The sequence below is a fragment of the Cercospora beticola genome, chromosome 2, assembly GCF_033473495.1.
Source record: "Cercospora beticola chromosome 2, complete sequence".
NCBI classification, from domain to species: domain Eukaryota; kingdom Fungi; phylum Ascomycota; class Dothideomycetes; order Mycosphaerellales; family Mycosphaerellaceae; genus Cercospora; species Cercospora beticola.
In genome coordinates, this window is record NC_088936.1 from 2,484,451 (window position 1) to 2,556,539 (window position 72,089).

At 35.5% G+C, this 72,089-nt stretch overlaps 3 protein-coding genes across 3 annotated transcripts; 1 reads left to right on the forward strand and 2 right to left on the reverse strand.

The window, feature by feature from the left end:
* Positions 1-23,977: 23,977 nt before the first annotated feature.
* Positions 23,978-24,421, forward strand: RHO25_002941 (uncharacterized protein; the record flags this gene model as incomplete). The annotated part of the gene is made up of 4 exons (XM_023598480.2): positions 23,978-24,079; positions 24,137-24,214; positions 24,263-24,327; positions 24,373-24,421. The coding sequence occupies 4 exons, from the start codon at positions 23,978-23,980 to the stop codon at positions 24,419-24,421; spliced, it is 294 nt and encodes a 97-aa protein (XP_023455941.1).
* Positions 24,422-25,362: 941 nt separating this feature from the next.
* On the reverse strand, positions 25,363-25,791 carry RHO25_002942 (uncharacterized protein; the record flags this gene model as incomplete). The annotated part of the gene is made up of 4 exons (XM_023598481.2): positions 25,363-25,379; positions 25,435-25,504; positions 25,567-25,606; positions 25,655-25,791. The coding sequence occupies 4 exons, from the start codon at positions 25,789-25,791 to the stop codon at positions 25,363-25,365; spliced, it is 264 nt and encodes an 87-aa protein (XP_023455940.1).
* A 3,837-nt stretch (positions 25,792-29,628) lies between these two features.
* RHO25_002943 (uncharacterized protein) lies at positions 29,629-30,533 on the reverse strand (the record flags this gene model as incomplete). Its single annotated transcript, XM_023598483.2, has 2 exons — positions 29,629-30,100; positions 30,148-30,533. 2 exons carry the CDS (start codon positions 30,531-30,533, stop codon positions 29,629-29,631), a joined length of 858 nt encoding a protein of 285 aa, XP_023455235.2.
* Positions 30,534-72,089: the final 41,556 nt, after the last annotated feature.

Sequence of the window (72,089 nt, forward strand, 5' to 3'; positions counted from 1 at the left end):
TAGCTACTAGAATCCTATAAAGCTAGACTAAACTAGTCCTAAGAAATAGTAATATTTACTAAGAGTAGAGGTATATAATATATAAAGCTAAAATACTACCTTTATAGAGAAGAGCATTTTAGAGGTATTACTAAGTATCTATACCTTAATAAAGCTAAGAGAACTATTAACTTAAGATAGGCTAATAGAGTAGAGAAGAGAAGATTACTACCTAGAGAGAGTATCTTTAGGAGGAGATCTTTACTAGATAGAGAAGTATTAAAAGAAATAGTAAAGAAACTTAACCTAAAAGTCTAATTCCTTAAGAAGAGATAAAGCTTAAAGAAGTTTTCTAAGAAAGTATATACTATCTAAGAAGATATAGAACCTTCTATAGTATCTAAAGTATTCTAATCTCTATTAGAGAATAATAATATTAATAAAGTTATATACTTAACTATAGAAGCAAAAGGCAAGTATATACTATTAAAATAGCTACTTAACTCCTATACTTTATTATATATAACTAACTAAGAATTACTTTTTAGAGAACTAAAACCTCTTTAAAGGAAAAAGTAGATTAAGGTTAGGAGAGGCTATCTAATAGCTATATATATAGGAAACGTAGTAATAGATAGAAAAAGAGGAAAATAGATTATTCTTAAGAATATTCTCTTCGTATCTAGCCTAGAAGTAAATCTTGTTTCTTAGAGCTAATTTAGCTAGTAGTATAGTATTTAACTACTAAAATTTATACTTATTTTATTATCTAGGAAACTAGTTATCTAGATAAAACTATTAGAAGGAGTACTATTTATTAAGGAGGAAATATAAATAGCAAAGACGAAGCAACTACTAGCGATAGCTAGTAAACTAAAGAGATAGATAGGAGAGCTTCTAGCGATAGTAGTAAGGGAATAGGCGGTTAACTAAGGCCTCCGCCGGCGACGCTAAAGGTTACTCCGAAGAGCGTAACGCGCTCTATAAACCTAGTAACTACTATACTAATATACTAGATATAAATAGACCTAATAGATAAACTTAATAGAGCTAGATAGGTCCTCGAGACTAAAACCTCCTTACTTAAGGACTCTATTCTCTCTATCTTCTACGACGCGTACGAAGTCGCGTCTCTACTCCTCCTCTACTTTACTTAGAGCGACCGAATCGACTAGCTTACTAAAGAGGTAAGCAAACTCGCCGCTATAATACGTACGGCGACCCTAAAGACTACCTCTTCTATAACTATCGAAAGAGAATAGGATACGTACTATATACCTATAGTTAGCTATATAACTATAATCTAAGTACTAGAAGGAAAGGAATACGAAGCTCTAAAGGAGAGGTCCTATACGGATATTCTTAAGAGTATTAAAACTACGAGTAGTAACGTAGTCGGAGTCTAGAAAACTCGCGAAGAGGTAAGAGTATTCGCTACTAGCGAAGCTAGCCTAAAGGAACTAGAAAAAGATAAAAAGTAGATAATAGTTTGCTTTAGGAAGTCGGTAAGAATAGAGAAGAGTAGCTTCTAGCTACTAGTATACGACGTACCGATAACTAGTATATAAATAAACGCAAACGATACGATCGTATAGTTTATCTAAAGTAATAGGACACTATACTCTAGCTTAGTTATCGAATAGGTATTCTTCCTAAAAGGTCTAGCCTATAGAGTAGGTAGGAAGACGACGAGTATAGTTATCGAAGTAAATAATATCGAAACGGCTAGGGAAATCCGCCTACGAGGCATTACCTATAAGAGGTACTTCCGGACGGTCGAACTATACTCCTCGAAGTATAAACCTACGTAATATAGGAAATATATATAATAGAGCTATATCGAGAAGTACTATAAGGCAGAAGTAGAGTATAGGAAGTATATAGAGAAATACGAGATAAGTATATATATAGCTAGTAGTAATAAGTATACTAACTATAGAGAGAAATATGCGGTATAGTAGTTAGAATACTAGGTAAGATAGATATAGAAGAAGAAGGCATAGAGAGCCTATATTGCGCTATATAATATCCTCGACTAAATAATAATAGAGATAAGCCTAATAATAGAGAGGATAGGCCTACTACTACCTCTACCGCTACTACTAGTACCTATATATAATACGGAGGACAAGCGCCTAAGAGCAGAGTCCCCGATAGATATAATACCGGCTAGGCGAGAGCTAGAGAGGCCGAGGAACGCAGACATTATATAGATAGTAAGAGACCGTAGCTAGAGTAAGATTACGAGCTTTATAGGAGGCGACGACTATACTTTCGACGTACGTATCCTCCTCTCTAGCGCGCCTAAAGCCTTATAATATATAATACCGGCCGAGAACCTAATAGACGATAATATAGCAGACGATAATAAATAATATACCTACTCTTACTATCCTATAGTATAATATAAACTATAGTAGAAACAAGGTAATAATTCTCTTCCTATAGGTACTCGACCCGAAGAGATACTATATAGTCGCTATCTAAGAACCTTAGATTAATCCTTCTACGAAACTAATATCCTAAACACCGGAGTACTATTATATTATCTCCGGATTAGGAACTATAAGAACGTATATATATATCTCTAAAGAAATCGACCTCTAGACGTAGAAAGCTATAATAGTAGAAGACGATATCGTTATAGTTATAGTCGAAATATACTATAGAAGCATAGTAGTCCTTAACTACTATAATCTACTATAACTAATAGAGGGCCGCGAAGAGAGGACGCTCCTAACTATTAGGAGACTCCTCGAGGATAAATAGTAGTTTATAATAGTTAGAGACTTTAACCTATACTACCCGGACTAGTTAGAAGGCAACTCTCGACTATACCGGATAGCGTTAAAGCTAAGAGCTATTATAGAAACTAACGACGTATAACTAGCTATACCTAAGGGACTTATTACTTAGGAATCCTTAAGAAGCCGATAGATACTAGATCTCTCGTAGGTTAGTAGAGATATATTCCTTAGCCTTACCTAGTATAAGATAGAAAAGGAACTAGATTATAGCTCCGACTACCGGCCTATAGCTACCGAACTCCTTCTATCCTATAAGTATATCTAACGTAAGCTACGCCTATAATAGAAGAAAGCCGACTAGGAAGAGATTAGAGAAGATATAAGAGCGACTATAGACGAAATTACTACCCGACGCCTAGACTCTACGACAGATATTAGCCGGATAGCTATCGACCTAACTACTATAATTACGCTTATAATCCGAGCAAAAGTACCGGTCGCAAAACTCTTACTATACGCTACTATATAGTAGACTATAGAATATAGCCGCCTTACGAAATAGGCCTACCGGATAAAGCGAGTATAGCGAAGGAGCGGGTACGTTCTTAACTACGTCCTATACTAAAAGGCCGAGAACGAAAAAAAAAGACAAATTCGACGCGATATAATATAAGTATAGCGAGAGACTATCCGAGAAGTTATAGCTAATAATAGCAAAGTATAGAAACTAGCGAAATAGGCGAGATAACCGAAATAAGCTACCCTCCTCTAATTCTCTTCTATTCGATTCTAAAGTAGCTACCTATAAGATAGCAATAAGAGCAAAGTAAGGGCTCTAGCGGTATACTTCTTCCCGCTACTAGTTAACGCAGACCTAAGTAATATCTAGCTAGTTTAAACTCTAATAATCTCTATCGACTAAGAGATTATAATAGAAGACGTACTTAAGGCGATAAAACGACTCTCGAAAAACAAAGCACTTAGCCCGGATATAATCCCGAACGAACTCCTTAAGGCATATACTAGTACGCTCGCCCTAGCTCTATCTAATGTCTTCTCTATATATACGAGACTAGGCTTCTACCTCGAAACGTAGAAAGACTTAACTATAGTAGTTCTACGAAAGCTCTAAAAACCGGACTATATAGAGGCTAAGTTATACCGACCGATCGCCCTACTTAATACGATAGTAAAGCTCCTTAAAGCTATTATAGCTCGATATATATTAGCTATTACGGAAGAAAGAGACCTACTCCTAGTAATATAGATAGGAGCCCGACTAAACCGCTCTACTCTATCTATACTAGAGTTAATAACCGAATAGATCTATATAGCGTAGAGCTGCCCGAAGCCGAAGGTAGTATTAATACTCTGCCTAAATATCTCTAGCGCCTTCGATAAAGTCTTATACGACTGCCTTATTTATATCCTATACTAGAAAGAATTCCTACTATAGCTAATATACTTCGTTACGTTATTCCTTACGGACTATACGACGAGCCTCCGACTCGGCAACGCTATAAGTAGCAAATAAGTAATAATAATAGGAATCCTATAGGGGTCTACTCTATTACTAATCCTATTCCTATTTTTTGCGTCCGAACTCCTCCTATAGCTAGAAAGTAGAGAGACGATAGAGATAGGGTTCGTTAACGATATAGGAATACTAGTAGTCGGTACTACGACCGAGAGAAACTATAAAAGGCTAGAACGGGCCTATAAGAAGTATTATACCTAGGCCGAGCGATACGGAGCTAAGTTTGCTCCCGATAAATACTAGCTAATCTACTTTATAAGGAAGAGAAAATAGAACAAAATAGCAAAGGTTACGATCGTAGAGTTTAATAGCGAACTAGTAGAATTACTACGCTTTCTAGAGGTCTAGGTAGACTCGAAGCTTAACTAGAAGGCGAATATAGAGGCTACTATATAAAAGGTAAGGGCGACTACTAAGGTACTATAAGGACTCTCGTAGTCTATATAGGGAGCCGACCTACTCTATATAAAACAAATATATAATATAATTATACGAACTACGCTTATATATAGCGGACCGGTATAGGCGATATAATAGCGAACGAACGTATAACTCTTCGAAGTCGCCTAGAATATTAACCTACGCCGAATCGCCGGAGCCTACTATACTATACTAGTAGACGCGCTATGCCGCAAAATAGGCACTCTACTAATTAAAGACTACCTATACGAGAAGACGTTCCGATATATCTAGAAGATAGAAAACCTAATAGTAACGGGACATATATAGCGTTAGTACTATAAGATTAGAAACTCGTACTACCGATAATATATAGAAGATCTCCTCTAAATAAGTAATACTTAACTCGGCTATAATATATAGGAAGAAGTACGGCCTAACGAAGTATAGAATAGATACGATACCCGATACCTCTAGTAGAAGGAAAGCTAGAGAACTATAGTAGCCTAACGACGAAAGACAGACCTATAGGCGCCCCCTATATAGTATATATAGACGAGAGGAGACGATAACCGATACCGGAAATATAAAGAGCTCTCCCGCTCTAAGAGTACGGCTATAATACTACTCCGAATAGAGTATATCGGGCTTAATATATACCTATATATAAGGAATGTCCTAGAGTTCGATAGCCTAGTATATAAGTACGAAGTAAGACGATAAATAGGGAAATATATTCTGCTCTAGTATTCGAATATAGTATAGAGCAGGAACGAGTTTATCCGATTAATAGAGAGTATAAATATATAGACTATACTATTAACTACGAGAGGGATAAAACTAGTAGTATAACGCCTAATAGTACTTAAGTACCTCTAATAGTTCGTATAGGCAGAGGTAGAGCCGACGATAGAGTAGAGATAAGGGAGAGAAGTAGAGAAAGAAAAGAAAGAGGAGAGCCTAGACCTAAGAGGGAATAGGTACTCGAGGATCGCTAATCTATAATCGTATATAACGATAACTCGATACCTAAAGGCGCCGTAACGGGTACGATATACGAAGTAAACGGAAGATAGGTTTTTATATCGCGAGACTTTTCGCTCTCTAGATAAAGATATATAGATAGCTCTACGTAGACCTAGATAGGAGCCGGTTTAGGAATATAAGACTTTATCTATCTATCTATATAGATCCTAAGTCCTAGCTAGCTAGAATAAAATTAAACAAACTAATAAATAGAGGCAAAGATACTATATTTATTAGGTATATTCCTAATACTACTAAAATATAGCTCTTCTAAGAGTCTAATATAAAGGCTATTAAAGCCTATAGTACTACTACTTAGTTTAAGTATAAGAAAGGAGGAAATATAGAGCTAAATATTCCTAAGCTTAATTAAGTAAGTAGTATACCTATTAGAAACCTAGTTAGCAGACCTCTAAAGAAGCTAATAGTAGTTATACCTTCTATAGCTACTATACCTATAGCTATAGTAACTAAACCTATAGGTCCTAACTAAATACTCTTTATATAGTTACTACTTCTACTAAAGGATAAGAAGGAGTACTAGAGGATAGAGAATCTAGAAGAAGAAAACTCTAGAGAACTATAACTCTAGTAGGAGAAAAGTAGAACTACTAAACTACCTAAGTTAAGCTAGGAAATTAATAGATAAGCTAGTCCTAGTACTAGTAGGAGACTATATTTAAAAGCAAAAGGATTAACTATTATATAGTAGGACTTATAAGGATATAAGGATTAGGAGAGGAACTAAGACTAAACTTATAGCTAAAAGAGAAGGAGATCTATTTTAGATAAAGGACTAGGCCTAGAGCTAAAAGCTTATAGTATAGTAATAAGACAAGTGCTTTAAAAGAGATAGAGAGAATATAGATAGAAGAAGGAGCTAAGTACTAAGTACTATAGAGCATTCCTTAGCTAAGTCTAAGGCTAAGAATAGAAGTAGATTTAGGAAGCCCTATTAGAGGTTTAAGAATCTATATTTATAGCAATTGCCTTTTAAGTCTCTATATAGAGACAAGAGGTGCCTATTCTAAAGTCCTATAAAGAAGCAATTTAGGATCCTAAATAGAAATATATATAGGAGGATATAGTCTAAAAGGAACTAACTATATTAAGAAGTAATAATACTTAGATAGAGGTTATTCTACCTAAAGGAGCAAACCTTATTATATCTAAGTAGGTATTTAATATAAAGAGATTAATTAGTAGAGCTATTAAGAAGTTTAAAGTAAGACTAGTTATAAGAGGTTTCTCTTAGAAGTTTAGAGTTAATTTCTAAGAGACCTTTATACTAATAGTTAGGTATAATATCTTAAGAGTATTTATAGCTATAGTTTATAAGAAGGATCTAGAACTTTACTAAGTAGATATAAATAATATATTTACTAAGAGTAAGCTTTAGGAAGAAATCTTTATAATTCTACCTTTAGGAGTTAAGATTCTACCTAATATAGTCCTATAAATCCTAAGAAGCCTATATAGACTAAAGCAAGTAGTAAGAGACTAGAACAAACTCTATATCTTAAAGTTAAAACAAATTAGGTTTATATAATTAGAAGTAGACCTATATCTTCTTATCTACTAGGAAAGGAATATTCTAATCCTAACCTATATAGATAATATTCTAATTATAGTACTAAAGCTAGAAGATATACTTTAGTTTAAGGAATAGCTAGGCAAAGTATTTAAGATTAAGGATCTTAGAGAACTAGAGAAAATCCTTAGGATAAGGTTAATAAGAGATAGATAAGCTAGGATTCTAAAGCTTAGTTAGGAACACTTTATCTAGGAGAACTTTATAAAGCTAGGAATAACTAAGTAGATAGCTAACCTAACTCTCTTACTAATAAACAGTTATAATAGCCTAAAACTAATAGGCTTATATAATAAGAGAGAGAACAAGATAGAGTACTAAAGCTAAACTAGTACCTAGATATAGCCTATAGTTATAATAAGACTAGATATTGCTTTCTCTCTTAGAAGGTTAAGCTTATATATCTTAGACCCGACTAAGAGGTATATATAAGCTCTAAAGAAACTAGCAAGATACCTAAGGTTATTCTAAGACTTAGGATTAATATTTAGAAGAAATAGAGGAAGCCTAATAGGATATTTAGACTCTAACTATATAATAGACAAAGTAGATAGAGTCTTAATCCTTAGGAGTATCTTCTTCCTTTATAGAGCTCTAGTTTCTTAGATAAGTAGGAAGCAAAAGTCTATTATAATATTAATAATAGAAGCTAAGTATATAGCTATAAATATATATATAAAGCAATCTTAGTTCCTAGTAGTACTCTTAGTAGAGATAGACTATATAGAGTTAGTAGGAGAATACCTATTCTAACTAACTATAAAAGTATATTCTAATATAGTAAAAGAGCTAAGGCTAGTACAAATTATAGGAGATAACTAAGTAGCTTTAACTCTTATTAAGGATATATATACCTATAAGAGATCTAAATATATTAATATTATATATAACTATATTAGATATCTCTAGTAGCAGAGGAAGGTTATAGTAGAATATATTCTAATAAAAGAGATAGTTACTAATAGCCTAACTAAACTAAAGAATAGGCTATAGTTTTAGGAGTTTATAAGATAACTCTAACTTATATAAGGAAAGGCAAAAGATTCTAGGCCTAATAAGATTAGTTCTAAGCAGAGGAATAAGATATATAAATAGAAGAAAGTAACTAGAAAACCTACCGCTAGAGTTTTTAGTTAGAAACTCTATCGATAGGGTTTTTAGTCGTTTTAATCTAATTCGTATAGCTATATATAGAGATAGACTTAAATATAAGAAGGCAGGCAGAAGACTACCTAGCCTAAGTAGGAGTATTAGAAAGTATAGTCTAGTTAGATATTCTAAGAGACACTTTAGGGATTAGAATTAGGTAATATAGGTTATATAATACTAGGTTATATAACTTAGCTAATACTTATCTTAGGAGTAAGATATAACCTATAACTAACTAATATAATTAATTCGGTTAGTTCCTACTTATTATCTCTACTTCTACTATATTATACCTATCCGACGAGTGCCTACGAGAATATAATTTAAGATCTAATAGTATTTCTATTAAAGAAGATAAGTCTAATAGAGTATAATTATAATATTTATAATAAAGAGCTAATAGCTATTATTAAAGTATTCGAGGAATAGAAATCTAAGCTAATAGTATATAAGTTCGATATCTTAGTAGAGTTTAAGAACTTAGCTAATAGCTAAGAATAGCCTATTCTAGTTTACTCTAATTATAAGAATCTCGAATACTTTATAAGTATAAAGTAGCTTAATTATTATTAAGTATACTAGGCCGAATTCCTCTCGTAGTTCTTCTTTAAAGTTATATACTATCTAGAAGTTTAAAGTACTAAGCTAAATAGCTTAATATATCGCTTATAAGATATACTATTATCTAACGATCCTTATATATAATACTAATAGTAGATAATTATAAGTAAAGATAAGATCCTAAATCTATTATTTATAGATATAATCGAGCTAAATAAGATACTATAGAATCTAATAGATAAAGTAAGAAAGTAGTACGACTATACTAATATTTAGGAAGCTATTATATAGCTCGATATATAAGAACCTATTAAATTACTCTATCGCTATTATATTAATAATATTAATACTATAGTAATAGGAAGCCTAATCTATATTAAGAACTAGTATACTATATATAGTATATATATTTCTATTAGACTAGAAGATAAGAATAATATACTACTAGTATAAATTATATAAGTATAGTATACTATACTAGTAGCTAGTTACTCTAGTAAGACTAAGATATACGAGCTAGTTAGCTATAACTTCGTTTAGCTATAAATAAGTTAATACGTCTAATAGTTTTACTAAAACTATATAGTATATAAGCTAAATAACTCGACGTATATTAAGTACTCTAGGCTACTAAAACCTCTACTAGTACTCTTTATAGCTTAGAAGGATATCGTAATAGATTTTATAGTCGAGCTACTATCTTTAAGAGATACTACTAATAGATAAGTTTACTAAAATATTCTTATAGTTACTAATTACTTTACTAAAGAGAGATATCTAATTACTATTAAATAGATAGACGCTAAGTATATTACTTATATCTTCCTTAAATATATATTTAGTAAATATAGTTAGCCTAATACTATTATCTCTAATTATAGTCTATAGTAGACTAGTATCTTCTAGAAGCGATTATACTAGCTTCTTAACTATAACTATAAAATATTTATAGCTTTCTACTTAGAGATAGATAGCTAGTTAGAAAATACTAATAAGATAATAGAGTAGTACTTAAAGAAGTTTATAGCCTATATATAGAACGACTAGATAGATTAGCTATCTATAGCTAAGTTTATAGTAAATAATACTATCTTAGAATCTACTAGAGTATTACTATTCTTTACTAATACTAGAAGAAACCTAGAGTTCGTAGTTAGTATTAAGCTCTTAGAACTACTTCTAGTAAATAAATACGTTAATACTACGAAAATATAGAGGTTTACTATATAAATAACTAACTTCTACTAGTACTTTTAGAAAGTATTATAGCTAGCTTAAGTAATATAAGCTATATATACTAATATAAATCGAATACCTCTACTATAATACTAGATTAGAGACTAAGTCTTTATTAATATATAAGACTAGTAAACTAATTACTCTATAAAGAAGTTTAATATTCGTTAGTATAGACTAGTCGAGATTATAGAGGCTATACCGAATAACGCCTATCGCTTAGACCTACTAGCTAATCTAATATTAAAATATAATATATTCTATATATATATTCTATAGTCTACTATAACTAACCTACTACCTAGATAGTACGCTAATCTACTACTACTAATCCGAGTCGAAAACTAGAATAGTAAAAGTATATATAAAGTAGAAAAGGTACTAGATTTATAAGCTCTATAGAACGTACTAGATAGTCTTTTATATAAAGTAAAATAGATTAGTTATTATAAGGCTACTTAGGAGCCTACTACGATTATAATTAAAGGCGCTACTACTTCTATTACCGACTTCTATTATAACTACTCTAATAAGTCTAAGCCTACGAGGTAGATAACCTCTAATAGCTAGATTCTAAATAAGATAGCTACTAGTATATATATACTATATTAGTATCGCGCTTCTACCTCTATACTACTTTAATAATTATATTATAATATTTAGTAGAAGCTATAGTAGTCCGATTTAGATAGATAACTATAGCTATATACTTCGAGAACCTTATTATTTCTAGTCGCTAGTATATAGTAGTAGCTACCTTTAGGTAGTATTAGGCCTATACTATAGCCTAGTTATATATTAGTACTAAGCGTATTAGATAGAAGCTTCCTATAGAAGTATTATTTAGAAAAAGGTAACTATAATAGTATAGTTAGAAGCGATAAGCGTTAGAATAACTATTACTATAGTAATACTATCGCTAGTTTAGTAGTTAGAAGTTATTATAGCTCTTTATATAGTTAAAGTACTAGCTAAGTTACTTACCTACTAGAATAGTAGAATAGTAAGAAAGCGTAATTAGTATATAGTTTAATAATTAATAGTATAAATATAGATACTAATTAGTCGGATAATACTAATATAAATAATATTACTTTCGCTTAAGTACTCTAGTATATATAAGATCGAATAGCTTAATAGAGTAAAGCTAGTTTAAAGGAGAGAGTACTATTATAGCTAGAAGCTAGTAAATCGTAGTATATACTATACTAGAGTAAATAGTAGTAATACTACTACTACTACTACGTCGCGTATACTTAAATATACCTTTTCTTAGAATTCTCTTAGTTTTCTATCTATAATTAAATATATTTCTAAACGACCTCTACTTATTATATAGAAGTAGAGTTACTACTCTTCGATTTAAAATTAATACTAGCTACTAAATACTTAGTAATATAGGCTCTAGGCTAGGACTCGCTAACTTTAGATATAATAAGTAAAAGCTATATAAGTCGCGCTTATCTAGCTATAGTATATATAACTTATTCTTTATAGGTTTAATTATTAGTATTTTAAGTTTACTTCTATTACTTATAGGTATATTAGAGTACTATATTACGCGCTAGTTTAGAGTTATCTTTTCTATATCGAGTATAATAGTTAGTAAAAGAGTACTAAAGTAGAAGTAGAACTAAGTAAAATAAGCTTTTATTAATATATACTATTATCGCTTTAATAATACTTTATATCGAATTATATCGGGAAAGCAATCGCTAGATAGGTATAAAACGTAGTAGAAGTAGAGGTAATAAGTAGAAACTAACCGAGTTAATTATATTAGTTAGTTATAAGTTATATCTTACTTCTAAGATAAGTATTAGCTAAGTTATATAACCTAGTATTATATAACCTAAGTTATCTAATCCTAATCTCTAAAGTATCTCTTAGAATATCTAACTAGACTATACTTTCTAATACTTCTACTTAGGCTAGATAGTCTTCTATTTATATTTCTATATTTAAATCTATCTCTAAATTATAATAAGTTATTAGGTACTATAGTTATATAGTTAGAGCTATATATCTAATCTATCTTAGTTTAACTCTAAGGTCTAGTATTACGAGTCTATATAAGCCTTTAGTTTAATATAGATCGTCCTTTTACTTTTCTAGAGTCTAGCTCTTAAGCTATATATTAGTTCTTAGATCTTAATTACTTATTAAGTATAGTAAGCTACTTCTTATATAGTATAACTCCTAGACTTAGTATCTATATAATTAAAGACGTTAGTAATATAGTTTAATTATATATAACTTTTACTTCTCTAAGATCTAGAGTTTAATCTATAGTTAGAGTATAAATCTTTTATCTTTCCTTATATAAGCTAGAGTTATCTTATAAACTTCTAAAACTATAGCCTATTCTTTAGTTTAGTTAGGCTATTAGTAACTATCCCTTTTATTAGAATATATTCTACTATAATCTTTCTCTACTACTAGAGATATCTAATATAGTTATATATAATATTAACATATTTAGATCTCTTATAGGTATATATATTCTTAATAAGAGCTAAAGCTACCTAATTGTCTCCTATAATTTATACTAGCCTTAGCTCTCTTACTATATTAGAGTAGGCTTTAATAGTTAGCTAGAATAGATACTCTTCTACTAGCTCTATATAGTCTATTTCTTTTAAGAGTAGTACTAAAAATTAAGACTACTTTATATATATATTTATAGCTATATACTTAGCTTCTATTATTAATATTATAATAGACTTCTACTTTCTACTTATCTAAGAAATTAGAGCTCTATAGAGAAAGAAGATACTTCTAAGAATTAAGACTTTATCTACTTTATCTATTATATAGTTAGAGTCTAAATATTCTATTAGCTTTCCTCTATTTCTTCTAAATATTAGATAGATAGATAGATAATTCTTATACGCCGGTCTACCTCTTTTAACTAGAGTAAGTAGTACGCTCTATAGGTATCGGTCGAGAGAAAAGCCTTCGAAAAACCCTTATATATCTCTTTATTTATAGCCTACGTAGCCGCTTCCTTTACTTCTATTTTCCTTTAGATAATACTAGGTATCTAGTAAGTCCTTCTCTTACTAGGCTCTATTCTTCCTCTTCTCTTTTCTTTTATTCTTCTATATCTCTATAAGAGCGGAGTTACGTAGGTAGTTACGTAATGCCTAGGTTACGTAGTAATATACTAAAGATTTATAACCTAGAGCTGTCCGTACTTACTAAGCTCGGATATTATACCTTTTAGCCGAGAGGTAACGAAACAAAGCTCTAGGATTTCGCTATTATAAGAATGTCCGAGCTTTATAGTTCTAATAGTTCGGCCGAAGTCGGTAGCTTAGTATATCCGAGGTCTTCGGTTCGATCCTCGCTTAGAGCTAAAAAGCGGAGTTAAAATTGCGTCGGTATACGTACTAAGGCTAAATACCTTAGTACTAGGCGACGTTTATAGATTTGCCTTATTACGTGCTCGTATTACGTAACTAGGTTCCGTACGCGTTCGACCTATATACTTCCGTAGTCCCTTACCTATTGCTTTAGAGTTAATATAACTTAGTAAGCACTCTTAGTTACGTAATATACTGCGGCCTCTAAGTATATAATCCGGGCTTAGCGCTAGGGCGTCGCCTTCCGAGGGAAGGGGATAGTTATAAGAGCGGGGTTATATAGGTAGTTACATAATGCCTAGGTTACGTAGTAATATACTAAAGATTTATAACCTAGAGCTATCCGTACTTACTAAGCTCGGATATTATACCTTTTAGCCGAGAGGTAACGAAATAAAGCTCTAGGATTTCGCTATTATAATCTCTTCTCTTATAAGTAAGAATTAGTCTAGGACTCCTTCTTAGATAAGCTACTTTACTACTATATATAGCTCTCTCTTTATATTAGCTAGATCCTTCTAGTTTATAGATCTCTCTACTTAGAATAGTAGGTATCTTCTTTTATTCTATTTTAGATAGAATATATATATATATTCGTAGGGACGGCGACGCCGCGTCTAGAAGTAGGCGTCCCTAATCGAGCTACTAGATAGCTTAATATAGCAATCCGCGGCCCGCGCCCGCGCGTCGCCTAAGTATAAAATATCGCGTCTCTTACTATATCTATCTATTTTGCTCGTAATTCTCTTTCTATATATCTATACTTACGCCTATCGTACCTCTACGCCGACCGCCGGTCCTACTACGCTCTCGTTATATAGCTATCGCTCTCTTAGATACTTTAGTACCCGCTTATAGGCTATCTCGGCCGCCTAATTCCCTGCTCTAAATTGCTACTATAGAATCGTAGTAGATCGACTATTCTTCGTACTCGCCCGGTGCCGCGCTGCCTACCGCGCGACGTACTAGCTCCTCCTCGAGGCGATTTATAAGATAGAGGAGAACGCTTATAGCTATAACTCTCTCTAGCCTAAGCTAGTATACGTATAGAGCTCGGTAGCGAGCGCGCGCGACGCTAGCCGTATATTACGACTTCGGGGACTCCGACTCTATAGCGTAAATAATACGTTATATTATAGATAGTTAAGCCTAAGAGAAGGTATTAGGAAGAGATAAAACGAGGCGTAGCGTATATTTCTAGAACGTAGCTAATAATATTCGTAAGAGAAAGAATATAGATATATCCTTACTATAGCGTATAGGCTATATATTATCGCTATAGGCGCCGAGTTAATCTCCGCTCGTATTAGTATACTACGGATAGTATAGGAGGAAATAGCGGTACGATATATCTATTTAGAGCCTAGCTCTCTCGTCGAAGCGATATAGAATAGAAATAAAGGCGCCTAATAATAGGAGAGGCATATAACGCTCGCCTCGAAAAAGTAACTCTATAGTATATATATCTAGGCTCGCGTTATCTTCGGCCCCTTTTTTAGGCTCTAATAGGTAGTATAATCGTCTTCCGAAGCGTTACGTAGGCGTATTACTAGTATTAATTAGAAGAGAAGCTACGGCGAACTTTTGTTCTAATAGTAGGCCTTATAATAGTATAAATAATAGAGTATATATAGTCCGCCGGAACCGGATATCCGATAGAATATAAATACTCGTAGGCCTAGTCTTCTATAGGATAAGCGCTTACTCCTTAGCTTTTCTTCTCGTATCGCGTTAAAATTACCCTAATAGACGCTATACTAATATCCTTCTAATTAAGTACTACTACTTAATATAGCAACTTTATCCTCTATTCTAGACCGCCTACTACGAAGAATAGTAATAGAACTTCTATAAGAGGAACCTAATATATATAGAAGGAGAGCCTACTCGTCTAGTTAAGTTCTTATAAAGACGTAGGTAGATATTATAGCCGTATTAGCGCTAAAGGTAGATCTCTAGCGCGTTATATAATCGGCGGGCGATAACTACGAGCTAACTTCTCTACTAATAGTATACGATACGCCTATTATCGTACGCGGTAGATTTAAAAGCTCTACGAACGTCGCCTTAGCGTCCGCTAATAGATACTATAAAGTCGAAGACTATACGATAGCTAGAATCGATAGTAGAGACTTATCTGCTCGATTTCTAGGCTCTCTATACGACTTTAGAGAATAGAGTAGTCTTAATATCGATCTATAGTTCTAGGTAGGTTAGACGAGTATTAAGAGCACGTCTATAAACGCTATAGTTTCTATCGATATACTAGACTCGATAGAAGCTTAAGTCGTTACTTTAAGTAAAGTCCGAGGAGATATACTAGTCGGAGACTACGACTAAGAGTTTATAGTAGCTATAGATCTGCTTATAATAGATATATACCTAGACCGAGGCGCTTATACTAGATTTAGTATAACGTATACGATAGCTAAGTCGCTACTCTATCTCTCTTTAGATATAGTTACTCTATCGTAGTAGAATCGAGGTAAGTAGCAGTTATTTTATAGTATAGATAACGACGCAATATAGATTATAGAGCGTAAAGAGCAACCTAGGTAAGCTTAGTAATATTCCTCGACGCTAGTAATAAGCTACTAAGTTAGAGTTAGGCCCGAGAGCCTATAAGATACGCCGGAAGTAGATAACGTATTCCGCTATATTATTTAATTCGATAGCTCTATATAGTAAGAGTAAGAAAATCTTTAGCCTAACTCGCCTATTCGACTTAGAGACGAGCTAAGTAGTTATAGGTATAGTCCGATACCCTCTTATAGTACTCCTAGGAACTATATAGAAGTCGGTAGTAGTAATAACGAGATAAGACTATAGAAACTATAAAGGCGTCGTCGATCGATTAGCTATATTCCTCGAGGTATCTCCGAGACTAGCTATCCTTAGTAATAGAGCCGATTAAGCTACGCTTCGAATATTACTTTACTCTACTAGAGAGTAGTCGTACCTAACGACTTCTAGTCTAATCTCTAGCTAGGATATCCGGCCGATATAAAAGAGTATACGTGCCCGGTAGAATTATAAGAAAGCGTCGGCCTATCTATACTACCTAGAGTAGATAAAATTCTCGGGCTTAGTAGCTTACTCGACGAATAGTTATAGACTAGCCTCGAACGGCTAGTCTATAGAGACGTTACCCGGGACGATTACGTAAGATTAGATCTTCTATTTTTATTCCTAAGCGCTACTAACGAGACTAGTCTTCTTATAAAAAGAGTTAGTATCCTCGATTTAAATAGGAACCTTAGTATAGCTATAACTGCTTAAATGTCTTACTATATATACGCCGTACTAATAGCGTAGCTCCCCTATATCGCCTTACGAGCTCTATCTCTCGGACACTATATATATATACTAGAAAGCAAACTCGCTAAGGTATAAGCCTAGAGGCTACTTCTAGCGCAAAAGACTAACTCTACTCTAGTCCTATCTATAATATTAATAGGCCTATATAGGCTATTAAGAAAATTATAAGTAGTAGACGCAAGTACGGCAAAACGCTCTATAAAGTAAAGTAGAAGCTAACGTAGGAGCCGGCGGAAAGTTTATAAGAGACTATAGATAGAGCTATTACTAAGTTTTACTATAGAAAATCCTACTAAGGCTATAATTATTAAGGCTCCGCTTAAGGAAATAAAGAGATCTAAGGTAGAAGGAGCGTCTATATAAAAGAGCGCCTATATAATTAATATATAGACCTAACGGTCCGCGAATATCTATATAGATTCTTCGCTATAAAGATAAGTATACTATTAGGTTCGCTATAGTACTTACTATCCCGTATTAAATAACCTTTTACTCTACCTAACTCTCTAGGCACCGAACCTAATAAAGTTATTAGTAGGTACTTATACTAGAGTAACTATAGTAAGGCTATCTATAATATCTACTAGGATACGTCGGACGTTATAATAAAGAGCTTAGAACTAAAAAGGCCGCACTTTACGTCGTACGAACGTACTAGTAATAATATATAATTTAGGCGACGTCGATTTAGAAATGTTTTATAGTTTTAGGTTCTCGTTATCCTCTTCTAACTTAGTTTCGCGATTCGTATAATCCCTCCCCTTCTATCTTAGTCTCGCGATCTATATAATTCTATTCTCTAGTTCGTAATTATATCGGCTATAGCACGTATACGTACTTAGGCTACTACCGAATAAATATAGCGTTTAATCGTTATATTAAAAATCTTTAGTAAGCTACCTATAGCCTTATAAGGTACTATTACTTATATCTAATTTACGAGCGTAGTAGAATAAGGAGAAGAGTATTCCGAAGCTTACTCGATAGACTCTTTTAATTCTACTACTATAGTTACTCTAATATTTTTAGGAAGTCGATATAAGATACCTACTAAATAAATACTACTTAGTACTATACGATATAGAAAGTTATAATGTCTTCGATAGAAGTAGCGATAATAGAGCGTAGAAGCGTAACTTTAATATAGAAAACCGATAGTTCTAGCGTCTCGTAGTATTTAAAGTCTTACAGATTACTATAGTAGTAGTTATAGCTCTCTTTTGCTAATCTCGGATATATAATAACCGTACTACTACTATACGTATCCTTGCTCGTAGTACTTATATAGGTATTCTATTAAAGCAGAGGTATTAAATCTAGCTATAGCGAGTTATACTAGTAAAACTTTCCGAAAGTTGCTAGTAATATAGCTCGCCTCTCTACGATTAGTTTTCTCTCGCTTTCGCTAGGTTAATAGTAGTTTGCGCTTATAGTTCGGAGGAAGTTTACTTAGCGCCTATCGTTTAACTACTCTACTCCTTTTAAAATCGAGGATTATAAGCTGCCTCGTATTCGCGTTATAGACTATATTCCGCGGCGCCTTATTATAATATAGGACTTATAGGCTACGAATAGCCTCGTATACTTTCTTAGCTTATTCGTCGTATATTAGTTTAATAGACGCGAAGGTTCTATACTAGACTATTAGCTATACTAACGATTCCTCTACCTAGCTTAGTAGTAGGATATACTTTAGCTCGACTCTATTATAATAATAGAGCAACTTAAGCTCTACGATACTATAGTATATAGGTATATATCGCTCTTATAAGCTCTTTAGTCGACCGTATATAGTTGCCTCGTACTCGAGGTAGCTTTTATAAGCGTTGCCTATTCCTTTTACGACTAAAGTATACTCTCTAATATTTAGGCGAAGTTTTAATAATACTCTCTAGGAACTATAAATAAATAGAAGGCAATAGTTAGTAGTACTACTACGATCTATAGTAAGTTACTAACGTATATACCGAAGGAACGAAGCTTAGGATAAATGCCTCGGCCCGCGTTCGATCGCGTTCGGATAAGAGAGGTCTATCGCAAGTTCTTAGTAGAGACCGAAAAGGCAATTATATAAATAGTACGCTTGTCGCTAGATTCGCGTACGAGCGTACTCTCTTCGAGGCGGACTCTACTACTATCTACGCTCTCTCGTACGCCTTATTATTATATTCCTCGCTATCTACGAATATATTTATACTCTAGGAGTAGAGCTTATAGCCCGTTCGGCGCTATTACTCTCGGATTCGTCGCTTTTAGATATTATATCGGTGCCCTATCTACTATATTAATAATAGAAGCCGATCGGCGAGCGCTATATACCTTTACGCTATATACGTAGTCGATATTCGGAGGCTTCTCTAGACTTATACTCCGTTTCTAGGATCGTCGTAAGAATATCGATAAATTCTACCTACTATCTCTTTAATCTAGCTTTCGCGTTATCGATCTAGGCCTAGCTAGGCGAGTCTTCCGAGAGCGCTTACTAGATAAATATAAATACCTAGGAGATAGCTATTCGTTCTAGACGACTCTCTATATCTACCTTATAGTCGTTCTTCGGTATATTAATACTAAAGTAAATAGCTATAGAATCGTCCGGGATCTATAGGAAAATATATACCTCCTCTATATAGATATATCTATAGCGAATATACTTATCGATTATATAAGAGAATAGTTATATAACTACTATAGCTAGTAGGCGTCTATAGAGGAAGATAAAGCTATTCCTATCCTAATCGATTATATCTCGCTCGAGGTTAATATCGGACTAAAGCTCGGTATAGATCTCTTTAATAGTTAGCTTATATAGCGCTTTATACTTAATTATAATTAATAGCCGGACGCTTCCGTCTTCTTACTAGAGTACGTAGAATTAATCTACTCGTATATTTCTCTATAGCTAATTACTTTTATACTAAATCGCTAGTTCCTCTATCGTATCGCTTAATATAGCTATTTCTGCTCCTCGGAATCTCTCCTAATTCTCGAACGATATCTAGCTATACTCTAGTAGGCTAGGAGCTAATTAATAGTTCCGTACGAGCGCCTCGTACGTATCTTTAACTATCTTTTCTACTATAAGCTATTATAAGAATCGTAAATCGTCTTCGGACTCGATCGGATTAATATATCTCTTAATAGACTTATATGCCTCTATAGATAGGTAGAGCGGCTCTTACTATAGCTCCGTAATACCGCTTAGAATAGCCTAGGTATACTACTATCGTTCGCCGAAGTCTTCCTAGAGAGCGATTATCTAGAGGAAGAGCCTTAAGGTTAGATCGGTAGTAGAGCCGTAAGTAACCGAGGAGGGGTCTACGACTAGGCGAATCTTTCTATAGAGAGTATAGTAGCTTTCGAGAAAGTCTATAAGCGTCTAATTAACGGCTATTACGGCTACTTATTCTATATATTCTCGCCGCTACTACTCTTCCTCTTATTACTACTATTCTTTCTATTATCCGCGCTCTATAACTTCTTACTTACGCTATACTTCCTCTCTTTAATACTACTCTTTCTCTCTTCGATACTCTATAAGTTCCTAGCTCTACTATACTTCTATAAGCTTCGCCTATAGCCTCGTAATCTCGTCGGCTATTATTCGTATAAAGTTAGCTTAATAGGAAGCGAGCTAAGTAAACAAATATATAAGCTAACTTTCGGCCGTAGCCGTTAGGACCTTACTAGTTAATCGCCGGAGCTAAGTTCTCGTAACTAAGGCTCGATAATTTCGCTAGCTAATACTAGGAGTAGTTAGGAATAATATACTATTATATATTACCGAAATTAGATCCCGTATTAGACTTAATTTAAATCGCGTACCTACTTAGAGCTATAGCTTATAGCGTAGCGACTAGCGCCGAGTTGCTACCTAAGGCAAATACCTAGACTCTTATATAATAGAAGGTATACTTAGTACTACGATTACTATAGTAACGACCTACCTTATAGCGAATTAATATCTACGACTATACCTACTTCTATAGCTACTTATACTCCTCTTAGTAAATATATATTCGTAAGAGCGTCCTCGGCAAAGAGTCTAGGATTACGTAATAGTCTTATTATAATTATAGTCTACTTATACTACTAAGCTATATTAGTCCTATCTACTTATATACGCTACGCTACTCTATTCTATATATACTTAATCTTTGCTACCTATAGTTAAAGCTTCTTCTAGCGCTTATATACCTTATCTATCTACGAAAATGCTCGTTCTATAGCGTTGCCTCTATAAGCTATAGTCTAAAAACATTTAACTCCTATCGGGAATAACTCTCTAAGACGTAGAGTTATTCCTTAGTAAGAGACTTTTCCTTCTAGTAGATTCCTATAGTAATATTATCTCGAATAATCGTTATATATATTATTATATTATTAATTAGAAGAGCTCGGGTAATCTCTATAGTCTCTAGAGACCTACTTATAGCTAGCTACTTTATTTAGTAGTACTTCTATAGATCGAGCAAAGCTATTATAGTCTATATTTAGTTAGTAGGTTATATAAGGTACTAGATAAGTATTATAAGATATATAGACTATCGGTCTACCTCTACGAGAGATGTCTTACGCGGCTCGTATAACGAATCTATAAAGGCTATTAATACTAAGTAAAGTACTAGCGACTAGTAGTACGTCTAGGCGTTACCGTAGGTCCTATTCTATCTCCGAGGCGATATTATACTCTACGTTAGCAAAGGTGTCTTCTTAGTAAAGCGTAATACGTAGGCGTATAATACTATAGCTATAGTAGTATAGACTACGAACTTTATACTCGTCTTATTTCTAGCTATAGTCGAGGTATAGTCTCTAAAGCTCCGATATAACTATTAGATAGTAATAAGATAGACAGATAGTATATACTACTTCCTTAAGCGAGCTATAGAGGCCTATAACCTTCCTATTAGCCGGCTCTACTTCTACTTCGAGGCTATTAATATTCTAAGTATAGAGCCGAAGTAGTCGTACTCTTTCGAAAGGACTAGCGTATCTATTCTACTAGGTACTAATTATATATATCTATACTATACTCGGGGCCTTGCTCGTATATATTCGTACTACTACGTCGGTGTTATACTTTTCGATTTATTACTCGACTAGAAGGAGGAAGGTCTCGATATTTAGCGCAGCCGCCGATATCGCCTAGTACGCGCTATATATCGTTCTAGTAGCTCTAGCCTAAAGCGTTTAGAGTATCTATAGCGTCTTTTTCGTATACCTATAGCCGCTAGTCCGGCCCTACGACTAGACTAAGTACGCGTATATTATTTATAGGATAGCTACTCCTTAGTAAAGTTTCTATATCTTAAGTATCTTAACTCTCTAGGTAGAGCTCCTAAGCGAGTAGAGAGCGCTAATAGTATTAGAGACTTTCTACTATATCGCTCTAATATATAGCTTCTAGTATAGCTTAGTATCTATAGTAACGCCGAGATACTTATATATTACCTTCGGTTATTAGAAGTATAGTAGAAGTAGAAGAGGTTTTTCGCCGAGTAGTATATCGTATCTATAAAGGAGTTATTCTATAGTTCTTATATAGTAAGGATATCGAAGTCGCCTATCTTAGAATCGCGTAGTAGTATAGCTACGACTATATCCTATAACTTCTAGACGTTATACTATAATATACTAAATATAGAGTTCCTTTTATAAGTCGCTCTCTATATCGATATCTATTTACTAGCTACTATTACGTTCTATCCTATTAATATATAGAGACTCTAGCGCTTTACTAGTAGGATAGTATATTCGCTATAGCCTCTAACTACTAGGTCTAGTCGGAGGCTTATTCTTCTTATCTAACGAGCTAAGGCTACTACTAGTATTAGCTCGTTTCTATCTAGATCCTATAGATCCGAGCTCTCTCTTCTCGGAGGCCGAGCTCTCGTACCGAACGCTTCCGGCGTAGTACTATTCCGTTACTACTAGGTAGAGTTCTAGATATCGTAGATACTAGGACTAGGTAGAATAGCGCTCTTATAGTATATACTACCTTAGCGTAGGCTATTTCTTCTTATCGTATCGGGTACTATTAGCTCTATACCTCGTACTCTCTATAGTATACTACGTACTTCCTAGGTCTGTCGCGCTCCCTTTTCGATAGATAGTCTTAGGATTAGTACTCCTAAGTATAGTAGCTATATCTTATTATTATCTTATACTAGGTTCCTATATAGCCGTATTTCTAACATTTAAAGCACTACTTAACCCGATACTATCGATCGCACCTCTCGCACTAGCAAAGCTCGCCGTGCTATACGAGGCCCTCGCTAATAATTTTGTTAGCATCTTTAGGTCGCGCGAACTCGATAATAATAGAGGTCGTCGACTTCTTCGCACCGCTCCGCGTAAGCCATCCTATATATTTAATTTCCGCTCGAGGGATAAATAGCCGGTCCTCGTGCAGGATCTCATCTCGATTCTCCGTAAATTTGTCGATGTCAATAGAGTGCATGCGGATGCTGTGAACAATAACGCCGTATGTCGGGACGCGAACAGAGGCCCCCTCCCCGACGCGACGATCCTAGATCGGGAATGCTACAGACTAGGGATTGCTGGTCACTCTGGATACAAGATTGCAAAGCTGGGACATCGAGATGCTGGCGAGGCCTAGCCCTTAGATACTGCTATCATGAGGCACATCGGACCGGACCAAATCGCATATCAATGGTAAATACGCTACATGGGGGTCTGGTCCGGGTACGGGCAGAGCTCTATCTTTTTTCTGTTTGCCAGACAAAGCAGCCATGGATGCAGACTGCGCCAGCTCAGCGCCGGTCGCGTCCGCCTCACCTTTGCCTCGGAGAGATTGATGAGATCACGGACTCCAGCCTTTGGGCGTAAGCAGGTTCGGACGGAACGAGGGTCGCGGATGAGCAGGGTCAACATATTGGCCGAGCGAAGTCAACGGTAAAGCAGGGCTCCCTTGAATAAGATTTGGCTTGCCAAAATTATGCATGATCCAGGCCCAACGCCGGATGTCGAGGTGGTCATAAATCTCGTAATCTCGCGCCATCTGCCAATTTTTTCGCCCTCCAGAAGTCGTGTAACTCTCACAAAGATGCATTCCAAAGCCTACAAACATTTACTGGTGTTCCTAGTGCTAGGTATTGCCTCTGCCACAAGCTTCTGCAAGTATCCGGACAAGCCGACTCTCCATCAGGTATGTTTGGAATGCATGTCTACGTAGCCGCTTATAGCTAATTGATAAACATATCAGTGGGGCCAAACGAACTGCGAAAAATGGAAGAAGGGGTTGTCTAGAGAGTATTGTGCAGATACTGTTGGTCAGGCTACAGTAGGTCAATACTATGTTACTAGTAGATCACCGGCTAACATAGTCTAGTGCCCAGGAACTAATAGATACATCTGCTCGGGCCGGACATATACATATGAAGATCCATCTACTGGGTACGCTTCCCTAGCTGCAAACATATCATGTATTAACTATAGTAGGAAGAGCGAAACTGGTTTCGCACCGGCCTGCTACTTTTTTAAAAAATAGCCAAATCATTTTTTAGGCAACAGCTATATGTCACTGGTTGACAAGAGAGCGACGGTCTCGCTTCTCTGTCATTAATTCATCCATTGCTCATGCCTGTGCTTCTCAAGTGCGCCTGATGCGGATGCAAGAAGTAACACTCTCGAAAGGGGCCGGTTGCCGCTATCGCTTTCGAATCACCATACTCGCGCTGTCTAGCATCCTCGATGACACAGCTAAGGATATTCCACTTACGCGTTCGACGATGCTGCCTGCATATCGTGCGGCGATCCGAAGCATTTCTCTCGGAGCAGCCCGCATGGCACACGAACACGGATATCGTAGCAATTCCATAGGTAAAGAACGAGCTGTGCACGACTCGGGTTTATCATGAAATTATCCATTCCGAACGTCTCTCCGTCCCACGGGTTTTTAGAAAACGTGCATAGCGAAGGCGAGGATGGGTGAAGGCCGACATCTCACGGAACTTCGTCACACCACACTCGAGCAGACACGAGTTCGGGTCCTGAGAAGCCAGTCTCTCCCATCGGCAACACGAAATCATGAACGTATTGCTCCTGCTTTTCCGATGGCACGACTGTCAGGAAACCAATGTCTGGCACTTTGCTCTATCATGCAATGCGAACATGATTGCATTTCTGTTCTACTTAACCAATGATCCACATACGCGAGCCACTCGCTGGGATCCCACTCCGAATGAAACAGCAGGCTAGAGGGGCCGTGGTCTGCATTCACTCGTCGCTAGGACTCGGAAGAGTTCTGCGACTGCTCCAGCCCGCGCTGGTGCTGAGATACATTCTTACTATTACAAACGTCGGATCTAACAGACTGTGCATAGCTGAGTCTAGCCTCGATAGTACGAAGCGTGTTATTCATAACATCAATCTCGCTTTTCAGCTATGCCAAGATCTTGCAATAAGTCTCCGCTTGTTTGAGCACTTTCTCTATCTTATCGTCTCTCCTGCGCAGATCTTTGTTAGTACAAAGCGGGCTTCGGTATTCGGAGATAAGCGTACGGTTGTAGTGGAACGTCTCGGTACTTGCAATCTGTCTGCTGTTCGATGCATAACCGACACGGATTGCCACCTGTGTGCAAACATGAGCAAGATCAGTACAGACGTCAGTTACGGACTGCGACATTTGCTTACTACAGCACTTTTGCCTGCGTTTCCGACATTCTTCGCACGCCTGGCTTATTAGCAAGCGAGGAAACGCTCTACAATAGGCAGTACCTACGACCCTAGTTTTGTTCTTCGTGCGCCCCAAGGATCTGTCGTTACAGAATACCAATGTCCGTGAGCTCGCATGCCGCTTCTCACTAGCTGATATGCCGAGCAGCTGGAGTGTGGGCGTCGTGCTGCTCTGTTCTCCATGTTCTTAGCTGATGTACATTATATTCGACGCAGTAGGTATATCTTTGCCGGAGCTAAAGTGGAAGCCAGACTGCCGTGCCGTCCTACCGTTCACATTGCTAGGCACTTTGTTGGTTGCGATGTCGGAGTCCATATGTGATGCAATTTTGAACTCTAACTGCCGGCGAGAGCTCAGAACGGCCAATGGCAGGGCAACGACTGAGAGTCAAGGGAGAGCTTGAACTTTAGAAGCATAACACGCCGCTGAAGTGGGCTGCGCACATTCCCCTGGAGACCGACCAACTGCTTAGACGTCAATATGCGGTACGTCCTCTCGGAAGATGCAACGTTCACCTGCACGATGAGAAGGCCAGTCCGCAGCCTCGAGCCATCTTCGGCCCCCTGCATTATGCACACCGCCGGAATGCGTGCGTGCCTCTTCGTCTCTTCGCTGTCGGAAGCTCCGATCCGACTGGACACCGCGAACATCGAGCTACATATACTCTTAACGCCGCATTTAAGAGAGCTGATTTTAAGCGCCGATCGTGCAAAGCCGTAGAATATGGAGGCATTAGTAGTTCGCAGGTTGCGGTCTTCCATAGCCGCATCTTCGGAGTCGCGTGCATAGTTTAGCTGAACTTATGCTTCGCAGAAACGCATTGCGAAAGATCAGTCGGCGGAATCGAATACTCAGCAAAAAGAAACCGCTGGTCGATTTCACCGCGAACAGGGCTGGCGACACTTCATATACTGACGTTTCCCAGATTGCAACAATTACGTGTGCACAAGATTTGCGCGTGGTGGCAATGGACCGAAGCCCGTCACCAACAACGTCCAAGGATCGCTGCAGTCAAAGGCAAATGAGACATACTCTCCACTCAGTAATGACTAGTATGGGTGTGATCGCGTTTTCCACAGGCAGAACACACACCATCCCATTTTAGCAGCAGATGCAGCAAGACAAATACCTTTGGCCACGGCCGAAAGTCCTCGACCCTTATCCTTCGCACCGCGTTGACCCTCGTCTATCTAAGTGGCCACACGTGCGACATCGCAGACCGCAGACCGCAGTCCCAATGGCAAACACTTCTGGCTCCACTTCTTGCTCCGAACTCTGAGAGCGGCCATGCGGTGCCGCCAATAGCAATATACCGTGGCTTTATCCTCATGCCTTTCCGCCACATCTGCCGTCGGCTCCGTCGCGCTTCGGGACGCAGAGCAGGATTTCTCGTCCACCGTCTTCCATCTCGCCGATGCGAAGCTTTCGCTACTTTCTACGCGTCCACAAGCCAGTAGCTCGTATCGGCGGAATCACTACTTCCATGGCTGCATGCGGTACGATCGGCATTCAATGATTTGGATGCAAGCGCAATCATCTGCAGGACCGGAGCACTCATCGTGCACTGCGGATACGGCACTAATGCAACCCCAATCGCTATCGTTTGAAGCTCACATGGCGTCGCGGCGATGCGAAAGCAAATTCTCCACGCCCACTGACATTGTTCGCCCACAACACATGGCGGAAGAAATGCAGCTGGATGGTTGTGCAACCAGCCACGAGTATCCACAGTCCTACCCACCGAGCTTTCTAGAACACGGCTACGACACTACAGCATTGTCTCAGATGGATTGCGCCCGAATCTACCAAACGAAACGAGCTGGAAGTGAGTACAGCTCGTGATCGCTCCACCGCGCGTTCGAACAGTAGCTGCTTATGCTATAAAAAGAGCTCCGACATCAATCCTCACAGATACTCTGTCGATACCTTGTCGCCAGTTGCTGCCCATTCCTTCACCTTTCCCAGCAGACCAAGAAGTTGGCGTTCGTGGGGTCCTGGAGCGTTCTGATACGGGCTGAAATGCATTCATTCATCAACCAGCCCACCCAAGTTCTGGCGAGCTTTCATGGATGTTGACTGAGCGGCAGTTTCCCTACTATGAACGGGATCATTGCGCTCGGGATCACCAAGGTGTGGAAAGCTAGCCGAAGTCACAGTGCGCCACACGTTGTTCATATCATGGAGAGCGCCCGCATATCCATCCTTGCACAGAGCACTGCAGGAGAAATGTCGCTCTGCCGTGGGCTTGCTTACACGTCCATCTCATGTATATGATAATGATGGGCTGGCCCTAGTAACTGCGCCCGTGTGCACACTGCACTGCTCGCACTACATTCCTACTGCACGGAGAGTTTCGTTAGTATCGACGGGAGCGCGAAGGAACTCTTTCTACTGCGATGCTAAGAAGAACACTATAGACGCACCGCGGAAGTTTCTCAGCCTTTGGGAGGTCGTGTGCACTCCCGATTCGTCGCAGCGCCAGCTGCTGGACCCGTGGATTCTCTCGTGCCACATGCATTTCCTGAATTCAGCATCGGTGTCGCCAAGAGTGTGTCAACACCTTCGGAACTCAGCTTAGAACAAGCCAGGACCCTGAAGATCAAGCTGTGGGGGACAAGTCCAAGAAATCGCGACCGCGTCCAGTAAAGTTACTCAAAACGCGGCGTCTGGACAGCTCTGCAGATTTACCCAGGCCCGCTCGACAAGAAGTCTTCCTGGGTTGATTTTGCAGTACAACTATATAGCCGCGTTCGTTTCACAACATCTGTTTACCGAGGGTGGTCAGCAAAACGCGAGCTCTTTTCAGAGCGGGCGCAGAGCAGCTAGCCAGAATCTGCTTCCGCTAACGGCCTGTCGAAGCCGAGTCGCCCGTTGCGAAAATCCTCGGCCTCAACTAGTCGATCAGGTTCAGCTTCCTAGACTATAGAGAATCCAGACCGCAGAGATTAGCCGCCCGCTCGCCCGATCTTGCCTGAGGCTACTGGCACTGTGCCCGCTTTCTTTGTACCACGATGGTCGATCTTGTTTATTGATCCGAGACGCTTATAATTGGCGGTATTTCTTCGGCTCTCCAGTGCATTCGACATTCGACATTCATAGCAGGCATAGTGTCAGATCGATTACGCGGACGCTCGTCAGGGAAGATTCCATTGAGTGTCCTGCTCAATGGAGCCGAACCCCAGGCTCGAGTTGGCAGGCCCTACCCAGTGGACACTCATGGCAGCGAAGAATCTACACCAGTTAGCAGTGACAAAAGTTTAGCGACTATATTGCCTGGCCTGGATTCATATCAGACGGGCGGCAGTTCGTCACTGCAGACCACAAGCTATAGTCTCTTCATACGCGCAAGAGATACACGCACTGCTCGCTGCCGCCTATCACAGCACTTAATAGACCAGCACGGCAGCATGAACTGCACAGGCCCGAGACCGTCGCGTCTGTCGTATAGGGAAGAGGAGAAGTTCTTCGTTATATACGCTCGCATCGTTCGACAGGACAGTTGGCCCGAGATCGCATGCACATTCGAGAAGCTATTCGGAACAAGAACGAAGGGTGGTCTCACATCCATTTACTATCGCGTGCGACAGGAATGGGGCCTTACGAAAGTTCTAGAGCATTCGCCTGGATATTGTGCTGTGGATCGCAGAGAAGTGGAAAAGCGGGCGACAGATCTGTCATACGAGTTCCTATTGCGGATTGGATATTTGTCTTCTACGAGATGAGATGAAAAAACCTCGTCTATACGATTCAGCAGCAGCGCCGTTTTCTGGTCTGCTAATAAGAATGGCAAGTAACTTACAGCAGTACGGAGCATATGGGAAAGGCCAGCCTGGCGCTGACCGAAGATGTATCCCTAGGCGTTTCCACCATGCGGATAAGAAGACGTACAAGTAGAGCTTGATCGTTCAAAGCGCCGTGTCGTTCGACAGCTTCAGCCTGCTCTTCACTATACATCTGTCCAATCCTGCGCAGCCGGACTAACAACTGTTCCCTAACTTGCCTTTGTTCACAGGATGTAATTATTCGCTGGAGCGCGCGAATCTTTCTCTTCGTGTATGGATATTCTTCTGGACCCGGTCTTTGTTAATCCCGACGCGGACTAAAGGCGGCTCGCGAGGATGAATTATCATCTTTTCAATCCTAATGCTCTCCTTCTGGAGTTCGAACGAAGCTTGTGCCGTATCGCAAACAGTCTTGCCATCGTTATTAGACACGCTTATGTTAGCCCCAGCGGCGACCAGTATCTCTGCTAGGATTCCGCGGCCATAGTTAAGTGCTCTCAGTAAGGTAGTATTGCCATCACGGTCTCTAGATTCCAATTCGGCTTCGTGATCGATCAGAAGCTCAACTACATCCTTGTGACCTTCTTCTACGACAGCGAGTAATAATGGCTTGTCGTCAGGAACTCCCTTGATATTGGCAAGGTATGCGGCATCTGCTGCCTCGAGCAATAATTTATGTGCATTCTTAAAGAAGTTTGAAAAACAGAGGCTATAGAAGAGTACGGACAAATCGTCCCTTGTTCGATTAGTACTGACAGGATTCTCTCGGAGCGCCGACCCAAGATTCGTGGCATCTTCAGTGGCAGTTGGGCTTGCGATTCGTATTGCACGCCTTGCTCAATTCGTGCTTGTGTATCATGAACTATAAGACCTGAGAAAGTGTTCTCGATCCCCGTCTCATCTTCCTCGGCCGTTTGGGTCCCTAATGCGTTCGAGGCATCATCATCGGATTGCGGCTCCGTATCGTCACAAGACGCCCAATCCTCAGGATCGTACGTTTTCCCGCTAACGGTTCTCCATCTCTTCTTGCGATGCTCGAGCTCCCACCACATGCCCTCGGTCTCAGGATCTTCCTCGAATGGAAACAAAATTTGATGATCTCTGGGGAAGACGTGACGTCCGTCAGCATCTTTCTTAGGCATACAGTGAGGAGCTCTTGTATTGCGCATACTAGACTCGGGGTTTGTAAATCCGTGAGAGTGAATTCCTTTGGGACACGAATAGGGACATCTGATCCTCACGACGTTGGAGTCCCAGGTCAATGCGATTGCTTTTAGAGTGTTCATCTCAAATACAAAACGATACTTGAAAGCCTTCGCGTCAATCACAGACAAGAAAAGAGAAGTCAAAATGGAGAGTAGGCGACAATAATAGCTACCCCACAAAGTGTTCAGAGCACTGTAAGTGCATCACTGCCGTGTCGGATCGGAGGCGTGCTCTGCCGAGAAGCCCCGGAGACTTCCCAATGTCCATCCTTAGGATGTCCTCCGGAAGCGTGATGAGAAGAGAGAGCATACTGGGGTTGGAGCATCCCCCGACACTAACGAGCAGGAGCAATCTAGCTTGGGTGCTGCAGTATCAGGAAAAATACAAGGCGCCGGAGGAGATGTTCCGGCGGGCGCTGGAGGGCAGTGAGAAAGTGCTCGGGGCGGAGCATCCCAACACGCTGACGAGCGTATTTTGTCTCGCCTATCTCTTTCACCAGAAGCACGATTTTGCAGTTGTGAATAGCATCAGCAGCAGTGCATGACTCGAACCGCCGAAACCACTTGCCAAGACTGCATTTTGAAGTCGGGTAGCCGCTCCCGTTCTGGTCGTGCGATTATCTGGCCAGGCCGTTCTTCTCCGTCCAGTAGCCGGCTGATTCCTCCCGATGTACCACTTCCAATCGAGCTGTATAAGCTTGCGACTCTACGAGTAGCCCCCACTTTCCGCTATCAGTAGGCCCCGATAGCAGGCACACAGTCGATATGATACACAATGTCGTAGCAGCGTCGAGGCTAACACGGACTGCTTAGGCCACATGTGAGCAAATGCTAAAAAAGAATGAGGCTACGTCCGACAGATGCGAATGAGGCCGAGCAACCACAGCACCAATCTAGAGATGCAACGCATAGCTAGTAATCGACCGAGGTAGGCAAGGAATATATTGCAAGCGATACCTAAGGTGACATAGCTGCAGTAGTAGACTATAGAGAGGTAGAAGTGCGAAGTACCTTTTTCGCATTCCGCTACGTATGGGTTCCGTTAGGCAGGGACTGGGTTTAGAGACTTAGGAATAGCATGAATCGTACGATAGTCTATGCCGACAAGCCTGCGTATTTCTCTCCGGTAGCTCTATAGCATATCGTCGTACGTAGCGATCTCGAACCGCAGTTAGATCGCCGCTATTCTAAGCATTTAAGACATATTAAATATTCTCCCTTTTAACTAATACCTTAATAATGTTCGCCGCCGTAGTATAACTCCTAGTATAGCACGACCGAGTAAAGACAAACTCGGAGAATTAGGCCCTCTGCCTTCGCTAGTATTATAGATAGGTACGTAGTACGAGCGTTATATACTCCGAATAATACTAATTATAAAAGTAGGCTAGAGATAGGTCCTCTACGTTACTCTAGTCTATAGGACTCCGGGACTTAAAACTATAATAGTATGTCCTTAACTAGGTCTATAGTACGAAAATAAATATTATTACTTTTCTATCTCGTTATACTTCCTTACTTTACTCTCTTATTTATAAATTATATACCTTGCGTAGGAGACTAAATAAGGGTTTCTTATTAGTATATCTACTCGTACGAGTATCTATATACGCTAGAGATAGAGCAAAGGGCCTCCTATCGACCTCTAGCTTTTAATTATCTATCCTCTATTACTTAGGTTCTTAACTCCGGACTCGACGTAAGCTACGACCGATAATAACCTTACTAGCGCTACTACGATAGCGAGGTCGTATCGAGAATATTTCGTACTACTACCTACTTATTTATCTCCTATCTTACTCTATAGTATCTAGCGTTAATAGCGTACGATATATACTAAGAGTTTATAAGTAGTAGTAGTATTACGGGTTAGCGTACTCTTCGGGTTATAACTATAAGTCGTAGTCCTATAGAATGTCCCGAGTATTATATCTCGTAGTAGTCTACCGCGTATTAATATATATAATAGCGTATCTATCTAACTATAAGATACTAGGAGCGAGCCGGCTATAGAGCTATATATATAACTCGTTAGTCTACTTCTATAAACTATAGTCTATATTCGGCCTAGAGAAAGTCGGTAAACTATATAACGAGCTAGGAAGAAAGACTAACTTACTAGCGGATAGAGGTAATATTAAAAAAAATATACGTAATCGAGTATAGTATTATAAGCTATATAATACGGTTTATAGTTCGAAGAGTATTAGTAGTTAGACTACGCGAGAGCGAGTCTCCTTAAAGTAATAGCTATATAGTTTTCTTCCTTAGCGAGAAAACCGCCTCTATATATAGGACGAGCGTAATAAGTTTAATAATAAAAATCTAGATATAATAATACTATAAGCGCTCGGCCTCGAAGTTCGCCGAAACCTAATACTACGAACCGGTAGCTATAAAGTATTAATCCCGTCCGTAGATCTAAATCTCGATCGTAGTAAGGAAGTATAACTAGATCTAGACCTCTAAGATTATTATTATAAACGTTCTATCGCTTAGCCGCTTGCCGTATACGGTAGTAACGTATATATATATAGCGATAAAAAGTATAAAGAAGCTACTACTTATGTCCCTAGAATATAGTAACTATGCTTATATAAAGCAAAGTATCGAAGATACTAAGATACTACCGATACGGTACTAGTACTAGCTTATTAAAAACGTACTACTCTACTAAAGATCTACTAGTAAGAGATTAAGAGCGAGGACGATATATCGATTATAGCCTAGCTAGGTCTAGTAATAGCCTCTCTATCTAACTATATAGAGGAGAATAACTATTATTACGTATATATAGCTACTAACTAAGAGTATTACGAGACAAGCGATTGCGATAATACTATCTCGGTAACTAGAGGTAAGTATCGGCCTACTATAAGGTAGCGGGAAGTATTCTTATCTATTAATAGTAATTAGTAGGTTATAAGAAGCGATGTCTATATTACTATAGGTTCTATTAAGAAAGGTTATAGATATATTAATCTATATATCGCTATAGTAGAGCTAAGTTTTGTTAATTATATAAGGACTAGCGCAAAACGGGGAAGATTACGCGTTATCGTAATATCTTATAAAACTAGGAAGTACTATAGTAAGAATAGATCTAAGTTTGTTTTAGTTAGGCTATAACCTTTTGCTAGAGTTACCTCTAGGATAAAAGGCTTAATCGGGTAAAGCTTCGGTCTAGTTTTAGTCGTAGTTATAGGTAAGACGTATTAAGAAGCCGTCCGTATAGTACCTAAAATGTTTACTAGTTCGGTAGAATAACTAGAATATATTACCTACTCTTAAGGTATACGTAAACTAGATCGGTCTCGGCTGCTCTTCCTACTTTCTAGAGAATATAGCTTCTACTATTACTCCTTAGGGCGTATATCGTATATAAAGCTAACTATACGTCTAGCTACTCTCTAGGAAAAGAGACGGCTAGTAGAGAGAGACTTTAGCGTTTTCGTATATAATTAGATAACTTATAAATATTAGTTTAAAATAGACTATATATAACGACTATAACTTATAGGTATACTTATAGTTAATTATACGTATTTATATTAGCCTTACGAAGCGCGTATAGAGGTTTAGGAGTATCGAGTAATCTAGAATAAGTTATAGGTTATATCGAGAGTCGACTACTAACTTACTACTACCCGCTATATTATCTAATCGGACCGCTTAAACTAATAACTATACTACTACTATTAAGCTCTATTATTATATAGAGGCTCTCTTAACGACGTTTAGACTTAATTCTCTAAGTACCGGCTTCTTTTATCCCGTATCTAGCGTATACTATTATAGTTATTCTATTTATAATTCGTAGATCTAGAAGCGCGTCTAGATATTCTAGACGCTAATATAGACTTAGAGATATTCTACGTAGTCGCTTTTACCCGAATCGAGGTTTGCTTACCTACTTTTAGGCCTATAATAGTATTCTATAATACCGATTCGGGAGGCGCGTATATCTTACGTATTATCGCGGTTATTATAAAGAAAAAACTAGATAGAAGTAAAGAGAGCAGATATTAGTATTCTAAGAACCGAGTATCCTAGTAAGCTAGGATTTACGTTAGGTTAGACCGGATAAGGCCTATAGTAGTAAGTAGGTAAGAGATTAGATCGGAGTCGATAAGGACTAGTATAAAACGCTCCGAGTTAAATCGAGACGACTATATTCGGAGATAGTATATATTCGCTATATATTACTTCTAATCTTATCCTACGTAGAGCTATATTTAAGATAGCATAATAATATCCTTCTATAGCTAAGTAACTTTAGGTATAATCTAGTCTATACGTTATCCGAAGCTATAAGAATACGCCCGAGACTCGTAATTATAGAGGATCGACTATAGTATTCTCTAATTCGTTTAACTAGCTCGGAGAAGATAGGAAAGACTAGACATTTTTACTATCTTTACTAGTTTAGACGCGCCTAGACTCTAGGACTAGAGTCGACGGAGATCTTACTACTCCGCCGGCGCTTATAAAGAGAGCTATCGAGTCTATATATAGTTAGATTAAATATTACTAACTAACCTCTATATACGTTATACTTTATTAGAATATTATTAATAAGCGTAATTTGCTTTATTAGAAGAATACTATTACTAGTACTTTATCTTATTAGTAGAGTACTAATAGCTATACTTTCCTTTAGTAGACCTTATCGAGCCTTATATTTAAAAACGAATACTACTAGTTAGGCCTTATTTTATATAGATACTATCTTAATTTATATTTAATAACGTTCTCGGCGGAGAACAAATATAGATAGTCGTAAGAGAACGATTATCGATAATAAAAGCCGCTAATTATATTAGTATCGGCTATTTCTTAAGGCCGAGCTTATAGTACTCGAATTAGCTTTATCTACGATTAAACTAAGCCTTATTACTATAGCTATAAATAAAGGGAAAGGTCTATACCTACGTCTAGAAAGTACTCCGAGTCGATATAATTCGTAGAATTTACCTATATTAACTTCTTAGATACGAAAGAATCGCAGATTTTATATAGTATATAGTACGAAAATATAGCGAGCTCTACGAAGGCTTCTATAGAAATATATAGTCGACTCGTACTACTTAAGATCCGTAACGCTTACTCGTTAGTATTATTATAGTTGCCGAGTTCTATAGACTCTTAGCTATCTATAGTAATAAAGAAGGAGACGTACTATTCGCGTTATTAAGGAATAACGACTTCTACGCTCTTAGAAGTAAATATATATAACGAATTTAGTTCGGCTTTATATACTCGAGTAGTAAGCGTATTAGATCGTAACGTTAGTAGCCTTAAGAGCTCTACTATTCCTATCCTATATCTAATATCTACGTAATAGTATTATAAACTCTCGTAGTATAGTTTTAGAGATATATTAGATTAGTAAGATTTATATTAAGGTATATTAAGTAAGAATAGCTAATAGGCTAATCCTCTATATAATACTATAGATACTTTCGATAAAAATGTCTCTTAAGCCTATTACGATTACGGACTATTTTTATATATTCGTTAACGTAGAGGTCTGCCTTACCGATATAGAATATATATTATATTAGAGTATATATAATAGGAAACGGATCTTACGGCGCTTTAGTTTCGCCTTTAAGTTCGATACTCGTATTACTATCGTACTTACTAATACGCGCTGCCTTTATATAATACGTCGTCCGTATAGTAGGTTGCTAGTATCTACTTAGCGCTAACGCTATATTTATAGCGTCTACCTATAGTCTACGTTCTTCGATAGAGTCTAATATCGTAATTATAAAGAAGACCTAGTAACGCGATTCCGCTCTTCGTTTAAAACGATAATCTAGCTAAACTTTCGGTAGCGTCTCTTTATCGCGCTTAATAGTAAAGCCCTCGAGCTAGCCTATAATATCTATAACGGATCGATCCTCGCGATAACTTTATAAGACCGCGGCTATTATAATCTTATATATAGCTTTCCTTTTGTTCTACTACTATCGGTCTACTCTCTAGTACGCCTTATAGAGCTCTATACCTCGTACTTTAAAAGATGTCCTATACTTAGTATAGATCTTCTAGACCGAGCTCTTTTGTATCCTGCTTAGCAGCTTTACTTCCGGATAACGTGTAATCTATGCTACTTAGGTCTCTATTAATGCGCGGGGTCGGTGCGGATCGATAGTACGACGTATGCCGCTCGCAGCTCTTATTACCTCGGTCTTAGGCACGAGGCCCCGGTGCATCGTATGCGTGCCTAGCGTGTCCTAACGAGACGGGTAATTGTGCTGAAATACTGCGTCGCCGGCGTGATTATACACAATCTGCCGTCTCATGCGATTATGTATTGCAGTAGGCGTGTGCGCGACTTAGGCGTAGTTGCGAGGTAGCCGGACTCGACTGGCTAAGGTCGCATCGGAGGGCCTAGGCAGCTCCGCGATGTCTGTATAGCGTATACAGATCGATAGTAGGAGGATGCAGATTAAGGGCCAGTCGCGATTAAGCTACAGCAGGTAACCTGCTCGTCGTTGTTATATACGCAGCACGAGTAAAGAGGCCGATGCAGGGCGCAAGCGGCGGTAATAATGTTGTTCCCGGACTGCCGGCGTCGGCTCTGTTACGCTTCGAGATGCAAGCTATAACCTCTTCCCCTCCGCTATCTCTTACTTCGCCGACGCGCAGCTTTCGCTAATACCTACGCGTCTAGAAGCCGGAGCTTATATAGAATCGCAGCGACTCGTATACTAAATCTCCGCGCCCTTTAGTACGGCGTCGCTAAATAAATCTAGCTAATAGTAGTATAAGTAGCTACGAGTGCTAATAGTCTAGTAATTTACTACTACGCTAGTTAAAATACGGCCGCGACACTTAAGTAATATCTTAGATAGAATATTAATCGATCGAGAAGACTAGAATTTGTTTCTCTATAGTTAAATAACTACTAGTTATATACTAAGTCTTCTTCGATTATCCTTCCTCTATACTACTAGAACCTATTAGACGAGATAAGCTAGGGTAAGTACGGCTTAGTATAATACCTACTACTCTTATATTTCTAGGTCTAATATATAAACTATAGTTCTTAAGTAAACGCTATTACGACTCTATATTAAATACTAGTAATAAGTAGAAGATTAACTAGAACGTTAGCTACGCCTATTCTTCGTTATACTAGCGCGTAAAAGCATAACTAAGCGACTAGTTGCTTCGCTGCCTACTTCTCGCGCGTAGCCTACTACTTCGATTCTATAATTTCGGTCTAACGAAGATACTTAGGAAGATCTATAATTACTATATAAAATTTTAGTATCTAAGATACGTATATTCCTTTAGAGGAAAGGAATATAAGGTACTAGCTTATTATAGTACTCTACTAGTCTAGGGAACCCTTTATCGAGAGATTAGATATCTCTTTATTAAATAACTTTTATAGTCTCGAATACTCTCTATATTGCTCTACTATTTTCGCTCTAGGCCTACTATAAATCTTATAAGTCGTAGTTTAGGACTATATAGGTCGTTTAATTATATTATCTCGTATACGGAGGTAACTACGTAACTGCTTACTAAATAAATTACTACTCGCTATATCTAGGCGCTAGGCAATACTCTTATAGCGTAGCTACGAGTACTTAGTTAATCCCTATATAGTTATAACCTATAATATATAGCTATACCTAGATATAGGGGTCTAGCGAATAGTTAATAGTTAATAGGACCTACTTTGCTATATTAAAGTATAACTAGCAAGCGGTTCTATTACCTCTGCTTATAGTCCGCTTTTATAGCAAAGTATATATCCGTAATATATACGTTTTCCTGCGTATTTTATACTCTAAAATAATATTCTATAGATATAGGTATATACTTAATTCGAGTAGAATATAATTCGATTCTCTTTAAGAACCTATTAGTATACGATATATCGGATATTATTAAGAGCCTACGATATATTAGCTAGGAGCCTATTAGTAGTAGTCTATTACGACTATAGTATTATAGAGTGCCTAAGCTTAGTCGTCCTACCTAGGCTACTAGTATTAGGAGTATTTAGCCTATAGCTTTAACTTATCGGGACTAAGTAGAGTGTCTATTATCGCTTATAGAGTCTATAAATCGCTATATATACGCAAATCTAATACCGCTTAATATAATTAAGGATACTATAGGTAACGTCTAGTTTCGTACTCTCCGTCGCCTTATTTATAGCTTATTTGCCTCCTCCTACTACTTCTAGTTACGTTATTCCGGAGCAAGGTTCTCTATAGCTAGTTAGTATTAGTATATCGGGTAGCCCGTATCTAACTTCGTACTTACGTCTTCGTTATATCTATAGATAGTTTCTCGGTTCCTGCCTATTATTCTCGATTATAATTTATAGTAGGTATCTCGCTCTCTAATCTCTATATCTAGCTAATTCGCCTATAACTCTACTCTGCTCGTCTAGAAGGAGTATATTTCGGATATAAAGGAGAATCGTTTAGAATAAGTAATCCTAGAGCAAAATAAGTACTAGCTAGACTCTCCTATATTATATAGAAGTACTTTAGAGCTCGCGGACTACCTTCTATTAAATAATAGGGAAGATACTACCTTTCTTATATAGACTACTATATACGAGGATATAGGTATTCTTGCGTAGGCTCGTATAAGCTACGTATACCTAAATAAATATATATATATATATATAGGTAGAGAGGAGAGATAGTAGAATACGTTATCCTCTATTACTCGAACTAGACGTTAGAGAAATAGGAGTTAAAAGAAGTAGCTAGCGGTAGATAGGGAAACGTATTATACCTTCTAGGAAGTAAGAGTCGAAGAGACCTAAAGACTAGGTAGTACGTAAACGGAAGCTAGAGGCGACCGAACGGTCCTAAGATATCTTTTTTAATTTAGGTTTATATCCTTCTCCTACTAGTTTCCGATATCTCTATTCGTCTATCTCTTTATATAATAGCTAATTATACTAGCTAGAATAGAATAGAGATCTAAGATCGCCGAGGAGTAATAAGACTTTATAAAAGCTTCGAGTCGTCGGATACCTACTACGAGCTTTGCGCTATCTCTAGAGGTCCCGGCAATAACGTCTTACCTACGAAGTAAGTAAGAAATAGAACGAAAATTGCTATACCGGACTCTCTATTATTCGCCTCTTACGCCTTAGTCTCGATATTTTAGAAACTAAAGAGAGGCTATAAGTATAGAGTATTGCTCGGTAAAATGCGATATAACGAAGCTAGTACTACGACGTAAGAGAGTAAATAGTCCGTACTAGAGTAAAATTATCTCTAATTAGTAGGAAGACAAATTTTTAGCTATAGGACTAGTTATACTTATAGATATCGGCTTTTAGTCCTATACTTAGTTCCTTATACGCTATTCGCGCCTAGTCTAGATACTTAATAACTTAAGTACTATATACGTAATTAATTATAGGAGGAACCTAGATCTCTTATTATTATATAGTTATTAAGATTAGATATAATAGGTATTCTATACTCTTAGAAGGCTACTAGAGGCGGAGCCTAGCTCTTCCCTATAATCTTTCTTTCGGCCCGAGCTAGTTTACCGGTCGCTTGCGCTTTCGGTTTAGAGAAAGCTCTAGTAGTACCGATCGTTATATAATTTTACTCTATTTAAAGTCGATAATTATAAGCTGCCCCGTCTTGTTATTATATACTATATTCCTAGGCTCTATATTCTAGTATAGTACTTATAGGACTTCGATAGCTTCGTACGCCCGCCTAATTTATTTATTATATAATAGCTAGATCGATACGAACTATTCGTCCTAAACTATAAGCTATACGAGAGAGGTTCCTATCTAGCTTAGGAGTAGGATATGTTTTAGCTCGACTCTATCGTAGTAGTAGAGCATTTTAAGCTCTATAGTACTATAGTATACTAGTACGTATCGTCCCTATAGTCTCTATAGTCGATTATATACGACTGCCTTATACTAGAGGTAGGTCTTATTATAATAACCTATTGCTTTAGCTACTAAGGTATAGCCTTCTATATTTAGACGAACTTTTAGTAATACCTCTCGGGAGCCGTATACGAATAGAGAGCAATAATTTATAGTACTTCTACGATTAGTAGTAAGCTAGTAACGGACGTATCGAAGGAATATATCCTTTAATATATACTTAGTACTATATTTAAGATATTCGCGAGTATTAGAATAAGATTAGTCGATCGTAAGCTCTTAGTAGATACTAAGGAGATATCGGTAAGAATAATACTCTCGATCCTAGATACGAGTATAATTCCGGCCTTATAAAGGTCCTCTCTATTATCTACAGGTTCCTATATGCCTTATTACTACGTTCTATAACGTCCGCGAACGTATTTATACTCCGGGACTAGAGCTTATAGAGCGTTCGGTATCTTCGCTCTTAGAGTTATCGCTTCTAGACGTCGAATAGGTTACCTATTCGCTATATTAACTATAGAGACAAATAGGTAAGCGCCGTATACTTTTGCGCTACTCGTAGGTTCGATATTTAGAAGCTTCTCTAGATTTACGCTCTATCTCGGAGATCGTCGTAAGAATATCGACAAATTCGACCTTCTATCTTCTTAGCCTAGCTTTCGCGTCCTCGATCTATACTTAACTAGGTAGCTCTTCCGATAGCGCTTACTAGATAAACGCGAATACCTAGAAGATAGCTATTCTTTTTAGGCGACTCTCCGCGTCTATCTTATAGTCTTTCTTTAGTATATTAATACTAAAGTAAATAGTAGTAGAGTTATCCGAGATATATAGGAAAATATATACCTCTCCTATATAGATATATCTATACTATATATATTTATCGAATATATAAGAAAATAACTATATAATTACTATAGCTAGAAGGCGCCTATAGAGAAGAACGAAGCCGTTCTTATCTTAGCCGATTACGTCCTACTTAGGTTAGATTTCGGACTAGAGTCCTATATAGATCTCTTCGATTATAAGCTTATACGGCGCTTTATATTCGATTATAATTAATAGCTAAATACTTCCGTCCTCTCGCTATAGTATATAGAATTAGTCCGCTTATATATTTCTTAGTTACTAGTTACTCTTACTCCGGATTACTAGTCCCTCTATCGTATTACTTAGTATAGACATTTCTACTCTTCGAAAGCTCGCTAGGTTCTCGAACGATACCTAGTATAAGAGTCTAGCTATATATTCGCCTAAGATTCGGTTTCCTATAGCGAAACGCGAATCGTTTCCTTTTAGGCAGGTAGCTTATATAGCTACGCCGTTATAATTCGATTCGCGTTTCCTACTTTCGGCCTAGCAACCCGAAGGTCCCGCGTTCGAGCTGCGGTTCGGACGCTATAACGCGATACGATTTCGCAGAGTCGCCTTCTTCTAGGCGTATTACGGCTACGTATCGCCTACGGGGATACGGTATAGCAGATTGCGACAGTATGTCGCGTTGCGACGGTTCGTCGCGTTACGGCTGCGTGTCGCCTACGGGGACACAGTGCAGCAGATTGCGATAGTATATCGCGTTGCGACGGTTCGTCGCGTTACGGCTGCGTGTCGCCTACGGGGACACGATGCAGCAGATTGCGACAGTTCGTCGCGTTCCGGCTTAGGCCGATGCCCGAAAATGTTTCGGAAGTCGTTATAGAGTACGACGAGCGCCTATATCGCACTCGTGTCGCGGCAGGTTGCGTTAAGAGCTCTTTTACTTCGGCGATTCTCAGTACTTTAGTACGGCTCGGGACGAGCCTATCGGAGGAGGGAGATAGTTATAAGAGTCTAGCTATATATTCGCCTAAGATTCGGTTTCCTATAGCGAAACGCGAATCGTTTCCTTTTAGGTAGGTAGCTTATATTAAAATTAAAGTTCGCTACTATAGCGCGCGGAACTATAATAGAGAGCGGGAGCTAGCTTCTTCCTATACTATATCCGTAGCCCGACGACGACCTACGCTCGTAACCTACTACTAGTATAGATAAGTACGTAATAGCTATTTCTAATATTAATAAAATTTATATAGCTCTAGGTATACTAGACGGTTTAGACGTACTTCTCTCTCTTCTTCTCTATAAAGTCCTATCCGAAGTAAAAGCTATATTTACGATCCTCTAGTAATAAACCTACGAACCGCTAGACCTCTAATAGGTCCTAAACGAGGTTCGTATAGTAAAATATATAATTTAGAACCTACCGACACTCTCTTAATCTCCTCCTACCCGCCTAATATAGGCGCAAACGGTAGTAATAGGAAGCACTACGCCTCTAGTAGCTACTTACTACTAGCTATACTAGATATAGACTATAGAAATTACTATCCGGCTAGAAGATATTAAAGATAGAGAAGAGGTATAGAAGCTATCTATCGAAGCGATCGTATAGAAAGTATAATAGATATACCTATCTTATAGAGAAATTATAGTAGCCCGAAAGCTCCCGAGTAGAGATATCCGACTCTTTCTTATAGGAGAAAACGTAAAGTATACGATCCTCTAAATAGCCGAATAGGAAAAGAGCCTAGAAAAATCTAGTAAAAGAGTAGAGAAATATTACTAAGTTATAGTCTATTATATCTCCCGCGTAGCTATTAAGACGGAAGCTCTAGATATACTCCGAGTAATCGAAGAGCAGAACTAGGCTCTATACTCTAGAATTAAGATCTCTAAAGCTAAATAGATTCGCTAGATATACCTAGTAGGAAAGGTATATTCCTTTCTCTTACTTATACTCTCTATAGTATAGAGTATAGACTATATTATCTAGAAGGGCCTCGTAATCGGTTACTCGCTCTACCTAGCCGAATACTATAGCTTAGAATACTAGATTATATAGTACTTTAAATATTACTAGTATAGATATATCGTACTAAGCTACTACTAGGCCGAGATATATAGATACTACGCAGAACTATACCTAATAGAGGAATATACTAACTAAGACCGTCTCTATTATACTAACTATAAGAGGTTATATCCGGTATAGGATAGAGAATATATAGTCCGGAGCTAGGCGAAAGTACGCGCGCGATAGCTCCGATAGACGAGCCTCTAGTATTACTATATACTAGAGTAGGCGCTAGGCTTAAGCCGGGCCGATAGTAACTAGCAAATAGTCGAAAACCGGAAACGAAAATATACTAGGCTAGAGTATCTACTAGTAGCCCGTAGGCTAGGTACTACTAGCTAGAGTCGACGACTATCGACTATAATACCTATATAGTCCTAAATAGAGCTAATAGAAATTAATACCTAGAGCTAAGGAGACGATTAATATCGTATAGTATAACGTCTATAAAAGTAAGGACTAGGTTATACGGGCGCTAAATATAGTACTCCGACTAGACTACTACTATATAATTACGATCTAGAAACTATAGAGAAATCTATAAAGATATACGACGATATGCCTAGCGAATTACGAACTCGCCTACCTCTCGAATACTAAGACTCGCGCCTGCTTCTATATAAGTAAGTACCTCGACGCGCTATAATAGAAAATTACGGAGCGTAGTCCGGATCTTATTATACTTAGTATTTAACTAAAGGACTAGAAGCTCTATATTTATAACTACTATAGCTAGCCTCTATAGTCGTTAACGAGTTAAAGCCGAGAGGTCCTAGATCTGCTCCTAGTAGCTCTAGTAGAACTAGGCGAATATCTCTTAGTAGGAGACTTTAACCTCTACTATCTATACTAGGGAGGAAATATAGTCCTTACCTAGTATACTCTCGCCGATATACTTATCGATATTATAGAATAGGTATAACTCTAGCTTACCCTTCTGCCTAGAACTATAACGTAGTAGAGTCGATAGAGCGAGAGTACGCTAGACCTTATATTCGCTATAGAGTAGATTATATAGAGAATTATATAATATTAAGTATATAAGGAGCTTAACTCGGACTTAGACTATATCCTAATTATTACCTCTATTCTTACTATAGCGACTATACGATAGGAGCCGGTAGTATAGCGATTATAGAAGAAAGTAGACTAGATCGCCGTTCGGTACGACCTAATAGAACGACTCGTACTAGTCGATATTTATCTCTAGGAAAGAGAGACGAACGACTAGATCGACGAAAAGGTTAGAATACTCTAGAAGATAATTAATAATACTATCTAGATAATAGTCTCTCTAGGTAGGCCGTAGTAGTAGATTAAGGCAGAATAGACGTAAGAGTATAGCGATAGAGTAGCTAAAGCTAGGAGAGCGAGACGATAGTAGAACGTAAGTAAAGACGAGGACGACCTATAGAACTACTAGAGAGCGAAGAACGCGAAGAAGAAATAAATTAGAAAGGATACGAAGATACTATAGCGCGAAACTATAGCAAGACTAATAGTAGAGCCCGAGACTATATAGCAGCTAGCTAAGTAGGCTCGGATATCGGCGTATACTCCGCCCGTACTACTCTAATTCTCGACGATTATCGACTATAATAGAAGCTAGTATACGTTAAATAAGGCGAAAGTAAGTACACTTATAGACTACTTCTTCCTGCCTCCTCTTTCTACTAACCTAAGCGATATTACTAGCTATATATACCTACTAGAGCTCTATATATCGCAGGAAGTAACACCGAGCAATATAGTTATAGTATTAAAACGCCTCCTACCTAATAAAGCGCCTAGCCTAGATAGTATCCCGAATCGATTTCTCTATAAATATAGAGGCATTCTAGCCTAGCTACTTATAGCGCTATTCTAGGAATGCCTCTATAGAGCATATTACTTAATACTATTCCGATATATAAATACTATTATCCTATAGAAGCTAGAGAAGCCGACGTACGATACGTCTAAAGTATACTAACCTATCGTACTACTAAATATACTTAGAAAGGTCCTCGAAAGTATCGTCGTATAGCGAGTTACTATACTAACCGAAACCTATAGCCTCCTACTAGATACCTAGATAGATACGTAGTAGAAGCGGTCGATAATAATAGTACTCGAGCTACTCGTAGAATAGGTATAGACTATCTAGATAGCGGACTCTAAGCTCGTAGCGATATTATTTAGTCTCGATATCTCGAGCGCGTTCGATAACGTATCCTATAATAGGCTAATCTATAATCTCCGAATCGTAGGAATCTCCGCCTAGGTTATATAGTACGTCCGCTTATTCCTAAGCGACTATACTACGTATCTTATACTCGGAGAATATCGAAGTATAATAGATAATTCTTATACGCTAGTCTACCTCTTTTAAATAGAGTAAGCAGTACGCTCTATATATTTCGTAGGTAGAAAAGCCCTTATACTAGTACTCTAGTAGAAAAACCTCCTTATATCCTTATATTTTATAGTAAGCTCTATATAGCCTGCCGCTTCTATAGTTCCTAGTTCTCCTTAGGACAATTTATATTATCTTAATAGTTTAGTTCCTTTATAATATAGTTCTCCTTAGTTGTTTCTTATATTATTAGTACTTAGGAGCCTAATCCTCTTACCTACTAGCTTAGGGACTTAAGCCTATATATATAGTCTTAGTCCCTACGCTAGTATCTATATTAATCTTATATCTAACTCTTTCTTACTAGTCTATAGTAGGAGCCCTCTCTAATATTAAGATCCTACTCTAAACTTTCTGCCTTACTTAGTATCTAAGTTATATAACCTATATTTATAGAAATTATATTAAGTAGTAGTACTCTAAACTAGCTCTTCTGTTATAGGTAGCCTTAAGTATAGAATAAGAGTTGCTTTTGTTAGATACTCTGCCTTTAGAGTTAGTTATAAGGTATCTAGGAGAGCTAGACTTTAGATAAATATCTCTGTTTCTATAGTTCTACTAGTTGTTACCTAATTCTGCTATAGGACCTACAAATAGGCTCTATAGACAAGGTACCTAATCTCTTAGAATAAGTAGTTAACCTAGTAGTACTAGAGGTATATACTAGTATATAGAAGTATATCCTCCTTTCTCTCTAGAGTACTTCCTAAGAGGTTTCTAGGCCTCTTATTTAGCTTATTATCCTGCCTTCTACCTAGACTAGGACGTTTTCCTTATAGTTTTAGCTACTTTGTTTTATGCTCCTCTCTACTCTTTCTACTTTACTTTAAAGCTTTAATTATAGTATACTCCTTCCTTCTCTTTAGCTTATTTTAGTACTAGGTAGTATATAATTATATTTGTTCCTATAAACTTATATAAGGCAGGTAGACAAAGTCTGCCTACGCTTTCCCGCTTAGAGATACTACTTAGGCCTTTATTACTTCGAGAGAGAGACTCTAGCTAAAAGTCTCTATCCTACGCTCTATATACTATTTGCTCCTTAAGCTTTAGTTATACTCTCTCGGGCTTTAGCGAACTAAAAAGCGGTCGCCTCTCTTCTAAAACCGATATACGCGTCCGTCCTCTCGGGCTAGGTAGATAGTATCTTAGTCGCTACTATTATCTACTACGCTCTAGGAGAATAACTCTCTTCGCGTTACTATACTATATCTCTTTAGCTATAGCTAGCTATATCTCGTAGACTTGCTCGAGCGTCTACTCCTAGCTAGATAGTAGTGCTCTTACGTTTCTACCTACTAACTAATATATCGCTTCCTCCTTATCTTCTTATACTTTATACCTCCTCCTTCTTACTTTAAGTCTTCTCTTTAGCTCGCCTCTCTATATCTCCTTTACCTACTTCTCTATATAGGCCTTTCTAAGTTTCCGAGCTCTTCTAGGTAACTACTAGACTAGGTATCCTTCTTTATAAGGCTATACTCTAGGCAAAACTCTCCTACTCGTACTTAAGTAATTAATAGGCCTCTATAGGCTTCGTAGCGTTACTCCGAGCTCTATTACCTACTAACTAACGCCTCCCTTCTAGCTCTTTTACCTCGGCTCTTCTAAGTATATAACGTATCTACTTCTAGCCTTAATAACGCGTACGCTCTCCGAGTCTCCTTAAAGCCTTCTAGAGGTAGGTAGTTCGGATCTAGAGACTATATATTAGGTAACTTATTATCCTTTTAGCTCTAAATACTCTTAGCTAAGGATTCCTCCTATATACTAGAGGTATCCTATCGACGCCTAGGAGTTCTGCGGCTCTTTCGTACGCTTACGATTAAGCGGACCTATTTCTAATATAGGTAGGTCGTCGTCGGATAGTTTTTAAAACCGTTTCGGTAGTAGTCCTCTATTCGGAGTAGTCTTAGCGAAACTATACCGGATTTCGTACTCTACTACTCCGCTCTACTATACTATATACTCTGCTAGTATAGTCGAGTTGCGAGCTCGACCGCCTGTTTCTACCTATAGCCGCGTAGAGGCGTATAATCGGTCTTTATAGGCATCGAAGTATAATATAGGTAATATCTACTAGTATTCTATAAGGCTCTACTCTCTTACTAATTCTATTCCTATACTTCGCGTCTATACTCCTCCCGGAACTTAATAATTAATATACTAGCGTAGTAGAGTTCGTAGACGATACGAATATCCTTACTTTTAGCCGATCTATAGAGGAAAACTACTATAAGCTAGAGAGAGCATACGAGATCTGCGCGTAGTAGGCCTATAGATATAGAGCTACGTTCGCGCCCGATAAGTATTAACTTATATACCTCTATCCGAAGCCGAGGTAGTTTAATATATAAGCTATAATCCGTATTCCGGGCTTCTAGAGCAACCTATAGCTAATAATAAAGATCCTAGGAGTCTATCTTAACTCTAAACTAAAATAGAGACTATATATCCGAAAGACGATAGAGAGAGCGATAGTATAAATAGTAGTAGTAACCCGACTCGCGTATAGTACGTAGGGCGCGGCGTTCTCGAAAGCGTAATAGATATATACTATAGTCGTCCGGCTAATAATAGTATATAGAAGCTCTATCTAGTATAACCGAGTAGACCTCCGGATTAGCTAGAATAAGAGTATCTATTCTCTTTAAGTAGCCTAGAATTAATACCTCCGGGCGATCGTAGAAGTATACTAGACTATAGCGACTATAGAACTAGAGTACGAAATAGGGACGGAGCTACTAGATATCTTCCTCGAATAGACTATACGAGAATATAGCAAGAAGATAGTAACGGCTACGACGAGTATAATTATCGACTAAGTATAATAGTAGATAGCGGAATAGACTCGAATATAATATAACGCGCGATATAATAGCTATATATAGTAGAAGTAAGAACTTTAGCGGATTAGCTAGTATTATCGGGAAGGCGAGTAAGATACTACCTCTCGAGTAGTAGTACTCGAACTATAGAGTATATAATAGAAGATATATTAACGCGAGACGTAGGTAGCGTATAATACGATATAATAGTACCTCGCTACTACGACGTAAGTAGAATTCTACCTCTACTTAGATAGACTCTATATATAGCTCGGTAAGGCAGAAAATACGATCGCGACACTCCTACGAATAGAGTATATCGGACTAAACGACTACTTCTACTACTATAAGGTACTAGGCTACGAGTCCTCTACGTACGTATATAGCTTTATATAGTAGACGCCGAAGTATATCGTACTATTCTGCCTACGCTTCGAATATAACTACGATAAGATAACGAGAGTAGTAGGCACGTAAGACTACTACGAAATACTTATAATAGAGAAGGGACTATATATAGTAATAGTATAGTTCTTAGAATAGGATATCCTACTATACTTCTCGCTAGTATAGGAAATAGTAAAGAGGAGAGGCCGACTAGAAAGGAGAAGGGAGTACGATATCGATAACTAAAGCTACCTAGACTATAGAAGAAGTAGCTTATAGTTCGAATAGTTTCCTAGTATAGAAGATAGATAATAGAGGTAGGAGAGTTTTTTACCCGGGCCCTAGCTATAGTTTTTGTCTCTAGCGAATATATAGCAACTCCCCGCATAGGCCCGAAAGGGAACCATATCGGTATAAGATATAAAAAAAAAAAAAAAAAAAAAAAATTATATATTACTTTTAATAAATACTAAGAGGATTCTACTAACTATTCTCGCTTAATACGTCTCGGCTAACTATATTTCTACTAGATACTACTATAAGACTAAGTTCTACTACGTCTATAGCGTACGATAGAAGAACTATTATTATACTATAGTAGACGAAAGCCGAATAATCGAGTAGGTAGAAGAGGTCGTCGACTGCGACGCTAAAGTAATCCTTCCTCGAGCTAAACGCAATCGTCGCGTTCGTCTTATATATACTAAGCTTTAAGAAAACTACGAGTACGACTACCTCGGTAGGTTTTAGCGTCTATTTAGGAGTAGAAATCTATAGTTCTAATACGAGATATACGATATTAAGTATCGAAATTATATTTTATAATATCGTAGTTACTATATTAATATTTACGAGGACTGCTATAGAAACTATATCTAAGATATCTAGGGAGATTTAAAAGTCGTTAATTAAGCTATAAGAAATATAGAGATATTATATTATTTAGCTTACTACTAGTACCTAATATTATTTTATAAAGCAAGGCCGGCTTAGAAAGTGCTCTTATAGTCCGTCTATAGTATATATTTCTATATCTTAATATATAAGCTTAAGCGTTAGTTATTATTAGTAATAAGTATACCTAGTAGAATAGCTACTCTTATATAGATCGTAGATCTAACTTAATAACTTCGCTCTTTCTACGAGTTATAGTAGGCGATATATATTTATTACGCCTATAATCGTAGGAGTCCTTCCGGCGTATAGTATATAATTTTAGGCCTTAATATTAGATAAGTATAGTTTCTATTAGAAAGTATAGTCTAGTTAGACATTCTAAGAAACACTTTAGGGATTAGAGTTAGGTAATATAGATTATATAATACTAGGTTATATAACCTAGCTAATGCCTATCTTAGAAGTAAGATATAACCTATAACTAACTAATATAATTAACTCGGTTAGTTCCTACTTATTGTCTCTACTTCTACTACGTTATATCTATCCGACGAGTGCCTACGAGAATATAATTTAAAAGGTTATAAGCCCGGGTTTATAGAGAGGCTCTAAGTAGTAAGAGTTAGCCTTCTTATCCTTAAAGTAACACGTATTACCTCTTATAGGACCTATAGTATTAACTAAGTAGAGAAGTAGGAAAAGAGCACTAGGGAGACTAGAGGCATATCCTATCTATACTACCTTAAAGCTTTAGAAGATCCTAGTTATAAGCTAGAAGTCCCTAAAGAGTAGGTAAGATAGAGAAAAGCCTAGTAAGGTACACTCTACTTTAAAAGAGAAGTATACTAAAGGAGTATAAAGAGGAAAGGATTAGCCTTAAACTATAGTATCTAAGTAGATAAGACTAGGCCTAAGTACTAAGTACTACTAATACCTTAGAACTAGCTAGTAGTACTCTTCTAAGAAGGTAGATCTTTTAGAGGTTCTCTACCTAAGAACCTAACTAACTCCTATAAGAGAGAAGAGTCCTTAGATACCTTAGCTAAGAGAGAAGAGTCTTAGTAACTAGGGAAGGCAGAAATCTAGAAGCTACTAATTAGATTAAAAGAGCTTATGTTTCTAGAGTTTAGATTTATTTATTTAATTTTATAGAAATAGATTTAATAAGTAAATTAGATAGAAGGAGAATACTAATCCTAATAAGAGAGAACTAGAGACTATAGTTTAAGCTATAGGAGAATATACTTAGAGGAAAAGAAATCTTCTAAATAATCTTAGACTTAAAGGGATTATTAGTACCTACCCTAGCTAAATCTAAAGTATCTAAGGCTTTATTAAGTAAAGGGAAAGGCACTATATTTTTAGAGTTTAGCCTAAAATAGCAGAAGGACAATATAAAGGCAATCTATATCCTAATAGAAAGTCTTTATATAGATAACTAAGATAAGGTAATAGATAAGATAAGAGTATATAATATCTAGACAAAGCTATATAAGAAATATAGCAAAGTCTAATAGGCATATATAATAGCTATTATCTAAGAATTTATAACCTTTAAAATAGAACTAGAGGATATAATTAGGAAATTATAGGTCTACCTTAGTAATCTTAGAAGGAGGATTATAGAGATTAACTAGAGGGAGTTATACTATAAGACTCCTAATATAAGGATTAAGTATCTACTCTTTATACTCCTAGCTAAGTATAAGAGTATAAGGTAGACTATCTAAGCTTAGAAGGACTTAGACTCTAAAGAAATCCTCTAACTCCTTAAAGTAGAGGAGTTAATATAGTATAGATACTAGTTATAAGAAATAGCAATATTTGCTAAAGGAAGAGAGATCTAAGGCATAAAGCTAAAATGCTATCTCTATAAGGAGGAGCATTTTAGAGGTATTACTAAGTATCTATACTTTAATAAAGCTAAGAGAACTATTAACTTAAGATAGGCTAGTAGAGTAGAGAAGAGAAGAATACTACCTAGAGAGAGTATCTTTAGAAGGAGATCTTTACTAGATAGAGAAGCATTAAAAGAAATAGTAAAGAAACTTAACCTAAAAGTCTAATCTCTTAAGAAGAGATAAAGCTTAAGGAAGTTTTCTAAGAAGGTATATACTACCTAAGAAGATATAGAACCTTCTATAGTATCTAAAGTATTTTAATCCCTATTAGAGGATAATAATATTAATAAAGTTATATACTTAACTATAGAAGCAAAAGGCAAGTATATACTATTAAGATAGCTGCTTAACTCCTATGCTTTATTATATATAACTAACTAAGAATTACTTTTTAGAGAACTAAAACCTCTTTAGAGGAAAAAGTAGATTAAGGTTAGAGGTAGCTATCTAATAGCTATATATATAGGAGATATAGTAATAGATAGGAGAAGAGGAAAGTAGATTATTCTTAAAAATGTTCTCTTTATACCTAGTCTAAGAGTAAATCTTGTTTCTTAGAGCTAATTTAGCTAGTAGTATAGTATTTAACTACTAAAATTTATACTTGTTTTATTATCTAGGAAACTAGTTATCTAGACAAAACTATTAGGAGGAGTACTATTTATTAAGGAGATTAATAATATATTATAGGAGCTTATAATGTTATACTTTAATCAAAAACAAGAGAATAAAGCCTATACCTTTAAAGCCTAGGAAAAGACCTAAGAATAGTAGGAGCTTTAGTATAGGAGACTTATATATTTTAGAGAGAGTCTTCTTAGAAACCTATATAAGGTATCTAACTTAAAAGCTTAGATTCCTATTCTAAAGGAATACTAACCTTATAGAGTATATTCCTTAGCAAAGATAAAGAAATATAGAGGGAAAGAAACTAAAAAGAAACCTTAAAAGTTGTCTCTAGTTTCTATTAATATCTATAGTCCTTTGCCTATCTTAAGATTAGGATATAAATAGTAGCTTAAGATTGTTAATAACTTCTTAAGAAAGAAATAGACTTTCCTAATAAAGTCTAGAGAAGATATACTAAGTATCCTTAGAGACTAGAAGGTAAAAGCTAAGCTATAATCGGGAAATCCCTTCTAGATTATAAGGAGTAATAGAGTAAGAGAGCTTCTTACTATACTAAAGTAGTAGGAGAAGGAATATAGAATTTCCTTCTATATAACTAAAGTATATAACTCTATCTAGAATAGAGTAGTTAAGAGGTTAATCTAAACCTCTAAAGACTATATAAGAGCAATACTAGAAGATGCCTATATACCTATTAAATTCTAGCTAGAAGCCTTAGTAGCCTATATAGTTATTAGAAATTCCCTTCCTAATAGCCTAGAAATTAATAGGTTTAAGGTATTACCTAAGGAAGCCTTTTTAGGCATTTAACTCTTAGTATTATACTTTAGAGTTTAGAGTTACAAAGTAGTAGTCTATATAGATCCTAAGTCCTAGCTAGTAGAGATAAGATTAGATAAACTAATAAATAGAGGCAAAGATACTATATTTATTAGGTATGTTCCTAATACTACTAAAATATAGCTCTTCTAGGAGCCTAATATAAGGGCTATTAAAGCCTATAATACTACTACTTAGTTTAAGTATAAGAAAGGAGGAGATATAGAGCTAAATATTCCTAAGCTTAATTAAGCAAGTAGTATACCTATTAGAAACCTAGTTAGTAGACCTCTAAAGAAGCTAATAGCAGTTATACCTTCTATAGCTACTATACCTATAGCTATAGTAACTAAACCTATAGGTCCTAACTAAATACTCTTTATATAGTTACTACCTCTACTAAAGGATAAGAAGGAGTACTAGAGAATAGAGGATCTAGAAGAAGAAAACTCTAGAGAACTATAACCCTAGTAGGAGAAAAGTAGAACTACTAAACTACCTAAGTTAAGCTAGGAAATTAATAGATAAGCTAGTCCTAGTACTAGTAGGAGACTATATTTAAAAGCAAAAGGATTAACTATTATATAGTAGGACCTATAAGGAAATAGAGATTAGGAGAGAAACTAAGACTAAACCTATAGCTAAAAGAGAAGGAGATCTATCTTAGATAAAGGACTAGGCCTAGAGCTAAAAGCTTATAGTATAGTAATAAGACAAGTACTTTAGAAGAGATAGAGAGAATATAGATAGAAGGAGGAGCCTAGTACTAAGTATTATAAAGCATTCCTAAGCTAAGTCTAAGGCTAAGAATAGGAGTAGATTTAGGAAGCCCTATTAGAGGTTTAGGAGTCTATATTTATAGGCATTACTCCTTAAGTCTCTATATAGAGATAAGAGGTACCTATTCTAAAGTCCTATAAAGAGGCAATTTAGGATCCTAAATAGAGATATATATAGGAGGATATAGTCTAAAAGGAACTAACTATATTAAGAAGTAATAATATCTAGATAAAGATTGTTCTACCTAAAGGAGTAAACCTTATTATATCTAAGTAGGTGTTTAATATAAAGAGATTAATTAGTAGAGCTATTAAGAAGTTTAAAGCAAGACTAGTTATAAGAGGTTTCTCTTAGAAATTTAGAGTTAATTTCTAGAAGACCTTTATACTAATAGTTAGGTATAATACCTTAAGGGTATTTATAGCTATAGTTTATAAGAAGGATCTAGAACTCTACTAAGTAGATATAAACAATATATTTACTAAGAGCAAACTTTAAGAAGAAATCTTTATAATTCTACTACTAGGAGTTAAGATTCTACCTAATATAGTCCTACAAATCCTAAGAAGCTTATATAGACTAAAGCAAGTAGTAAGAGACTAGAATAAACTCTATATTTTAAAGTTAAAATAGATTAGGTTTATATAATTAGAAGTAGACCTATACCTTCTTATCTACTAGGAAAGGAATATTCTAATCCTAACCTATATAGATAATATTCTAATTATAGTACTAAAGCTAGAAGATATACTTTAGTTTAAGGAATAGCTAGGCAAGGTATTTAAGATTAAAGATCTTAGAGAACTAGAGAAAATCCTTAGGATAAGGTTAATAAGAGATAGATAAGCTAGAACTCTAAGGCTTAATTAAGAATACTTTATCTAGGAGAACCTTATAAAGCTAGGAATAACTAAGGAGATAGCTAACCTAACTCTCTTACTAATAGATAGTTATAATAGCCTAAAACTAATAGGCTTATATAATAAGAGAAGGAACAAGATAGAGTACTAAAGCTAAACTAGTACCTAGATATAGCCTATAGTTATAATAAGACTAGATATTACTTTCTCTCTTAGAAGGTTAAGCTTATATATCTTAGACCTAACTAAGAGGTATATATAAGCTCTAAAGAAACTAGTAAGGTACCTAAGGTTATCCTAAGACTTAGGACTAATATTTAGAAGAAATAGAGGAAGCCTAATAGGATATTTAGACTCTAACTATATAATAGACAAAGTAGATAGAGTCTTAATCCTTAGGAGCATCTTCTTCCTTTATAGAGCCCTAGTTTCTTAGATAAGTAGGAAGCAAAAGTCTATTATAATATTAATAATAGAAGCTAAGTATATAGCTATAAATATATATATAAAGCAATCTTAGTTCCTAGTAGTACTCTTAAGGGAGATAGACTATATAGAGTTAGTAGGAGAATGCCTATTCTAACTAACTATAAAAGTATATCCTAATATAGTAAGAGAACTAAGGCTAGTATAAATTATAGGAGACAATTAGGTAGCTTTAACTCTTATTAAGGATATATATACCTATAAGAGATCTAAACACATTAATATTATATATAACTATATTAGACATCTCTAGTAGCAGAGGAAGGTTATAGTAGAATATATTCTAATAAAAGAGATAGTTGCTAATAGCCTAACTAAACTAAAGAATAGGCTATAGTTTTAGGAGTTTATAAGACAACTCTAGCTTATATAGAGAAAGGCAAAAGATTTATACTCTAACTATAGATTAAACTCTAGACCTTAGGATAATCGACAAAAGATACGTACTATAATATTAGAGATATTACGGTAAATATAAAACTAAGCCTAGGAGTTATACTATAGGAGAAGTAGCTTGCTATATATAATAAGTAATTAGAGTCTAGGAATCTATATATAGTCTAAAAGGGAAAAGCCTAGAGGAGAAACAAAAGGTATATACCCTAGCAATAACGTTACTATAGGACATACGATACTAGGCTAAGGAGTTAAACTAAGATAGATTAGGTATATAGCTCTAACTATATAACTATAGCACCTAATAACTTATTATAATTTAGAGATAGATTTAAATATAGGAATATAGGCAGAAGACTATCTAGCCTAAGTAGGAGTATTAGAAAGTATAGTCTAGTTAGATATTCTAAGAGATACTTTAGGGATTAGAGTTAGGTAATATAGGTTATATAATACTAGGTTATATAACCTAGCTAATGTCTATCTTAGGAGTAAGATATAACCTATAACTAACTAATATAATTAACTCGGTTAGTTCCTACTTATTGTCTCTACTTCTACTACGTTATACCTATCCGACGAGTACCTACGAGAATATAATTTAAAAGTTTCTTCTTTTCTAGGCGAGGATTAAGGAGAGTCCTATACTTATCTTAGAATCGCAGTTTTTATAGATTTTTATATCTAGCGCGAAAAATCGTACTACGTATCCGGCTCTATACTCCGATAGAGGAGTATTATTCGTTAGAGTTATAGAATATAAAAATTAAGTAAGTATATATATACGATTCGTATAGCGTAGAGTACCTCTATATAGTATACGCGTACCCGCTTAATAGAGTACCTCTATTTATAGATTTGTTATATAGATATATATAATAATTGTTAGTAGGTAAGTAGATTTTAAACCGATCGCTTTTTATATATATTATCGCTTAGTCTACCTTAATTAGTCGCGTAGCTAAACATTATCTAGACGATAGGTTTACTAGGAGTAAATTACGCAAATTATATCCTAGCCGTAGCCTCCGACGCCGTCTATATAAGAGAAGATATAGTCGCTTATTACTAACCTATCTAGAAAGAGTATCTACTCTCGTCGCTTAAATACTACTAATAGAACAAGTATCGCTAATCTAGGACTTTCTAAGACGAAGTCTCGCAACTAGCTTCCTACTCGAACTTAGCTTAACTAAGATCTACCGGAGATTTGTTATATAGGCTCTCTAGTTTAAATACTATCTTTCGACTTTACTTCGAATACTCTAGGCGATTCTCTATAGAATTCTCTACTTTCTTATATAATTCTATAGCTAAAGCTAGGTACTCGAGTAGCGACGTAAAGTAGTCGTATTTTTAGAGAGCAGTTAATCGTCTAGCCGTATACTAATAGATATAATCTCTAAGAGAGTTACTCTAAGAGCGCTCTATAAGCTCTTCTATTACGATTTCGAGAATATTATAGACTATAGAGTTAGAAAGCGTTATTCCCTTCTTAAAACCTTTAACGAATCGCTCGAGAACTATATACTAAAACCCGCTCGATTATAGTCTCTTTCCTAAATAGTATAGGCGTATAAGTATTACGAGATTAGACTTATATCTATCTATATTAGCGATATAGCCTCCTTAGTATAAGTAATTTACGAAGTAGCTAAAGAGATATAGATCCTCGATTAAAGTAATACTCTAGGAACTTACTTTATAGAACCTACCTCTAAATACTCGTATAATTCTATCCGACTCTAAGAGGACGATACTAGTATAGAGATAGAATATTCGTAAGCTACTCTTATACTCTACTACGATCGAAACGATACTTAACGCTAGTAAGCTATTATAAGAGTTAGCCTATAAATATTTTATAATAAGAGTCTCTATCTCGAAAACTTCGATATTATTAGGATCCTAGTAGTCTCTTCTACTATCTACTAAGAGATTAAATGCCCGATTAGAAAATAATAGTATATATAGCTTTAGAATAAAATTTAGATAAGACTCGCCGAATTTATAGTAGTTCTAGCAAAAAGAATACTTAGATAGCAATCGTACTCTAGGAATAAAGTAGAGGACTATAGAGGCTCGAATTCCCTCTAGTAAAATCCTATAATATATATTATTATAGCTCTATATATGTTTTCGGGAGCTTCTTCCTACTAGCTAGTCGCTAAGAAAGCTCTATATAGCGGTCTAGGAGCCTTTTAAGCTAGGGCGATTTTAGGCTAATATAATATCTAGAGTATATACTATAGGTAAATATTCCTACTAGATAGGAAGTTAGTTACTATATAAGTACTATAGTTAATATATATCTATTCGCTCGCGGTCCTCTACTAACTAAGCTATATCGAGAGCAGTATACTAGTAGAGTATAGATTAGTAGTACTTATAGCTTATATATAGTATCGAACTAATAAACTTATTAGGAGCTTAAGCTAGGCTAATCTAGATACGCCGATCTATAACTCTAGAGAGACTAGAACGACGATATTATAACTTTACTTATACGACGCGCTATAATAGCCGTATACTTAAATAGATAATATAGTTAGTTAAGCTAATTATAGTATTATTATAGGACTCGGCCCTAATATAACTAATAGAAGCTAAGGATCTAGTAACTTAGTTATAGTACTATCCGAACCCTTCTTAGTAGTAAAGAGAGTAAGGTATTAATAGTACTACTAGGCTACCTATATTAACTAAGATAATACCTACGATCTAGTTTTCCTCTATCGATCTAACGATATTATAACGAAGCTTATATTTCGCTTTAAGTAGCAAAAACAATTAGACTACTTTATTATAACCTTTTAGGCAGATTAGATAGACTATATATTACTAGTCCTCTATTAAAAGCTAGGTACGATATTTATAACCTATAGATACCTATTATACTCTATTAGTAGTAGCTTTACTTAAGGAAACTAACTACCGACCTAAAAATCTCTTAGCTTTTCTTCTATATAGCTTTCTACGCCTTAAGATAGTCGCGCTACTACTTTATCTCCTCCGGCTTAGTAGTAACGAAGTCGACCTTAGTATTACTTATATCTCCTAATATAATCGGAGATAGAGTATCGGTAAGACTATAGACGAGATAACGCTCGATAACCTACTTAGTAACTGCCGCAATAAAATACTCGATTTCTTCCTATATTAGACTTAGTTACTACGCGAGCACTTTCGGATCCGGCTAAGTTACTAAATAGTACGCTTACTTACTATCTAGGGCATCTTCGGCTAAAACCTAATCTATATCTAGTTCCGTAAAGTCGTAGATAATAGTAGTTATAAATTCGAGTTTTAGGTAGGTACTATAAGTACTAGTAGCTTTATTATAGATTTACTTCTAGGAGTCTAAAGCTATATTATTAAATTTTAATAATAGCTTCTCGTACTTCGTCGACTATATAGTCGAGATATACGCTAGATTATATATAATAGAATAGTGCCTCGTATCGTTAAAAATCTAGGCGAGCTAATCCTTAGCTCGAGTTATATATAATTCTATTCTCCTATCTAATATAAGTAATTAGAGCTACGTAGAGACTTTATTCGATACTAAGAAGCTAATAGCTATACGAACGAAGTTAGAGTATACTTTAGCGATCTGTTTAATATACTAGCTCGTAATAGCTTACTAGCTAGCTAATTACTCCTAAAACAATTTACTAATAAGTATAGGATTAAACGTACTAAGTAGTTCGTAGCCGCGAGAACGGATTAAAACTTTGCAAATACGCTTTATAGTATCGTTACGATTTACCTATTCTTAAGTTATAGCAAATCGGTAGTAGTAGTTATCGATTACTATATCTCTATAGGAGTCTATAGAGTTACTATCGTTAGTAAGGACTTCGGTCTTATACCTATATTTATATATAGCTAGAGCGAACTAAAGGTTAAAATACTATACTACGGCGCGAAGGTAGCGGTTATTAGCTTTATAATCTATAGCTTCCTTAGGATCTACGTTACTAAAGAATTTATACTTATACTAGCTACTTACTCTAGCTTTAACGATATCTTAGTAGTTAGTAATAATAGTTAAGAGAAAACGTCGCTACTTTTAGAGAGTATAGCGCTTCTCTTCTATAAGCTCGAGAGTCTAATATACCTTCTAGTAGTTCTTATTAAAATCCTTCTAGAGGCTAGGAAGCTTAGTTTTTAGATATCTAAATAGCAATTTGCTTAAGTAGGTACGCAAAGTCGTAATACTAAGTATATCTAGAGAAAGATTACGATAATTTCTTTTCGAAAAGAAAGTATTCTCTATAGTATTATAAGCCTTAAAGCTCGTAGGACCTTCCCTATTAGAGCGATTCTTTAAAATATACTAGCCTAATTAGAAGAAAATATCTTAGTTCTTAGCGAGCTCGATCTAAGATTTCTTATTATTAGAATCGGGCTCTAAGAAATCCGGCTTTATAATTATACTAAGAGTACGATAACCTTATAGATCGAAGTTATAGCATTTCTTAAGAATAATCTAGTTAGTATAATTATTCTTTGCCGATACTACTACTATAATAATTATCTACTTCTCCTTAATATAGTTATCGACTAGGCTACGAATAAGCTCTATATCCTCCTTAGACTATATCTTGTTTTCTACGTAGATAAGTCCCGGAAGGTCGACTAACGTTAGATATAGATAGGTAGGACCGGCAATTTTAATACTTAGGACGTTCCGAGAAAAAGTATATACTTAGTTTAAACTATTATCGTCTAGACTTATAAGAGTAGTAGCTTCGTTAATAAGAGCTAGAAGTTCGTTAAAGTTAATAATCGAGCTCTTAAAGGCTTCTAGTCTCTTCCTCTCTATTATAGGACGCTACTTATCTAGTATAACTTTTATATAGATAGATATAGTTAATATATAACGTAGGATAATCTCTATCGCGAACTAAGTATATAGATTCTCCTTATATAGAAAGGGAATCTTAGTTATTATCTCGAGTATAGAGCTCTTACTCGAAGACTAGTTACTATATACTATAACTTACGGCAGTTATAATTCGCTGCTTAGCCTACCGTAGCGTAAGCGGTCTACTATATCTATTACTTTATAGAACTCTTCGCTCTAAAGAGTATCGAGAGAGGACGTACTAAGTATCTAGATACTAATACTTATAGCTATATCGCTATTAGATAGCGAGGTCTTAGAGAACCCTCTAGCCTCCTCTTAGTATATACCTATAATAAGGACTAGTAGAGTTTAGGAGAGTATAGTAAAAATAAGACGGACGATTGTTTCTCTATATAGTAGAATAGATTTTAAAAAGAGAGAATATCCTACTTAGCCTATACTATACTCTTCGGAATAGATACGTCTATTCTATAAGCCGGTAGTAAGTAAATTAGCGACTATAATAGGATAGGTTAACTATCTTACTTTAGTTCGGCGAGTAGGACAATCGACGTAATACTATATAGTAGAAGTTTAGTAGCCTCTATAGTATATATTTTAACTCGTAACTTATCTTACGCCGTAGATAAGCAAGCTATTATATAGCGTAGGCCCTAAAACTCGATATCGAGATCTAGCGTACTAAGAGACGTATTCTACTAGAAAGCTATATAGTATATTAAATAGTCTAGAAGCGCCGACCTACGGCTCCTAGATCCGAATTTTGCTAGTTAAGAGAAGCGAAGACATTACGTCTCTAATTGCGTAACGCTCTATATATCTCCTAGAAAAGTTGTCTATAATTAGTAAGTCGTAACTTACTATAAAGCTAATAATACTTTATAGTTAAGTAGTAAGAGAGTATTATAATATTTCTCTTTATAATTAGCTCGAATTTATATTATACTATAAAGGGCTATATACGTATAGGCGCTCTAGTACTACTAAGTTAGTCCCGTAGCTACGCGGAGTTTAGCGCTTACGCCTAGTAATAGTAGGAATATCGTTTTGCTATAGATTTTGCGCTATAGTTCGGGCCTTAAGCCGTCTAAGTCTAGAGACGGAAATATCTATCTCCGAGTCGCGATATAATCCGACTCGCTAATACCTTACTACTCTATTTACGTCGAGATATATAATAGTATAAGTAAGTAGGAAAGGCTTAAAGTAGCTTTACTCTCTACTAAGCAAACGTATATATATATAGTCGAGATAGCCTAATTAGACGAGGTACTAGCAAATACTTAGCTATAGGAATATAGCTATAATAAGTACTAGTATACTTATCGCTACTATATAAAAAGGGAAATAGCTAATTCTTAACTACTTATAGTATTCTGCTCTATTACTCTATAGAGCAAAGTATAGATAACTAACTAATAGGATCGGCCGCTAGGGAAGTACTAAAGTAGGAATCGATATCTAGAGCAAAAGAAGAGAATAGGTCCGTTTTTATATTAGGCTATATAGCTAATTATAGAGCTATAGTAGGATAGCTCTAGTTACTTCTAGACTATAGACAATACGCTTACTAGGAATACCTATATATAAAGCTCTATACCGAGTACGACTAGTAAAGCCGAGTACTAAAGTTATCGAAAATTAAAAGAGCTTAAGGTTTACCTAAGTAATATTCTAAATCTTAGAGGATAAGATAAAGGAGATTATACGAGATCTAGTAGCTAACTCTATTATAGCAAAGCTAGGTATACTAACCTAATTAGTTTAGAACCTATATAATACGATTACGTAATAGAGCGAGAAGGTTAAGTAAGTAAGCGCCGAAATTAAGGAGATTAAAGAATATAATATTAAGCTCCGAGAAGAAATCTATAATCTTTAGAGTATACTAGACTACTAGAACGTAGCGTATATACCTCGAGAGATATAGGTATCGGTAGTAGAATATATACTTCGTCGGAGAATATTACGTAGGAAATAGATCTTCTAGTAGCTTTAATCTAGTAGCTACTTTAATACTAGTATCGCTAATATTATAACTCCCGGCCTATATAATCTTTAGAGGATAGATCTATTCTAGTAATTAGATCCTATCGCCGTCTAAATATCGCGTAGACGCCTATAGCCTTCGCTTAGCTATATAGTATAGATCCTTAAGTTAATAAGGAAGGTTTATAATTTAGGCTCTATATCTATCGATATTACTAAAAGAGAGTATACTATATAAGAACGCTATAGTATACTCTCTATAGTATACCTCGCTATCTTCTTATACCTATCTTTCTTAAATTATATTCTCGTAGATACTCGTCGGATAGGTATAATATAGTAGAAGTAGAGATAATAAGTAGGAACTAACCGAATTAATTATATTAGTTAGTTATAGGTTGCATCTTACTCCTAAGATAAGCATTAGCTAAGTTATATAACCTAGTATTATATAACCTATATTACCTAATTCTAATCTCTAAAGTATCTCTTAGAATATCTAACTAGACTATACTTTCTAATACTTCTACTTAGGCTAGGTAGTCTTCTACTTACCTTCTTATATTTAAGTCTATCTCTATATATAGCTATACGAATTAGATTAAAACGACTAAAAACTCTATCGATAGAGTTTCTAACTAAAAACTCTAGCGGTAGGTTTTCTAGTTACTTTCTTCTATTTATATATCTTATTCCTCTACTTAGAACTAATCTTATTAGGCCTAGAATCTTTTGCCTTTCTATAATAGCGAAATCCTAGAGCTTTGTTTCGTTGCCTCTCGGCTAAAAAGGTATAATATCCGAGCTTAGTAAGTATAGATAGCTCTAGGTTATAAATCTTTAGTATATTACTACGTAACCTAGGCATTACGTAACTACCTATATAACTCTGCTCTTATAACTATCCCCTTCTCTCGGAAGGCAACGCTCCGGCGCTAAGTCTAGATTACGTGCTTAGAGGCCGTAGTATATTATATAACTAAAAGTACTTACTAAGTTATATTAACTCTAAAGCGATAGGTAAGGGACTACGGAAGTATATAGGTCGCACGCGTACGGAACCTAATTACGTAATACGAGCATATAATAAGGCAAATCTATAAACGTCGCCTAGTACTAAGGTGTTTAGCCTTAGTACGTATACCGACGTAATTTTAACTCCGCTTTTTAGCTCTAAGCGAGGATCGAACCGAAGACCTCGGATATACCGAGCTACCGACTTCGGCCGAACCTATATTAGAACCGTTAAGCTCGGACATTCTTATAATAGCGAAATCCTAGAGCTTTATTTCGTTACCTCTCGGCTAAAAAGGCATAATATCCGAGCTTAGTAAGTACGGACAGCTCTAGGTTATAAATCTTTAGTATATTACTACGTAACCTAGGCATTACGTAACTACCTACGTAACCCTACTCTTATACTTTCCTTATATAAGTTAGAGTTGTCTTATAAACTCCTAAAACTATAGCCGATTCTTTAGTTTAGTTAGGCTATTAGTAACTATTTCTTTTATTAGAATATATTCTACTATAACCTTCCTCTACTACTAGAGATATCTAATATAGTTATATATAATATTAATATATTTAGATTTCTTATAGGTATATATATCCTTAATAAGAGTTAAAGCTACTTAGTTATCTTCTATAATTTGTACTAGCTCTAGCTCTTTTACTATATTAGGATATACTTTTATAGTTAGTTAGAATAGGTATTCTCCTACTAACTCTATATAGTCTATCTCCTTTAAGAGTACTACTAGGAACTAAGATTGCTTTATATATATATTTATAGCTATATACTTAGCTTCTATTATTAATATTATAATAGACTTTTGCTTCCTACTTATTTAAGAAACTAGAGCTCTATAAAGGAAGAAGATACTCCTAAGGATTAAGACTCTATCTACTTTATCTATTATATAGTTAGAGTCTAAATATCCTATTAGGCTTCCTCTATTTCTCCTAAATATTAATCCTAAGTCTTAGAATAACCTTAGATATCTTGCTAGTTTCTTTAGAGCTTATATATACCTCTTAGTCGAGTCTAAGATATATAAGCTTAACCTTCTAAGAGAGAAAGTAATATCTAGTCTTATTATAACTATAAGCTATATCTAGATACTAGTTTAGCTTTAGTACTCTATCTTATTCCCTCTCTTATTATATAAGCCTATTAGTTTTAGGCTATTATAACTATCTATTAGTAAGAGAGTTAGGTTAGCTATCTCCTTAGTTATTCCTAGCTTTATAAAGTTCTTCTAGATAAAGTATTCCTAATTAAGCTTTAGAATCCTAGCTTATCTATCTCTTATTAACCTTATCCTAAGGATTTTCTCTAGTTCTCTAAGATCTTTAATCTTAAATACCTTACCTAGCTATTCCTTAAACTAAAGTATATCTTCTAGCTTTAGTACTATAATTAGAATATTATCTATATAGGTTAGGATTAGAATATTCCTTTCCTAGTAGATAAGAAGATATAGGTCTACTTCTAATTATATAAACCTAATCTGTTTTAACTTTAAGATATAGAGTTTATTCTAGTCTCTTACTACTTACTTTAGTCTATATAGGCTTCTTAGGATTTATAGGACCGTATTAGGTAGAATCTTAACTCCTAGAAGTAGAATTATAAGGATTTCTTCCTAAAGCTTACTCTTAGTAAATATATTATTTATATCTACTTAGTAAAGTTCTAGATCCTTCTTATAAACTATAGCTATAAATACTCTTAAGGTATTATATCTAACTATTAGTATAAAGGTCTCTTAGAAATTAACTCTAAACTTCTAAGAGAAACTTCTTATAACTAGTCTTACTTTAAACTTCTTAATAGCTCTACTAATTAATCTCTTTATATTAAATACCTACTTAGATATAATAAGGTTTGCTCCTTTAGGTAGAATAACCTCTATCTAGATATTATTACTTCTTAATATAGTTAGTTCCTTTTAGACTATATCCTCCTATATATATCTCTATTTAGGATTCTAAATTACCTCTTTATAGGACTTTAGAATAGGTACCTCTTATCTCTATATAGAGACTTAAGAGGCAATTACTATAAATATAGATTCTTAAACCTCTAATAGAGCTTCCTAAATCTACTTCTATTCTTAGCTTTAGACTTAGCTAAGGAATACTCTATAGTACTTAGTACTTAGCTCCTCCTTCTATCTATATTCTCTCTATCTCTTCTAAAGTACTTATCTTATTACTATACTATAAGCTTTTAGCTCTAGGCCTAGTCCTTTATCTAAGATAGATCTCCTTCTTTTTTAGCTATAAGTTTAGTCTTAGTTCCCCTCCTAATCCTTATATCCTTATAGGTCCTACTATATAATAGTTAATCCTTTTGCTTTTAAATATAGTCTCCTACTAGTACTAGGACTAGCTTGTCTATTAATTTCCTAGCTTAACTTAGGTAGTTTAGTAGTTCTACTTTTCTCCTACTAGAGTTATAGTTCTCTAGAGTTTTCTTCTTCTAGATCCTCTATTCTCTAGTACTCCTCCTTATCCTTTAGTAGAGGTAGTAACTATATAAAGAGTATTTAGTTAGGACCTATAGGTTTAGTTACTATAGCTATAGATATAGTAGCTATAGAAGGTATAACTACTATTAGCTTCTTTAGAGGTCTACTAACTAGGTTTCTAATAGGTATACTACTTACTTAATTAAGCTTAGGAACATTTAGCTCTATATCTCCTCCTTTCTTATACTTAAACTAAGTAGTAGTACTATAGGCTTTAATAGCCCTTATATTAGTCTCCTAGAAGAGCTATATTTTAGTAGTATTAGGAACATACCTAATAAATATAGTATCTTTGCTTCTATTTATTAGTTTATCTAATCTTATCCTAGCTAGCTAGGACTTAGGATCTATATAGACTACTACTTTGCAACCCTAAACTCTAAAGTATAATACTAAGGGTTAAATACCTAAGAAGGCTTCCTTAGGTAATACCTTAAACCTATTAATTTCTAGGCTATTAGGAAGGGAATTTCTAATAACTATATAGGCTACTAAGGCTTCTAGCTAGAATTTAATAGGTATATAGGCATCTTCTAGTATTGCTCTTATATAGTCTTTAGAGGTTTAGATTAACCTCTTAACTACTCTATTCTAGATAGAGTTATATACTTTAGTTATATAGAAGGAAATTCTATATTCCTTCTCCTACTACTTTAGTATAGGAAGAAGCTCTCTTACTCTATTACTCCTTATAATCTAGAGAGGGTTTCCTAATTATAGCTTAGCTTTTACCTTCTAGTCTCTAAGGATACTTAGTATAAACTCTTTAGACTTTATTAGGAAAGTCTATTTCTTTCTTAAGAAGTTATTAATAATCTTAAGCTACTATTTATATCCTAATCTTAAGATAGGTAAAGGTCTATAGATATTAATAGAAATAAGTAATAACTTCTAGGGTTTTCTTTTAGTTTCCTTCTTTCTATATTTCTTTATTTTTACTAAGGAGTATACTCTATAAAGTTAGTACTCCTTTAGAATAGGAATCTAAGCTTTTAAGTTAGATACTTTATATAGGTTTCTAAGAAGACTCTCTCTAAAGTATATAAGTCTCCTATACTAGAGCTCCTACTATTCTTAGAGCTTCTCTTAGGCTTTAAAGATATAGGCTTTATTTTCTTAATTTTAATTAAAGTATAATATTGCAAGCTCCTATAATATATTATTAATCTCCTTAATAAATAGTACTCCTCCTAATAGTTTTATCTAGATAACTAGTTTCCTAGATAATAAAATAAGTATAAATTTTAGTAGTTAAATACTATACTACTAGCTAAATTAGCTCTAAGAAACAAGATTTACTCCTAGGCTAGGTATAAAGAGAATATTCTTAAGAATAATCTATTTTCCTCTTTTCCTACCTATTACTACGTTTTCTATATATATAGCTATTAGATAGCTCTCTCTAACCTTAATCTACTTTTTCCTCTAAAGAGGTTTTAGTTCTCTAAAAAGTAATTCTTAGTTAGTTATATATAATAAAGTATAGGAGTTAAGTAGCTATCTTAATAGTATATACTTATCTTTTGCTTCTATAGTTAAGTATATAACTTTATTAATATTATTATCCTCTAATAGAGATTAGGATACTTTAGATACTATAGAAGGTTCTATATCTTCTTAGGTAGTATATATCTTCTTAGAAAACTTCCTTAAGATTTATCTCTTCTTAAGAGATTAGACTTTTAGATTAAGTTTCTTTACTATTTCTTTTAATACTTCTCTATTTAGTAAAGATCTCCTTCTAAAGATACTCTCTCTAGGTAGTAATCTTCTCTTCTCTACTCTATTAGTCTGTCTTAAGTTAATAGTTCTCTTAGCTTTATTAAGGTATAGATACTTAGTAATATCTCTAAAATGCTCTTCTCTATAAAGGTAGTATTTTAGCTTTATATATTATATACCTCTACTCTTAGTAAATATTACTATTTCTTAGAACTAGTTTAGTCTAGCCTTATAGGATTCTAGTAGCTATAGTATACTTTTATATACTATAGACTACTAGGTAAGGATTATATCCTTTATACTTTAGTATACTTTAGGTAAGCTATTAAGGAGATACTTAAGTCTCCTCTCTAGTTCCTTATAGTATACTTCCTAAGAGTCTACCTCTATAATCCTTCTTACTATACTAGCTAGCTATACCTATACTTTTCTAATTATTATATCCTTAGTTATCTAAAAGTTTATAAACTCCTAGATATATACTATTATATATATAGTATATATCTTACTATACTTAGCTCTTATCTTCTTCTATATCTTTAAGGCTTATCTCTTCTTAAGGACCTCTTTCTAGTTATCTTCTAATAGGTAGATTATTATCTTATACCTAGTAGTTATATTAGCCTTAACCTATATTAGGTTATTTCTTAAATGTCTTAGGCTAAAGATAGATAGTAATAACTTAATAGATAAGTTAGGTATTAGTTCTAAGATAACCTAAAATATATCCTTTAACTTAAAGTAGTTCTATAGTAGACTAAACTATTGTTTCTAATTCTTCTTACTTAGTACTAGTATAGCTCTTTTCTTTCTAATTCTACTTATTAAATCTATTTTTATAAAATTAAATAAACAAATCTAAACTCTAGAAATATAAGCTCTTTTAATCTAATTAGTAGCTTCTAGATTTCTGCTTTCCCTAGTTACTAAGACTCTTCTCTTTTAGCTAAGATATCTAAGGACTCTTCTCTCTTAGAGGAGTTAGTTAGATTCTTAGGTAGAGAACCTCTAAAAGATCTACCTTCTTAGAAGAGTACTACTAGCTAGTTCTAAGGTATTAGTAGTACTTAGTACTTAGGCCTAGTCTTATCTACTTAGGTACTATAGTCTAAGGCTAATCCTTTCCTCTTTATACTCCTTTAGTATACCTCTCTTTTAAAGTAGAGTATACTTTACTAGGCTTTTCTCTATCTTACTTACTCTTTAGGGACTTCTAGCTTATAACTAGGATCTTCTAAAGCTTTAAGGTAGTATAGATAGGATATGCCTCTAGTCTCCCTTATACTCTTTTCCTACTTCTCTATCTAGTTAATACTATAGGTCCTATAAGAGGTAATATATATTACTTTAAGGATAAGAAGGCTAACTCTTTCTACTTAGAGCCTCTCTATAAACCCGGGCTTATAACCTCTTAAATTATATTCTCGTAGGTACTCGTTAGATAGATATAACGTAGTAGAAGTAGAGATAATAAGTAGGAACTAACCGAATTAATTATATTAGTTAGTTATAGGTTATATCTTACTCCTAAGATAAGTATTAGCTAAGTTATATAACCTAGTATTATATAACCTATGTTACCTAATTCTAATCTCTAAAGTGTCCCTTAGAATATCTAACTAGACTATACTTTCTAATAATCTTACCCTTTATAATTACCGCGTATAAAGGCTTTTAAATACTATTATCTCTACTTTTATTACTAAAATAAACACTAAGTATTCTATTAATTATAGTAGCTCGAGGAGGTCTTAATACTAAATAGTAACCTCGATAGCTATATAGTTATCGCTACTATAGTCGCTCGATCTTTTAGGCTACTAAGCTATAAAAACGAATATCGATTACTAAATATCTTTCGCTTTAGGTATAAATATACTTCTAGTACTCCTATTCTTTAAGTACCTAATATATAGTACTTAGCTCCGCGTAATTGCTTAAACTAATTTCTATACTATAAGATCTATTACGTCGTAGCCTGCCTAAGTATAACTAGCTTATTATCCTTTAATATATCTATATAGCTACGCTACTACGTCTATATAAGCTCCCTCTAAAGCTATAGCTAGGATTTCTAACTCTACTATATCCTAGAGATACGATTTAAGATAGTTCTTTCTAGCTATAGTTATTCTAGGCAACTAAAAGGTTTAAGTAGAGATTTAGTTCTGCGCTCGAAGATACTAGAGATAACCTTCTATTCGAATATCTAATTTATATAGTTACGTACCTAGAAGTCGATAGCGCTTAAGAAATATTAACTTATATAGTTATAGTAGGAGTTGCGCTACTAATAAAGAGATACGCTCTAAGAAATTAGCTATAGGCAGGTCTAAAGTATCTCTAACCTACTAGTTAGAGAGAGCGATTTCTCTATTTATAAGATACTACGCGAGTAGGTATAGACTAAGGCTCTATCTATCGCGCTTAAGAGCTTCTTTATCTAGACGTATCTTATATACGCAAATATTTATAATAATCGTAAGTAAGTCCTAAGGATAAGTTATCTTACGCTAGCCGATATCTACGTATATACGCGCGGATATAGGCCCGGCTAGAATAAGACTATATCTTAGAATTACTTCGAGAATCTCTATATAAATTCTTCTAAATTAAAACTACGACCTCGTACTTCGTTCTATAGTAGTATATTTGCGATTGCGAATTAAGTAGGCTTTAATAAAAATAGTAACTTCTTTCCTAAATATTACTATAGATATACGAAATTTACCTAGGATGCCTCCGTCTCTATATAGACTTTATATAGATCGATCTAAAGGTATTATAAGGTCTATACTTACGCTAGAAATATACTCTTCCTAGAGAGTCTATATTCTCGTCTACTATAGATCTTTTATAATCTGTTATAAAACTCTAATAACCTTCTAAATTATAGATAAGCTATAATCTAGTCGTAGGGAGTAATAGCTATTACGCTCTAAGCCGAGATCTCTATTTATAAGGTAGATAAGTATTTTTAACTCCCGCTATAATTTAATTAGTAAAGATAGTATTACGATCGATATATTAGCGTACTTATAGAGCAGGTCTATTAAATTTATTACTATCTGCTTTTGCTTCTTATTATACTAATTAATATAGACCTTATTAATCTAAAATATCTCCTACCTAGTCGATATAAGATAATTTACTACTCGATTAAGTATATAATTCCGAATCTCGACTTTTTTATAGTATCCCGTATAACTATACTCGACCGAGTATTTTCCGGCAATAATACTTTTATAAGCTAAAGGTTCCTAGGTCTATAAGATAGCTACGAATAGTTGTTCTAGATTCCGATTATAGATATATTAAAACTTACTAGGAGAAGTATTCTAGTATAGTAGATAAAGCGGATTAGTTACCTAAGTATATACTTTTTCTATATTCTATATATGTTTTTAGATTCTAATTAGCTTAGAAGATAAGCTTAAGTATCTATAGTATAGAATTTATCGAATAGTATATTATCTATTATCTATACTTCTTCGTAGACGGCCGGAGTAGCCGTAGCAATCTAAGAGAGTACGCTATAGCTATACTAGGGGCGTAGTAGTAAATATATTATAAGTATTATCGTTTACCGGTTACCTAACTACTCTCTTATACGCGAATAATAATCTGCCGCGCTATAAATAGGTAGTATAGCCCTAATAATCTTTAGTTCTATAACTACTACTATACTTCTAATAGTGCTCTAGTTATAAGTATACTTCTAGTTATTAGGTTAAGCTTTAGAACTACTTATTCTACTATCGTATCGATAGCTCTATATAGTAATATAGATATTAAACGACTTATAGTATTATAGCTATAGCTAAGAATGCCTGCCTCTCGTAAGACGAATACTAATATAAGGTATAGCGGGTCTACGTATTAGCCTAAGAGGCTAGGGAGCGAATTAGAAGGCGTAGTAGACCGCGACTAGTATAACTCGTACCGTTAACTAGGCTAGATAGCACTTTTAAAGAAGTATTACGTATACCTAGTAAGTAATTTTAGGCCTAGCTACTAGCGGTCGAGTATCTCTTATAGTAAAATACTAGTTAAGTATTTATATATCCTATCTACGCTAAGAATACTTATTCTCTAATACTAAGTATTATAGATCTTCTCTTTATTCTAATATTATCTACTATCTACGTTATAGTCTTATAAACGATTATAGTATAGTTTTATAGATAT